Here is a 72,089-nt window from a genome sequence, read left to right as displayed (position 1 = left end):
TTCAATATAAAATGATAATCTCTAATGAGTTGTACAGAGCCCTAGTGAGACCACACCTGGAGTATTGTGTGCAGTTTTGGTCCCCTAATTTGAGGAAGGACATTCTTGCTATTGAGTGAGTGCAGCGTAGGTTTACAAGGTTAATTCCGGGGATGGCGGGACTGTCATATGCTGAGAGAATGGAGCAGCTGGGCTTGTACATTCTGGAGTTTAGAAGGATGAGAGGGAATCGCATTGAAACACATAAGATTGTTAAGGGCTTGGACACGCTAGAGGCAGGAAACATGTTCCCGATGTTGGGGGAGTCCAGTTTTAGAATAAGGAGTAAGCCATTTAGAACGGAGACGAGGAAACACTTTTTCTCACAGAGAGTGGTGAGTCTGTGGAATTCTCTGCCCAGAGGGTGGTGGAGGCAGGTTCTCTGGATGCTTTCAAGAGAGAGCTAGATAGGGCTCTTAAAGATAGCGGAGTCGGGATATGGGGAGAAGGCAGGAACGGGGTACTGATTGGGGATGATCAGCCATGATCACGTTGAATGGCGGTGCTGGCTACTCCTGCACCTATTGTCTATTGTCTATTGAAAGTATCTTGATGCAGGAATGAATAATAAAGGCAATAATGTTTTTTTTTATCCTTGAGGTTTTGTTTAGTTATATTTTTGGAACTGCTTTATTTTGCTTCTGAATCAAGTGCAGTTAAAGACGTAGAAAAATGATGTTATTTTTAATATGATAAAATACCAAAAGCATGAGCTATATGACTAAAAACCTGTTGGAAGTTAAAAGTTTTAAGTACACTTTTAAAAAGGAAGGAGAGGTGGAGGTGGAAAGGAAGGAATTGCAAAAGGTAAGGGTCTTTGAACACCAATGTAAAATTAGTTAGAATTGGGGAAGGTCAGGCCAAATTAAAAGGAACACCTGTACCTCAGAGGATTAGAAGAGATTGCAGAAATAGGAAGATGAGATGCCATGGAGTGGAATTAATAAAAAGTTGAACATTTGAAAATAGAAATATTGTTCAAACTGACCGAAGATTGAGACTTGAGCAATAATGTTTTAGACCTCATCTTTAATCAAAGTAGAAAAGAGAAGCCTGTAGAAGTGTGAAACATGGTCATGTCTAGAGGTATGAATGGATAGGGCTTTCAGTGGTGAGGAGAAAGTGGAAGCAGATTGCAAAAGTAGAAACAGCTCTTCTTTGAAGCTCACCTCAGGTTGAAATATGTGTCACCAATATTGCAGTTTGGATCAGACTCCAGTAAGGGCTGGGAAGATAAGTCAGTGGTGCAAGGGATACAGCTTGTTACCCTTGGTGCTCAGGAAATTCAGTCATGAACATTAGATAAACCATGGAACCCGTTGCAGCGATTTTCAGAAAATGTCTAGACTCAGTTTGTAGATGAACAGTAGGAGGGGGCCAAGAAGAGGTGCTTAAGTAACACCTGAGGGAATAGTAAAGGAGCAAGCCCACTGCAGGTAATTTTACATCCACAATTGAATAAATAGGCATGAAACTAAGTAAGATCCAATGCAGCTGACAGTAATTCTGTCTTCATGCACAGGCATCCATGACATTGGAGCAGAAATAGGCCATTCTGCACATCACGTCTACTCCGCCATTCGATCATGGCTTATCTATTTTTCCCTGTAAACCGCATTCTCCTGCCTTCTCCATGTAACCTACTAACACCCTTACTAATTAAGCATCTATCAATCTCAGCTTTAAGAATACCAGCCATCTGTGACAATGAATTCCACAGATTCACCACCCTCTAGCGAAAGAAATTCCAACTCAACTCCATTCTAAAGATATGTCCTTTTATCCTGAGGCTCTGACCTCTGTTTCTAGACTTGCCAATTACTGCAAGTATCCTTTCCACATCCCCTCATTATCTGGTAGACTTCAATGAGATCCCCCCTCATCTAAACTCCAGCAAGCATAGGCCCAGAGCCTTCAAATTTTCCTCATATGTCAACCCAACATCCCCGGGATCATTCTTGTAAACCTCCTCTGGATCCTCTCTGAAGCAAGCACATCCTTCCTCAGATATGGGGCCCAGAACTGCTCACAATATTCCAAAAGTGGCCTCACCAGCACCTGATACAACCTCAGCATTACATCCTTGCTTTTTTTTGCATTCTTCTCTTATTGCTTTTTTAGTTGCCTTCTGTTGATTTTTAAAAGCTTCTCTATCTTTCCACTAACCTTTGCCATGTTATATGCCTTCTCTTTTGCTTTTGTGCTGTCTTTGACTCCCTTTGTCAACCACAGTGGCCTCATTCTCCCCTTGGTATGTTTCTTCCACTTTGGGATAAAAAGATCCTGGTTCTTCCGTATCACCCAGTAATTTTTACCATTGCTGCTCCACCGTTATTCCTGCTGGAGTCTTCTTCCAATCAACTTCAGTCAGCTCCTCCCTCATGCCTCTGTAGTTACCTTTAATCAACAATAATACTGATACATCCGATTTCAGCTTCTCTCTCTTGAACTGCAGGTTAAATTTGCATATTATGATCACTGCCTTCACCCTCGGCTCCCTCTCAAGTCGGGTTCAATGCAATACACCAAATCCACATTAGCTTTTTCCCTCGTGGTCTCTACCTCAAGCTGCTCTAAGAAGCCGTCTTGTAGATATTCTCCAAACTCTTTCTCTTGAGATCGAGTACAACCTAATTTTGCCCATGACATTGTCTTTCTTACATGCTCTTTTCTATTTCCTGATGCAATTTGGAATTTTAGGTTGTAATTAGGTTGTACTCGATCTCAAGAGAAAGAGTTTGGAGAATATCTACAAGACGGCTTCTTAGAGCAGCTTGAGGTAGAGACCACGAGGGAAAAAGCTAATGTGGATTTGGTGTATTGCATTGAACCCGACTTGAGAGGGAGCCGAGGGTGAAGGCAGTGATCATAATATGCAAATATGCAAATTTAACCTGCAGTTCAAGAGAGAGAAGCTGAAATCGGATGTATCAGTATTATTGTTGATTAAAGGTAACTCCGGAAGTGGCGGCGCTGTGATACAGCTGCGGCTCGCCTGCAGTCTGTCTGTTTTTACTTTTTATGTTGTTTTTTTTTGTCTAGTTTAGTACATTTTTTGGTTATTAGGTAGTGTTATGTGTGTGGGGGGAGGGTGAAACAGAGCTTTCTGTCTCTCCCTTCGGGGGAATGCGACTTTTTGTCGTATTCCCCTTCTCTTCCCCCGTCTGCGCTGAGGCCTAATGGCGGAGCTGGCGGCCTCCAACCTGCGGCCGACCTCGAGGGTCCGGAGGTAGAGCCAGCCAGGACTCACCAACGCGAGGCTGGCCGTCTTCGAGCTGTGGCGACGTCCCGGTAGCGGCACGACTCGGCGCTCCGGTGAGGGCGGACGGTGCGGAGCTGAGACACTCCTGTGCGGCCGGCACGGCTACCGGCTGGAAGGTGCTCCCGTGTGAGCAGCCCGGTGCGGGGCTGAGTCGCTGCCGTGTGGGCGGACCGGCTCCCGGCTGGAAGGTGCTTCCGTGGGGGCAGCCCGGTGCGGAGCTGAGACACTCCTGTGCGGCCGGCACGGCTACCGGCTGGAAGGTGCTCCCGTGTGAGCAGCCCGGTGCGGGGCTGAGACGCTGCCTTGTGGGCGGCCCGGTGCGGGGCGGAGACGGTGCTACGGCGGCGTTCTGGCGGCGGCGACCTGGATCCGGGGCTCGGCCGCGGGCCAATGGAGGACAATGTCGGGAGCTCGCAGGTCACAGGCTGGTGCCTGTTTTCCGGAGCACCCGTTGCAACAGCTGCGGGCAGCTTTGACCACCCCCCGGGCCGCGGAGCTTGAACCGCGGACTGACTTACCATCGCCCGGTGGGGTATCGCCTCGGCGCAGAGGGAGAAGAGGAGGGAAGAGACAGTAACTCTAAGACTTTTGCCTCCATCACAGTGAGGAGGTGTTTGGTGAACTCACTGTGGTGGATGTTAATTTGTGTTTATTGTGTTTTGTTATTATTACATGTATGGCTGCAGGCAACAGCATTTCGTTCAGACCGAAAGGTCTGAATGACAAATAAAGGATTCAATTCAATTCAATTCAATTCAATTCAATTCAATTCAATTCAATTCAATTTGTGCACTACATCCTGACTATTATGTGGAGGCTCTCCATCATGGTCTTTTTACCCGTAAGGTTTCTTAACATTTCTGATCCTCTGGTATTTCTTACTAAGAAATCGATTTCATTCGTCACCAACAGAGCCACCTCTGCCCACCTGCCTGTCTTTTTGATAGGATGTGTATCCTTGGATATTCAGTTCCCAAACAAAGTCCAAAAACTGACCAAAACTATTTTAAAATTGTAAAAAAATAAATAAGGTTTTCGCCTCTTATTTTACAGGACTCTTTACCTAGAATTTTAATGAATGGAGTAATATTATTTTATTGAAGATTTTGCATTAGTTAATACATTTTCTCCATAGCCACCCTTACTTACACTGCACAATCTGTTTACAGGATTCAGAAGACAAAGGTCAAAGCAAAAGGGTAAGCAGCATTTCTTCCAATGCAAGAAAGACAATGATAATCTAAACAGAGGCTTAATTACTTGGCAAATGTTATAGTAAATTACTTCTCAATTTTTTGCACAGTTCTTATTTCATTATTCGAAGACCCATGACACTGGCAATTCTGATTTTATGGTAAGTGGTTTGAAGTTTATTCTAAAATTGTCTGGAAAGTTATCGATTGGCTCCACTCCAGACTTTAATTTTAAATTAGTAAACGTTGATTATAGTCCTGATGTTTAAAGTTTATTAGTTCCCTATTCATTGTTGAAACTGTACATCGTATATTTTTGCTCTGCTAAGTCACTAACAGAGTATCAGCGAAATAAAATACGAAATGCTAGAAATTCTCAGCAGGTGTGAAAAAAGTTTACCTTATTACAATGGGAAAAGTTAGACATCTAGCACATTTTAAAGAAGTACACATGCAAGGGAAAGGGATTTTGGAATGAGAGGAAATAATGAAAATTGGGTGGAAAATGGAGAAATTAAATGAAACAAAAAAGTGCAAAGTTAAAATGAAATGGTAACTGAACAAGTAAGAAATGAAAGATTGGTCCAAAGGGGATATCAATAGGAATGGCAGAAATATAACTTACAGCGGTGTAGTGCGAAAATGGGACAGCAGACATGAACAAATTGCTGTACTCAATGTAGAAGCCAGAAAATTATGTGTACCTATTCAGAAGCTGAGGTGTTGTTCAACAGTTCATCATAGGAGCAGAATTTAGCTATTCGGGCTATCGAGTCTCCTCCGTCATTCAATCATAGCTGATATATCTTTCACTCTCAACCCCAACCTCCTGCCTTGCCCCCATAACTTTTGCCACCCTTATTAATCAAAAATCTATCAATCTCCACTTTAAAAATACCAAATGACTTGGCCTCCACAGCCGTCCGTGGCAATGAATTCCACAGGCTCACCACCCCATGACTAAAGAAATTCCTCCTCATTTCCTTTCTAAAGAACAGTGTCTTATAAAGCCTCAGAATTATATCCCTGTTTTTACATTCTAGTCCTCTCGAACGAAATGCTAACATTGCATTTGCCTCCGTACTACTGATTCAACTTTCAAATTAACCTTTTGGAATCCTGTTCTGGACTCCCAAGTCCATTTGCGCCTCTGATTTCTGAATCCTCTCCCCATTTTGAAAATAATCTACACCTTTATTCCAACCATTTTTTCATCTAATGTGCATTCATGAACTTTGGGAGTAGGAATAATTGTTCCTTGAGATGTTCAGTTTCAGTGTAGAAAGCTGAGGGCAGTGATGCCAGAACGGAAATGCCAGTGGACCCATTACACAAATGTGGAATTGATCTAAACCCACTAGCCCCATAATTGGCAAGAGGGACAGACGTTGAAGCCAAAGGAAGAAAGATGGTAGATAGACACAAAATGCTGGAGTAACTCAACGGGTGAGGCAGCATCTCTGGAGAGAAGGAATGGGCAACGTTTCGGGTCGAGACCCTTCTTCAGACTGATGTTATGGGAGGGGGTGGGACAAAGATAGAATGTAGGCAGAGACAGTAAGACTAATGGGAGAACTGGGAAGGGGAAGGGGATGGAGAGAGAGAGAGAGATGGAAATGAAAGTTAGAAGCAAACCTGATTAAAGTTTTCATGTTGGGGAAAGAGCAAGATTCAAGTGTAGCTATTGAACAGGATTAAATCAAAAGTTCTCCACAATTCCTGTAAAGGCCCATTATTTTCAGAGAACCACAGCTTTTAATTACTTCATCAAATATTGAGTATATGAAGACACATAATTTAACAACAGAAGCTATTACATTATTATTAAGAAACGAGAACTCTGCTTAATTACAAAATATTAAAGCAGCTTTTATTAAAATGAAATGAATGGAGGTAAAGGAGGCACGTGCAATGTTGAAATGCATTTAATGAGGCAGAGAAGGAAGGTGGGAGATGAGGGACTGAATAATTTCTCCAGTGGGTCAAATTATTATATCGAAGAATGGCCAATTAATTTGTCATTGAGCAGTCGTAGAAATTCACAGCTTTTAATTACATCAACCCAGGTCTGAAAATTAAATGTGATAACACGTATCATACGTTGATATGATCCCTACAGTTTTTAAGTTATTACTTTTCTGAAGTTAATGGAATCCTGCCAGTTTTTAAAGCATTGGAAGTAAACAAAGGCTAATGATTTGATTTGATTACGTGATTTGATGTTTTTATTTCATGAGGCAGAGTAAATACAAATAACTTAAGCTCAACACAATTTTACCAATCTGTATGTTTTATATCTACTTCTATCTCTCTGTCTCTCTTCTGTACATACTTGTATGTGTGCTTGCATAAGATTTAAGTGTACTCCATTGCAAATATCAGAATGTTAAAGGAAGGGAAAATACAATACTGGTATTTGGCGGAAACAAGGAACCGCAGATGCTGGTTTAGAAAAAACGGTGGAAAGTGCTGGAGTAACTCAGTGGGTCAGGCAGCATTTCTGGAGAACATGGATAGGTGATGTTTCGGGTCGGGACCCTTCTTCAGACTGATTGTGGGAAGGGGGTGGGGAAAGAAACCAGAAAGAGAGGAGGAGCAGGACAAGGCTTAGCAGGTAATAGGTGGATACAGGTGAGGGGTTTTTTTGATCGGCAGATGGTTGGACAAAGGCTAGAGATGTAAAGACAGAAGGTGTGAGGCAGAATGATTGATGAGCTGCGAATTGTGAAGCTAGAAAAAGCTATATAGGTGGAGGGGGAGGCGAAAAGAGGTGTGTGTCCAGGTGATGCACAAGAGAGAGAGAGGGGGGAAGGGGGGTAGGGAAAGGGGATAGGGAAAGAAGGGAGAGGGGGATCATGTTTACCTACAATTGGAGAATTCAGACTATATTGAAGCGCAGAGACAAGGCGGGGAACACAGGATTAAGTGAGTGCACAATGTCATCTTAAAATCCTGGTGGAACAACAAAACTACTTTTAATCAATTAAAATAAGCTTTGCTTTTATCATTTAAATTTTTTAGAAAAGTATTTTGAACAAAGCATCAGATATAGAAGTATGACATTGTACATTATATTAACTTGTGGAGAAATCAATACTGTTTGTTGGTGATAGACCAAACTTATAGCCACAAACCTTTCATACAGGTTATGCAAGAATCATTTCACTGTTGCTGTTGTGCTCTGTTCCACATTATGTCTACTTAGTTTCCTTTGAGAATGTGTTGTTGTATGGCTTGGTGAGTTGATCATTGTTCCTCATGTGTTCCTGTTCATGTCCTCTCAGTCCCCTGTCCTGCACCCTCTGCTACAACTTGTGCCTGAGCTTCATGAGAGAAGAATGAAGAAGGGCAGAGGTGAAGTACGTAACTCTTTCATAATCCTGCCAGCATTGTCCTGTCACATTTAACTTTTCCTTGGATAGTCACAAAAAGCTGGATTAACTCAGTGGGTCAAGCAGGATCTCTGGAGAAAAGGAATAGGCGGCGTTTCGGGTTGAGATCCTTCTTCAGTGAGAGTCAGAGGAAGGGGAAGTGAGAGATATAGACTGCATATAGACAGGGTCGGCCTTAGGAGGTGCGGGTCCCAATTGGGAACACTTTTCATAGAAATATAAATAAATAATTATAAATGAGTCACGTGTTGTGAGTAATATGACAGTCAGTCGGCTTTAAAAAATCTTAAACCGTGCAAGCGCAGATTGTTCTCTCTGTAAAAATAAAAAATAAAAATAAATAAAGTAACAATTCAGTTTGCCCAAGGCTTCCAAATCTCCTTCGTTCTGAATTACTGAATGGGTGGGGGGTGGAGGGTGATGGCAGGCGGAAAGATGGTGGAAAAAACTGGAGCACACCGGGACAAATTGAATCAGTTGTCATCTTATTGAATGACTATACTAGTTCAAGGGAACAATTGGGGGGAGAGTTCCTTTCACAGCGTGTGAGGAGTGTGGCCAGGGGTAAAGTTGCGTGGAAGGCGGGAGCATTGAGAAGGAGGGGGTCGGGGTTCATGCCAGTAACCCACTCACCACTGCTGCGGCGCTCCAGGCACGGAGCCACCGCATTGTGGCCGGGGAGAGAAGCAGCTTGCGTGGCTAAGAGCGGCTGCCATCACCGGACAGCGGAACCGACTGCCATCTCAGCGCCTTCTGCCGGCCTGCTCACCTCTGGCAGTGCTCTCCATCTGAACAATGAGGGGACCAGCTCAAGAGCAAATATCATAGAATGGAGTGGGTCAGCGGGTGAGGGATAACATCACAGCGGGCAGTGGAGCTTACTCCTGTGTCAGCGCGAAAAAGGGATCAATTGAGGTTACTCACACTGACACGTGGAGTAAGCTCCACCGCCCGCTGTCCTGTTATCCATCGCCCGCTGACCCGCTCTTGAGCTGGATGCTGGCATGATCCCCGACCCCCTCCTTCTCAACGCTCCTGCCTTCCCCGCAACTTTACCGCTGGCCAGACTACGCACACGCTGCGAAAGGAACTCTCACCCCCCCCCCCCCCCCAGCAGGGCTGTCCTTTTACAGCCGCTTCCCACTTTACAGCTGCTTCCCATCAGCTGCCAGCAACGAGGGATAGTCTTGGCTATCCCTCAGTACAGCAACATCGTTCTTGATGTTGCTGTATTGAGGGATAACAAAGTCTATCTTTCTCGGCCTCCAAGATTTTCTAGCAATGTTACAAAATTTTGAGATTTAAAAAATCAAGTGCAATTTATCCCATCAGATAAAGCATAAAAATAAGTTTAATTTGACACCTAATTCACTTTCATATCTTCAGTATTAAAAAAGCTATGGCCATTTTCATACTCGGAAATTAGCATCTTGTTCCCTATTGCTTTTCCATTGACTTAACACAAAAGCTGTGATCGAGGACAGTCAAAAGCCCATTTTCAGTTATTATAGATTGAAGCATTCTGAAACAAATATAAAACATCTTACTTGGATGACCTGAAATTAAAGCATATCATTAGTTAATTACCTTTGTAGCTAATTACAAAATTGACCGTTGTGACGGAAATAGTAATAAACACCCAGACTGCCTTGAAAATTCAAAAATGTGATATTCTCAAGATCAGAACTTTAATATTATTGTATTATATGCTGTAATCCGTAACAGATAGGTAAATAAATTACAATTTCTAGCAATAGACCATGTCTTTATGGAGAAGATCAGTTGCTAGCTGGTACATTGGCATACCATAATCAGTAGCATCATCATACTCAGATTGTAACCAATAAACAACTCTGTACACCTTGTTTTTCATCAACTTTTCAATGTTGGCATTGTAAACTACAAGTTTTTGCTCTTCAAACCATGCATGACATGCCTTTCTGCCCACTACTTTCCCATTAACAATGTCCTGTAGATTCCATTTCTTAAGAAAATGATAATTTAAAAAAATAGCCTAAGTATCCAAATAACAAACTAATCACATTCACGCAAGAATATAACATGATTTTTAAATCTCACTGTCATGAATTTATATGCCAGATCAGTGATGGAAATGGGTTTTAGGAACTAGGGGTACGCTAAGGTCCGTGAGGCTGAGGTTGGGAAGGAAGGGGGTGGGGACCACGTGAATTGTATTCAAAGGAACGCATCGTCATTAATACTTGTTCAAAACACAATTACATTTGCTGAGGAATGTGGATCGATGCATTGATGACACATTGTATAACTACTTGTTAACTACTGGCTGTTAACAAATGCTACAGTAGTAGTTAACAAATCGTTTGTGTCTGATGGCTGTGCAGCAGTTGTTATCCATGTTCGTTTTGTAAAAAAATCCGTATGGCAAATGTTTTTTTAAAAATCTTTATTTAACAAAGCGAATTTGTATTTCCATACGAAATACTGAAAATTAACGCGGGGCCACCCTTAGGCGCGGGGCCCAATTGGGAGAAATCGGTCCAATCGGCTATAGGCCGGCCCTGCATATAGAACAAATGAATGAAAGATATGCAAAACGCAGCGATGATCAAAGGCTTTTTATGTCTATTTTTGGTTTAAACCTTCACCTGCAGTTCCTCCCTATACTAACTTTTCCTTGTTTTTCAGAAGATTAAATAGCTGTTTGATCCTTTATGCTGATTGAGATGACTGAAGATTGTTTGCAAAACTTAAGTCCATGTTTGGGTCATCCAAATTTGGCACTGCAGTATTCTTCTTAGGATTGCAAAGGAACTCATTAAAAATGTTTGAAATTTGCTGTTTACAAACTATAGAATTTAAAAATGCTCATGAACTTTGACCATGACCTTCTTCAATATTTTCTCTTTGTGTCCTGCTTAAATTGATTCCCAGGCTACAGCTAAACTCCAATTGTTAAATGCAGACCAACCCAATCCTCTTAACAATAAGGAAATGGCTAATGCTGAGCCTCTGACATGAAATACGGAGGCTGTCGGTGTGTTCTCCTATCAGGAAGTGTGTTCAAAGATTAGATTCCTGTTTTCCATTAGCTGCCTGAGCCCATTGCAGCTCCTCGAGATTACAGAATTGAGGGAGGCTAGTCCTTAACACTTAACAAAGATTAAAGTCTCAACAAAATACTTGATTAGGTATCTATATTCCTCTAGGTTAAGATATTACTGTGAGATCAAGGAATGTTAACATTAATATTGCTTCCACACTCAGAAGCATTTTGGATATTCCAAAGATGTGAAAAGTATCATGTAATACATTGACTTTTATTTTTTCTTTCTATTGCAAATAATTGTTGAGACTTTTAAACTTGAAAATATGTCAGATAAATGTTACTGCAGGGACAAATTAAGGATGGTCTGAACTATTAATCCCTTCAATTCACTTAAGCACCATATTCTTCTGGAGATTTTACACTCTGCAGAATAATGGATTAGCATTGGGCATGTTCAGGAAGGCAATTTTGAAGTGAATAATCCTTTCCTGCAAGGATCACAATTAATTTTTTCACAGTACAGGTGCACAACCTTTTATCCGAAAGCCTTGGGACCAGACACTTTTCATAATTCGGAATTTTTCGGCCTTCGGAATGGAAGATTTTTAGCATAGATTTTAACGGCTGGCTCAGTGGTAGAGTGCTCGGCTCATATCCGCAAGGTCGCAAGTTTGCGCCTCGATCCCGGCAGTTACTCGGTCGCGAGTTTGAGTCTTCAATGTAGTTTTTTCTTGCAGAATAAATGTTTGTATGAAATGCAGTGTAGGGGAGGTGTACTGACTGTGTGGGCAGAACTTTGGAAGTGATTGCCCACCAGTCTCAAAAGCCGCTGTGTCTCCCTGTCCCTGGGATAGCAGGGGGCGATCAAACAGCACAATACCCCCCTCCCCCTCCAACTCCAGAGGAATCCGCTCCCCGATGGGCCGCTACGGCGACAAGTGGCAGTTCGCCCACAGCCCGAGCTACGCCACCCCAAGAACAAGACGTACCTTGCACACCATCAGCTTCTGCCCCTACGTATTCCTCTGGAGTTGGAGCGGGGCTGGGCTGGAGTTGCTGATCTGGGATCTCCGTGCTTGCAGTGGGCCTGGGGGTCGGTGTCCCGATGAGGGGGCGCAGCTCGGGCTGTGGGCGAACTGCCACTTGTCGCCGTAGCGGCCCATCGGGGAGCGGCTTCTGGTGGTCGTGACGTCTCCGGCCAGTTTGCAGTTTTCCTCTGGAGTTGGAACGGGGCTGGGCTGCTGCTGGCTGTGGGTCTCTGGGATCTCCGTGCTTGCAGTGGGCCTGGGGGTCGGTGTCCCGTTGGTCCTGACGTCTCCAGTGACTGGCACTGACCTGCTGGCATCGCCGACGTGAAGACAGTGTAAAGCCCCCACGCCGGTGCAATGGGCGGGGAGCTGGAGTGGGGAGGGAAGGGGTCACACACATGGCCAGGAAGCAGAGGGGAGTAGGTGGGGTGAAACTGAAGGGAGCGACAATCTGCTGCTGCCTGCCTGCTGAGTTAAAAAGTTCCCACGCAAGACTCACGATACACTGTGTATCGTGAGTCTACCGTGGGAACTTTTTAACTCAGCGGGCAGGCAGCAGCAGATTGTCAATTATTAACCCTCCCGCGCAATATACCCTCACCTTCTCTTTTATGAATGGGGATTTAGTTCCCCTTTCTTCGAGGACCGACCGGAGGTTCCGCTGTCACCTCTGCGGGCCGACCTCAGTGAACGTCTTCAAGGACCTTTCTTCAAGGACCGAAAAAATGTCCGCTATTCGGAGATTTTCGTTATTTGGAACTTCGGATAAAAGGTTGTGCGCCTGTATGTTGAACTGTTGCCTCGCCTAACCAATTGATGGTTACAGTGCATTCAGAAAGTATTCAGATCTCTTCACTTTTTCCACATTTTGTTCCGTTACAGACTTATTCTAAAATGTATTAAATTCATTTTTTTAAATCATAAATCTACACACAATAACCCATAATAAAAAAGCAAATACAGGTGTTTAGAAATTATTGCAAAGTAATTAAAAAGAAATAACTGAAATATCACATTTACACAAGTATTCAGACCCGTTACTCGGTACTTTGTTGAGGCACCTTTGGCTTGGTACACCTGTATTTGGGTAATTTCTCCAATTCTTTTCTGCAGATCCTCTCAAGCTCTTTCAGGTTGGATGTGGAGCATCGATTCACAGCTATTTTCAGGTTCCTCCAGAGATGTTCGATCGGGTTCAAGTACGGGCTCTGGCTGGGCCACTCAAGGACATTCACAGACTTGTCTGTGTTGTCTTGGCTATGTGTTTAGGTTCGTTGTCGTGTTGGAAGGTGAACCTCCGCCCCAGTCTGAGGTCCAGAATGCTCTGGAGCAGGTTTTCTTCTGTACTTTGCTTCGTTCATCTTTCCCTCAATCCTGACTAGTCTCCCAGGTCTTGCCACTGAAAAACATCCCCACAGCATGATGTTGCCACCACCATGCTTCACTGTAGGTTTGGTATTGGCGAGGTGATGAGCGGTGCCTGGTTTCCTCCAGATGTAACGCTTGGCATTCAGGCCAAAGAGTTCAATCTTGGTTTCATCAGACCAGAGAATCTTGTTTCTCATGATCTAAGTGCCCTTTAGGTGTCTTTTGGCAAACTTCAAGTGGGCTTTCATGTGCCTTTTACTGAGGAATTGCTTCCGTCTGGCCACTCTACCATAAAGGCCTGATTGGTGGAGTGCTGCAGATATAGTTGTCCTTCTGGAAGTTTCTCCCATCTCCACAGAGAAACTCTGGATCTCTGTCAGAGTGACCATCGGGTTCTTGGTCACCTCCCTGACCAAGGCCCTTCTCCCCGATTGCTCAGTTTGGCCGGGCGGTCAGCTCTGTGAAGAGTCCTGGTGGTTCCAAAGTTCTTCGATTTTAGAATGACGGAGGCCAGTGTGCTCTTCGGGACCTGCAATGCTGCAGAAATTGTTTTATACCCTTCCCCAGATCTGTATCTCGACACAATCTAGTCTCAGAGGTCTATAGACATTTCCTTCATCTTCATGGCTTGGTTTTTGCTCTGACAAGCACTGTCAACTGTAGGACCTTATATAGACACATGTGTGTCTTTCCAAATCAAAGCTCAAGTTTGAGTGTCATAGCAAAGGATCTGAATACTTATGTAAATGTGACATTTCAGTTATTTATTTTTAATTACTTTGCAAAAATTTCCAAACACCTGTTTTTACTTCTTCATTCTGGGGTATTGTGTCTAGATTGATGATAAAAAAAAGAATTTAATTCATTTTAAAATAAGGCTGTAACGTAACACAATGTGGAGAAAGTGAAGGGGTCTGAATACTTTCTGAATACACTGTACATTAATATTACCTTAATATTTTCATATTGAGAGTTTTAAACAAAACGGTGAAATATACCTATGTTTGGAATAGATTGTGGTGAAACTGGAAAAGTAAGTATGGAAAGGAAGTATTTGCATAATTTTGTAGTAGTACATAAATATTTTGTAAGTGAATAATCAAGGTAAATTGACCACGGATGATATGGATTCCATTTGCCCTCTTATAAAGGCATTGGTGTCATTGAATTTAGGAGAATATCTAATTCAGCCCAAGATATATAATGATGATATTGCTACAACCATGTCCTCAGAAATCTTTTGTCATTCTCATTCACATTTAACTGAACTTTTTTTTCATTCATTATATTGTTTACAGTGTACTATGTTTACATATTCTGGTGTGCTGCTGCAAGTAAGAATGTCATAACTCTATCGGGGACATATGACAATAAAACTCTCTTGGCTCTTGACTATCAGATGAAATAAAACCAGCGAAGGCAGAAAATATTCAGCAGGGCAGTAGCATCTATGGAGAGAAAATAAATGACCTTTCAAGTCAATGAGTTTTCATCAGAACTGTGCAAGATTAGAAATTAAATGGGTTTTAAGTTACTGAATAAGCGGTAAAGAGTAGAGTGAACTAAAGGGGACGGATGAAGAGAGATAGAATACTGCAAGTGTTGTGGTGCCAAATTAAATGTATCTCTGGGAAAAGTGAAAAATAAGAGGAGACAAATGACCTGAAATATCAGAAGGGCAGAGAGGAACAAAGATAATGCCAGAATCAATATTGAGTCCTTAAGGTTGTAATATTCCATGTCAGAAGATGGGTGTGGCCACAGGGGGAGATGACAGCCCTGCCGACAGTCTGTTGTCTTTTCATTCTTTTTGCAATTTTTTTTTTTTTTTAGTTTGTTCTAAGTTTGTTTTATTGTTCTTTGGTGTGTTTTATGTGGGGGGAGGGGAGTGGGGGAAACTTTTTTCATGTTCTTACCTTCCCGGAGATGTGATCAATTTTCGGATCACATTCTCCGGGTGCTGCGGCCTACAATCGCTGGAGCTGGAAGCCTCCTCGGACTGTCGTGAGCCCCACCCCAGGGCGCGGATTTAACATCGGAGCGGGTCGCTTGCCTGGGATCGCAGACTTTAACATCAAGGGCTCGCAGTCTTGGGTGAGGCCGAGTCGGGTGCTCCAACGCCACGGAGGGCTCGACCAGCCCCGACGTGAGATACGATCGCCCGGCGCGGGGGAGCTGACATCCCCCCGATGCGGGAGTGGAGCGCCTCGACGCGGAGGGCCTGAACGCCGGCTACGGGAGTCAAGATCGTCCCGTCAACGGGGGCTCGAGGCCCACGACCGAGGAAGAGCTAGGGGAAGGACTTGAACTTTATTTTGCCTTCCACCACTGTGAGGAGTGTGTAGGAGTCACTATGGTGGATGTTCAATGTTAAAATGTGCCTTGATTGTTCCGTTTCCAAGATGGCTGCCGGAAGGGAGAGTGAACGCTGGCACGATTAGCTGCCGCTGCTCTCTCTCTGAATTGGGTATTGTTGATGTCCTTACTATTTTTTTATTTTTTTTAAATATTTTTTTTGTTTTGTTTCATTCCGCTTACATGTTTTGTAATCTGCTTACTAAATTTTGTAAGGTGTCTTTGAGAGTCCTTGAAAGGCGCCCATAAGTATAATGTATTATTATTATTATTAGAAGATGAGGTGCTCTTCCTTGGGCTTCTGTTGTGCTCCATTGGAAAAAGTGTTAGAAGCCAAAATGTAAAGGTCAGAATGGGAGGAGATAGAGAGTTGAAGTGACAGGTGACTGGAAGATCAGGGTCCGTCTTGTGAACTAAAACAAAGGGTTCTGCAAAGTGGTCGCCCAATATGCATTTAGTTTGGCCAGCATTAAAACCTTAGGAGCACAGTATACCATACACTAAACTGGAAGAAACATCTGTGAATTACAGCCTCATGTGGAGTAAATTATTGTGTCCCTGAACAACTGAAGGAGAAGAGGTAAACGGCAGCTCTTCCAGGCCCTACCATTAAATTCAACATTTCATTTCAACCTTTTTAATCTTGTCTCTCACTTTTCCAGTATTGTTTTATTTTCATCCCCTCCTAGTTATGACATAACGTACCCATCCTATTTCAGCCGGCATGACCACCACTTGTGTTATTCAATCTCTCCTGCTCTCCATCAGATTCCCTTTTGTGTAAGAATTAACTGCAGATGCTGGTTCACACCGAAGATAGACACAAAATGCTGGAGTAACTCAGCGGGACAGGCAGCATCTCTGGAGAGAAGGAATGGGTGACGTTTCGGGTTGAGACCCTTCTTCAGAGTATCTCTCCAGAGATGTTGACTGTCCCGCTGAGTTACCCCATCACTTCATGCCGACTTTCTGTTTTGTGCTCCCTATCCATCCTATACACCATAAAACCTGTGCCCTTTCTAGCTCTATTTCTGATGAGAGGTCCTCAACCCAAAATATTAATTCTCTCCGCAGATGCTACCCACCCGATTGCTGAATATTTCCAGCATTTCCTGTTTTTATTAGGGAAACACATCATGTGCAAATGTAATCTGTGTGTTGCAGGTGACAGTCTTCCATTCCATAAGAAGAGTTCTCATCATCAGCATTGTTACACGACTCAGTAAAATAAAGCAACGATAGCAATTAAGTTGTATTATTTTAATAATTGCAAAAATATAGGCATTTTTGTACATGATGTGGTTTAATAATACTTTTCCTTGTTTTTGCTTTAGGAAGAATATCGAGGACCAGGTTTAATACCGAGTAGAGGCTATTTTCTGTTTCGGGTATGTGTCAAAATTTGGAAACTTACACTCAAATAGCATTTCTGAACAACACTTAGATTTTGTTCCCGGATTTAGATAACTATTCTTTGGAATATCAGCGGGAGGTATTCAGTGTTCCCAGAGGAGACCTGCGCTGAGGGTGGCGAGAAGACAGGGCTGCAACAGAGCACTAGAAATTTATAATTTACTTGAGCTATCAATTAAAAAAATAACGGAATTATTGTATGGGCTGATATAAGCCAAGAGATCAAGTGATGTGTGATACATTTTTTGCTAATTCTAGTATAGTGGATCTTGTTGAAGGGAGACTATGAGCATTGATGTTAACTGGTTAGTAGATTATTTAATACAGTATATTTACAGAAGAAGATGAATCTTGTCATCAGCCAGCGCTTTGTTAAAAGACTTTGACGCACTGATATTGTTGAATAGTTACAATCAGAGTTCTCTTATTTTCTTTCCTCCAGCCACGAAATGGAAGGAGCTCATCTACTTTTCGCTAACAGGTATTTCAATATTTCAATTTCATGAACCAGTTAATCAGGTGACAGTTATCATGTTTCACTATCATAGACACAATCACCAAGTTATGATGAGCAATCACCAACAACAGACAGCCAACCATGTCATCTCTGGGTGCCCGCTCTACCACCCACCAAATGGAGCTCAGGGCCTGGCAGACATTGAAGCAGAGACAACAACCTGGCTGCTCAACACCCGGCTTAACTAACTATTCCTTTGGTTTATGTTTCATTCGCAAGAAGAAGAAGACCAAGTTATTTTGAATGTCATTCTGAAGTGCTAATTATTGACTAATTTTCCATTAATCGGTTATTCAGATACGTGTTGTGTTTTAATTACAAAATATTGCAAATTATAACTTAATTTTGGTCCATGACTAAGTGCATTTTAACTATTGTTTGACAATTTTATTTTGCAATTATAGCATTTAGGTGATGAGTCTTTTAACTATTTCATTTTGCAGGAGCGTGAATATCTATAGGAATGGTACACACTGATGCTGAAAATGATTTACGTTCTATAATCTATAATATGCATGATAACTTAAAATACATGACTATTGATTGCTGTTTTCGTAACACATTTACCACTGAAATCAAAAATAAACTTGTAAAATGTTTCATTAGTAAAAAAAATTTCATTTATGTCTGGTGTGTAAATATAATTGTCAGGCTAAACTGTGAACAGAATGCATGTTACTAAGTTCTCTTCTTGCATTCCTTGCTTATAATGGTGTTAGCAAATGCACAAATTAAAATAAAACTCTTTTTAAAGAATATCCGTTTGCTTTTGTTTAAGAACCTTTTCTCAAAAAAAACACAGACAGTTGCCGTAGGATTTTACTTCCATTTGCCTTTAACATATGCAGCAAAATAGTTCAGGCTACCAGTTTTCTTGCTCAGTGATCTATGGCTATCATTCTGCAGGGTCAATAGATGACAACACACCCTTAAGGTTTTGAGAGGAGTCATAGAAACATAGAAAAATAGGTGCAGGAGTAGGCCATTCGGCCCTTTGAGCCAGCATCACCATTCAATATGATCATGGCTGATCATCTAAGATCAGTATCTCGTTCCTGCTTTTTCCCCAATATCCCTAGCCCTAAGAGCTAAATGTGCTCATTGCCAACTCCCCAATTAACACTGTATCTGATGTGCTGTTTCGCAAACCATTGTAGGAGGGTTTTTTTCTACTATTCTATTAACTGCACCTCACAATCTGTGGACATTCATCTCATTTTGGATGATTAAATGATAATATTTTTGCAAGTCATGGATAGATTGGAAGTTAAGTATGTTGCAATGAAATGTTCCTGTTAAACTCCCCACTTTTCTTTCAAAATCCAGACAAGAATGGTCCGTACCAGCCAACATTGTTCAAAATGGTTGTATTGGTTTTACCTATGGAGATTAACCAGACAACAATCCTCACTGTACTTGTCTAGGAGTGAATCATTCAGTTCACCGGTGGCATTGTTCCAGGTCCCAAAACAAAATAAATTAAGCACACTGTATAATTTTACAGACAAATTCACAAAGATCCACCTCTATACTATAATTATCATGTCTTTAATATCATTACTAGGAATGGATCATCATCATTATAAATTACAGCACTCTAAATATTATTCAATGCAGAATACCTATTGGATGGTGGAGGAGGAGAAGGAGAATAATTGATAATCAAGATCAAAGCAGGATGCAAACAGTGGTTATGAATACATTGTTGTCGAATTTTGCAGCAATTATTCATATGATACGTATTTCTTTTAGGCTCTCAAAATATTTCTATGACATGACAGATTTCATATCTCCCAATATCATGAGCTTCAACAGCCTTTTATACCTCAATCCCTAAACATAGATAATTGCATTACCAGGAAATAGCAAATGTATTAAATGGAAAGTTAAGAGAGACAATTCAGGATGACTGTTAGAGCACCTTCATGAGAATATTGTATGGAAAAAATGTCAGTGTGCAATTTTAAGACTGAAGGAGCAGACATTGTTCACTATACTGTCCAGACATTGAGATGTGCCATTTGTGGTTTTTATTTCACATTTCTATAGGACACTCATTGCTGGTGGTAATAAGATGGTATGAACTATGTAGTGCAGACCAGATAGCTAAGTTGCCTTCCCTGAATGACTTTAAAATAATCTTCATAATTATGGCATCTTAAATGATCTCAAGTACCAATAAGGTACTTTTGAAATGTTATTCCCAGTTGAATGTGGAAAAGTTGTGAATTCATTTGCTTTTATTAATGGAAGTTGAAGAGAAATTCTGGTAATTATTTATTACCGTACTAGCCAATCTGCTGTTTTTTAAAACCATATTTACCAAATTCGGTTTCACAATGACGGCACAGTTGGCAGAGTAGCTGCCTCACAGTGCCAGAGACGCGGATTCAATCTGGACCTCGGATGCTGTCTGTGTGGAGTTTACACGTTCTCCCTATACTGTAACTGCATTGGTTTCTCCCAGGTGCTCTGGTTTCCGCTCACAGCCCAAAGACGTTCATTTTGTAGGTTAATTGGCCTCTGTAAATTGCCCTTAGTATGTAGATAGTGGAGAAAGTGGGATAACATAGATCTAGCGTGAACGGGTGATAGATTGTCAGTGTGGAGTCAATGGGACGAAGGGCCTGTTGCAACTCCCTGGTTAACTCATCCCTTCCCACCCAAACCTTTCCTGCAAATGCAGGAGATGCAACACCTGTCCCTATACCTCCTCCCTCGACTCTGTCCAGGGACCCTAACAGTCCTTTCAGGTTAGGCAGAGGTTCACTTGCACCTCTTCCAAACTCATCTACTGTATCTGTTGTTCCAGGTGTAGACACTTATATAGTGGCAAAAACTGTGTGAACACCTTCGCTCTGTCCGCCTTGGCCTACGTGATCACCCGGTTGCCAAACACTTTAACACCCCTTCCCATACTGACTTTTCTGTCCTGGGCCACCTCCATTGTCAGTGTGAGGCTAAATGCAAATTGGAGGAACAGCACCTCATATTTCGCTTGGGCAGCTGACACCCCAGCCTCTATTATGGCAAAAACGGTATACACCCCTCATAACTTTGTATAGCTCAACCAGATCCTACCTTAGCATCCTTCGCTCTAAAGAAACCAAATCCAGCTTATCCCATCTCTCCTTGTAAGTAAAAATCTCAGGGAACATCCTTGTGAACCTCCTCTGCATCTTATCCATTCAAATCACATCCTTCCTGTAAGATGGCGACCAGAATGGCATGTGGTACTCAAGCTGTGGCCTAATTAATGTTTTATAAAGTTGAACCACAGTGTCCTTGCCCATATATTCTAAGTCCAGGCTATTGAAACCAAGTATCCTGTACACTTTCTCCACCCACCTTATCGACCTACGCTACCACCCTTAAGAATCATTAGACTAAGACACTGATGTACCTACTTAGTAAATTTCTACCATTCATTATGCACGTCTCACCCTTGTTAGTCCCCCAAAGTGCATCTCCTTACTGTTTCAGTTTAGTTTAGTGTCATGTGTGCCAAGGTACAGTGAAAACCTTGCTGTTGTGTGCTAACCAGTAAGCAGAAACACAATACATGATTACAATCGATCCATTTACAGATAAGGGAATAATGTTTAGTGCAAGGTAAAGCCAGCAAAGTCCGATCAAGAATAGTCCGAGGGACATCAGATGTAGATAGTAATTCAGCATTGCTCTCTGGTTGTGGTAAGGATGATTCAGTTGCCTGATAACGGCTGGGAAGAACTATATACAAATCTGGTGGTCTGCGTTTTCACACTTCTATATCTTTTTCCTGATGGAAGAGGGGAGAAGAGGGAGTGGCCAGTGTGCGACGCATACTGGATTATGTTGCTGGCCTTGCCGAGGCAACGTGAGGTATAAATGGAATCAATAGAAGGGAGATTGGTTTGTGTGATGGTCAGGGCTGTGTCCATAATTTGCTATAATTTTTTGTGGTCATGGAGGAGCTGTCCCCAAACCAAGCTGTGAAGCATCCTGATAAAATGCTTTCTATGGTGCATCTGTAGTAGTTGGGAAGAGTTGTAGGGGACATGCCAAACTTCCTAAGCCCTCTAAGGAAGTAGAGGCATTTGTGTGCTATCAGTATCAGTATTAAATTACTTTTGCCATTATAATGCTCATTTTAACATCTGATTATTATCTTCCTGTAATCTCAAGACAACCCCCCTCACTATCAGCAACAACCTCAAGTGCCAGAGTTATGGGCAAGTAGGTAACACAATACCAACATTAAATACTATGGTTATAACATGCCCAGGCTAATCTGTTTAATGTTGGTGGGAAGAAAAATAATAATATCCCCATTAATCAGAATCAGAATCATACTTTATTCGCCAAGTATGTTCTGCAACAGACAAGGAATTTCATTGGACAGGTCAGTCATCCAATTAAAAGTAACAGAACACGCAAAAACATTTAACATGAATATCCACCACAGTAACTCCTACACATTCCTCACTAAACATAAAGTTCAAGTCCTTCCCTTAGTTCTTCCTCGGTCGTAGGCCTCGAGCCCCCGTTGACGGGATGATCTTGACTCCCGTAGCTGGCGGCGTTCGGGCCCGTCACGTCGAGGTGATCTGCTCCTGCATCGGGGGGATGTCAGCCCCCCCGCACCAGGCGATCGAACCTCGCGTCGGGGCTGGTCGAGCCTTCGGCGGCATTGGAGTTCCCGACTCGGCCTCTCCCGAGACTGCGAGCTCTTGATGTTAAAGTCCGTGGTGGGAGCGATCCCAGGCAAGGGATCAGCTCCGATGTTAAGTCCGCCTCCCGCGGTGGGGCTCAAGACAGTCCAAGGAGGCTTCCAGCTCCAGCGATGGTGGGCCGCAGAGCCCGGAGAATGTGATCTGAAAATTGATCACATCTCCCGGAAGGTAGGAACTTGACAAAAAGTTTCCCCCGATCCCCTCCCCCCTCCCCCCCACATAAAGCAAACCGAAGAACATTAAAACAAAAACTTTTAACAAATTAAAAAATAACAAAAAGAGTGAAAAGCCAAACAGACTGCCGGCAGGGCAGCCATCTCCCCGGCGCCCCTGGTGGTCTAAAGGAGAGAAAAGAAGAATATATAGAGACAAAATGTATACTGATGAACAATGTGACAATACGAAATCTAAACCTAATGTCCATTACATATAGCATTTACTACACACAGGAAACAATAAACAATGGGTATCCAGGGAGAAACATTTTTTTTCAAGAGAACATTCAAGGAATGTGGACTAAATGGACAGCTTTCCCAGAAAGGGCATAATTATGTGAGATTCAACTTCACAAATGCTCAGAGACAAAGTCAGAGAAACAAGTTTATCTCATTTATTACATTTCTACGCAGAAAAGGGTGTCTCTCCTCTATCGCCCTCTAGAGACACACCGAGGATGGAGATGCTTTCTATTTTTATACATTTCATTTTACTATTGTCACACCCTCATCCCTCCCCATTGAGCTTCTTCCAATCATAACATAAAGCCCAGATTCCCACGAGAACGTCCTGGAACGCCCACCCAACGTCAAAGACACCTCCCCTATCATGCATCGCATGTGCATTTAAATTAGGCATCTTGTCACAGTGGGCGTGAGTTCATATTCATGTAATCTCATTAGGCATGCGTAGTTGTTCTTAACCCCTTGCCCTTCTGAACTCTGCCCTACCTCTCTTAAAACTCCTACTGAAGTATTTCTATTTGCTACTTTTTTTATCTAGAATTTCTCTCTGTTCTGTATATTGTTACTTTATCTCCTACCAGCAGTCTGGCTTCTGCTGACATCTTATTTCTTTCTAAGTTATATTTCAGAGTTCTAGTATAAATCAACCATCTCTATTAACCCTTTTCTCACAATTATGACGGATGATGACTCCTTCTGCATTGTAAGATGTCATCTGTTGTTGTGGAGAGAGTGTCCAGCTTTAAGTTTCTGGGCACTCAAATTTCAGAGGACCTCACATCGTCCACCAACACCACTGCGCTGGTCAAGAAGGCACAGCAATGACTGTTCTTCCTGAGGACATTAAAAAAGACTGGTCTGCCCCAACAGCTGCAGACAACCTACCACTGCACCACAGAGAGCATATTAACGTATGGCATCTCTGTGTGGTATCTCAGCTGCACGGAGGCGGAGAGGAGAGCTCTTCAGCGCGTCGTCCACAGGGCGCAGAGGATTATTGGGACACAGCTTGGAGGGCATCTACCACACACGGTGCCTCAGGAAGGCCGTCAGCATCCATAAAGACTCCTCACACCCTTGCAATGGACTGTTCGAACTACTTCCCTCTGGCAGACGTAACAAGGCCTTCTACGCCCGAACCTCCAGACTCAGAAACAGCTTCATTCCCAGAGCTATAGCAGCTCTGAACCGGCCCTGCTGAGTGGCCCCCACCCCACCTGGACTGTCTCTCTCAGATGGTCACGTCGCACAGTTTATTTATTTATTTTTTTGACATCGGTTGGAAACTGCATACCAAATCTCGTTGCACTGATGTGCAATGACAATAAAATATATTATTATTATTATTATGAATGACCTGGTGAATTATTCATCAGAAGGTTTGTTTCATCATAACAATGGAAACAGGTAAAACATTGTGGCATCACTGTATGAATGTATACATTTAAACTTGGATTGCTGCGATCACAGAGTTCTATCATTGAACCATTGTGTAATTGTGATGCATCATATTTATTTACAATTATTGGGCAGTTACCTGATAACATTAGCTTTGGTAAAAAGGATTCAGTAGCTCTGCTGAAGTCTTAAATCATCTCAAGTATGATAGTTTTCCTGCTTTTGGATTTCTTTATATTTTGATGTGGGTTGTATTTTAGTTAAAAGAGCATTTCCAAATCTAGACTAAATAAATAAGCCTTAAACTTTCCCTTTCGCTCCGGAGTAATTTTCCACTGTGCATGAATCTTTCAGGAGGAAAATAAGAAAGGAAACATGCAGGTAACAAAGCATTTTTAGATTTTCTAAAATGTATTCAGAGGCGTTGGCATGATGCATTGGAACGCAAGACCTTTCTTTGACCTCTTCAACCTGGGTTTGGATGTCTCTTAGACCATCAGGATGAAAAGCATCCTCTTTCAGTATGTATTGTAAATTGAATGAATTTGGATCTACAGCCAGAGGGGAGGCTAAGTGTAAAATTGGATTGACAATTAATTGAGAAATGTCCGATGGATGCCATAGGAAATGCGAAGTCCACCCTCATGGAGAGGTTGAGAAGAAAAAAAGGCCAAACATTTCGTGGAAGCTGGCTTACTGGTAGCTTTAGCAGAAGGATATATTTTACTGGGTTCCAAAAAGATAATTGAGGTTGCTTGTTTTCCTCTCACCCTGACTGTGAGCTGTGAGGTTTTCCAAAATGTTCTCCAAACTAGTTTTGTGAATACTATTGCATTTTAGTGCTCCCAATGTGGCCTCCTCTACATTGGCAAGACGTTTCGGGTTGAGACCCTTCTTGATACTCGACTGAAGAAAGGCCTCGAGCCAAAAAGTCACCTATTCTTTTTCTCCAGAGATGCTGTCTGACGAGCTGAGTTACTCCAGCTTTTTGTGTCTATCATTTTAAACCAGTATCTGCAGTTCCTTCCTACCAACCATAGATGAGGTGACCAATTTGTTGAACACTTACTCCATCTATCTCCCCAACAAACCCATTCCTCCTTTCACCTGTATCTACCTATCACTTGCCAGGTTATGTCCAACTCCACCTCTCTTTTCCGGCTTTCCCCCCCTACTCCAATCAGCCTGAAAGATCCGTCCCAAAACATTGTCAGTCCATTCCCTCTGCAGATGCTGCCTGAGCTGCTGAGTTCCTTCAGCATTTTATCCATTACTTTTGTGTAACTTTCTGTGACCACTCCTGACCTCCCACTGCCAAACATGATGTTTGTCCCCATCAATAGGCTGCTGCTTCTCACAAGGAGGCTGATGAATCCTTTGCCCACCCCGGGTCACGACAGAAAGTCTTGCCACATGTTAAAATCTGAACTATAAGAACCTATTTAGGCAGTATTGAAATAGTTCATGTTATCATAGAAATATAGAAATATAGAAACATTGTTGCAGTAGTAGGCCATTCGTCCCTTCGAGCCTGCACCGCCATTCAATATGATCATGGCTGATCATCCAACTCAGTATCCTGTACCTGCCTTCTCTCCATACTTTAGCCCTTTAGCCACAAAGGCCACATCTAACTCCCTCTTAAATATAGCCAATGAACTGGCCTCAACTATCTTCTGTGGCAGTGAATTCCACAGATTCACCACTCTCTGAGTGAAAAATGTTTTTCTCATCTCGGTCCTAAAAGATTTCCCCCTTATCCTTAAACTGTGACCCCTTGTTCTGGACTTCCCCAACATCGGGAATAATCTTCCTGCATCTAGCCTGTCCAACCCCTTAAGAATTTTGAAAGTTTCTATAAGATCCCCCCTCAATCTTCTAAATTCTAGCGAGTACAAGCCGAGTCTATCCAGTCTTTCTTCATATGAAAGTCCTGACATCCCATTATCCTCAATGGTTTACAGAATTGGGCAGGTGACATTTGTTCTGCACCCGACTCATTGAGGTCATTTGAACCAACATTATTTGATGCTGAGAATAGCTGCTGTGAAAGGAATACATTGCTTTCATGAGCATCAACATTCCAAATACTGATCAAGTGTAAATAGAAATGGCAGATGGACAGCGAATGGCTTTCTGCTGCAGATAAAAATGGCTACTGCAGATAAAACTGCTAAAGCAGAATTACATCTCAACAAGCAAATGAATGAATATTCCGTTAAATGGGACTTGCTTAGATGGGGCATCTTGGTCAACATGGGCGAGTTGAGCCAAACAGCCTGTGTCCACGCTGTGTAACTCTATGTAACTTCTTGCAAGGAGAGTCTTTTCATTTCCATGTTTATCAACGTGTTTTTGACACTTGTGCATTTCTAGAGAAAACTGGAGTGGGACGTAGGGGATCCAGAGGGAGTGGGGGTAGATGATAAGCAGAAGGAGATGGTGTAATGAGGGGAAGTGTTGCCACTGGTAAATTGGAACATACAGCTGCGGTGACAATCAAATAAGCTGTGGTATTCATTAATGGCTGAATAGGATAGAGGGGTTGAGTGGCCTATCCTATGCTTAAAATTCATACGCATGATTGTTTATGAAATTTAGGAATGTTTTTTCTATATCTTCTTTGTACAACGATGTAACCTTATTGTCTAAGCAATGGTTGTTACTTTGAAACAGAAATCAGAACTTTTCTTTCCTATAGGATCCCAACGAAGACACTGAATGGAATGATGCCTTACGAAGTTTCGGCATTATCCCTCCAAAAGAACAACCGAGGGATGAAGTTGAAGAAATGGTTTTACGTTTACAAGAGGAAGCGAAAGGTGATAGCTTAATTTCACCTAACGGAGTGTATCAAGGCACAACGTTTTCAGAAACATGACGAGGGAGAAACCGTTACTTTAGTGAAGTCAAGAGTATTCAATTGCCATATGATCTGGGGAACAGTGAAACTCTTACTTTTGATGTAGCTTTTACAAGCACGTTAGTACAATTACACGACACATATACAATACACAATACTATAAATTATCAATTGTGCTAGCTAACCAGACCATAATAGTGCAAGCAAAGTATGTGGTACAATCCTTTTGCAAAGTCCAGAGTAGATCAGAGCTGAAGTAAGGTTATGGTTAGAGGTGGTAGGTTTGCGGTTAGGGGTTTTCTGCATGCAGTAAAACCACTGTTAAGATTTAACGTAATATATGTTCTTTAAACAAAATGCAACATTAGTTGCATCTCTAATGAATCTTGTAAAGAATATGCCTTTGTGAAAAGTACCCACAGATGGTACACTGAGTGAAAGTATGTATTCCCTAAAAATATGTAGATAAAATGCAAGCAATTTCATTGCAGCACTTAGAAATGCATTAAAGAAGAGAAAATTGCACTACTTTTAATTGTTATTGAAGAAGCAAATCTATCATGATTGTACAACCTTCTGTGGATCATTAGTTAGCATTGTACCTTTATGCATGCTAATTGAGATAGCCCTAAACCTACATGTGATGTAGCCCCTAGCCACACACTGATTCAAATAGTCCTAAATCTACATTGCTTAGCGTAATAATCTAATAATAAAACTTTTTGCAAGTTGACCTAGACCTTTTATGTAAATATGTTATGTGATTTAACTGTGAGGCATGGAGAGTCTTAGATATATGTTGATATTTTATTTGATAATATGAATATTCAAAGCAATTGCTATTATTAGAATTACATTCACATATAAGTGTTTTTTGCATACCATTGCAATAATCAGCACACCACGTTTCTCCACTTCCAAAGATGGTACAGTATCTTTCTTCTACATTTCATTCTTCAGACGGTTTATCTGAATCTGATTGTTGTATCAATCTTTGCATCTCATTTCCAATCTGTTCTAAAATGGAAAGGAAACAGATATTTCAAGACAATTATTATGATATTTTTCATTCAGTGAGACATCAGAATAATTTATTATTATTTATAATGTATGGGAATACATTATTAGAATTGCTTATTAGAATTCTACTAATGAAAGTTTCATAGCCTCTTTTTTTTTTTTAAGTGCACACATGAATATGGTATGCTTCAAATCATAGTATTAAGACAATTCTTATTTTGGTTATTTTGCAGAAAGTAGATCAAAATCAGGAAGTATGAGCCAATTTTGCCCCAATATCTGACTAATTCATGAACACTCTTTATCCGATAATCTACCAAATTGAAGCAGGAGGAAAGGAACAGCATTATTCAATATATCATATTACTGCAAAGACAAAAATTAACAACCTTACCACTTGATAATTTTTCTGATCAAATTGATAAATATTCCACTCATCAAACATAATTGATCCTACAGTGTTATTAACCAATGTTAAATTTACACTACAACTCTATTCAGCTAAAACAACTTTTTATATTAATTCTTTATTCCAAGCACTGAATTGTTTTGCATTGGCCCAGTGGTGCTGCAATAGCATTGGAACACACACAAAGTCACATTATAATATTTATTTGGAGCAATAAAAAAAAAAAAGAAATCCTAAGAAAGTACGCATTGTCAACAGATTTAGACTTTAGAGATTCAGTGCGGAAACAGGCCCCTCGGCCAACCGAGTCCACGCTGACCAGCGATCACACTGTACATTAGTATTATCCTACACACTAGGGACAATTTAAAATGTTATACCGAAGCCAAGAAATCTACAAACCTGTACATCTTTGGAGTGTGGGAGGAAACCGGAGCACCCGTAGAAAACCTACAAAGTCACAGGGAGAACGTACAAATGCCATACAGGCAGCATCCATAGTCAGGATCAAACCCAGGTCACTGGTACTGTAAGGCAACTCTACCATTGCGCCATTGTGCCATCCCAGATCTATTTCAGAAATTTAAACTAAAGGAGAAAATACTGGAAACAGTAGGCAGGCTACCTTTGTGGGAAAAGAAACAGAATTCATGTTTTGGGTCAGAGGCCCTTCGTCAGAACACTTTTCTGTTTTTATATTACATATCCAGCAACTGCAGTTTTTTTTATTTACATCAGAAATTTGTACGTCAGATGTTTTCCAAAATGATAGCTTTTTTAGTTACAGTAATGATAGTAAATAATTTTGGGTGTTTGTTTATTAACAACAGTTGAGGCTTCCTACTGGAAACATGGTTGGAACTATTTCTCTACTCTCTTACAATAAGTTTGTAACATGCAGTGGAACCATCACTCACACTACAAATGGCTTTCTATCTTATTTCTGGCAACATTTTTGTAACAGAACTGGAAGCACTCTGAACAATGCCCTGAACCCATATGTTGTAAAATACTGTTGACACCCAATGTCAAAACAAAATCATTCAGTCATTATGCACACTGATGTATTATTTCCCAACATCTGCTTCTCACAGTTAAGCCCTATGAACGGATGAATCTTGCAGAGCTAAAGGAAGCAGAGGATGAGTTTGATGAGGAGGATGAAAATGCTATTGAATTGTACAGGTCAGCATGATGAATTTTAAACAGCGGCCACACGGAAGAGATCTCTTTTGATCTAAACACTGTATATGCGGATAAAGTACTATTAATATATCTCACTTTCTTTTGCAATATATGCATACATTTGAAAGGATCAAAGAGAATGTTGAGGATTAGGAGTATGCCAGCCAATGTGAAATATGAAAACATATTTTGCATCAACTTTAAAAGTTTGGAAGGAACTTTACTTGTTGGAATGTAGACAAAAATGCTGGAGAAACTCAGCGGGTGAGGCAGCATCTCTGGAGCAAAGGAAATAGTCAACGTTTCGGCCCAAAACCCTTCTTCAGACGGGTGGGGGGGGGGGGGGGGGGGGGGGGAGAAGAAAGGAAGAGGACGAGCCAGTGGGCTGAGGGAGAGCTGAGAAGGGGAGGAGAAAGAAAGTACCTGAAATTAGAGAAGTCGATGTTCATACCACTGGGGTGCAAACTGCCCGAGCGAAATATGAGGTGCTGCTCCTCCAATTTACGGTGGTCCTCGTATCAATGCAGTGGGATCCATTTGTTCAGGTACATAAAATGAACGATTTGAAAGAATATGGGGAAAGAGAGGAAAATGGGAACTGCAATTATGATTTATTTTGCAATTCATAGATATGAGTTCCACACTGAAAATAGTTCACATTTATATTTTAGATGCCAGAGAGTGGCAGAATGGCACGCTGTACAGGAAAAAAGCAGATTTGGTGAGTTGGCTGAACTGCAAGGAGATGAGTACGTAAAACAAATTACTTATGCAGGAGAAGATGTATGGGTCATTCTTCATCTTTATAGACCTGGGTACGTAGTCAATCAGACCCCAGATGTTTCAGTCAGTTGTGCTAACAATTTATGAAGTTTCAACAGGCAACAACAGGATAACTAATTCTACAAACTGTAATGTCCCATTATCATATGTGTTATTATTAAATGAAATAGGAATATTTTTGTTCATTCAAGATAAAATCACCAATATTTTTTACAATGCTTCAAATTACAAAATATTAGTGCACAATCAAGAATAATGTTTAGATGGTAAATATTTACCTACGTGAAGGTCTATCACAAAGCTCTGTGATTTTACGCCGGTTACGAATCCAGGCGTCACACACTGAATGGATTGACCATGGATGCGTGTAATCATTAAAGCATTCAGACATTATGTAGTTAAGTAAAGACACTGATGCTTTAAATGAAAGAAAAGTTTAAAAAAAATAGTTACCCCTCCCAACCTTGGGGGGAAACTAAGGGACAGAACTTAAAATGGTACGTGCAAACACCCCCAGTCCGGTTATGGGTTTGTTATAAAACCGGTGGACTGTTATTTCATTCGTCCATCCTGCAGCCACTAGGATGTCGTCAAGGGGCACGTCCATAGCTCTTGCTGCCGACGTAGATGCAGCCCTGGTGGAGTGAGGTTTAACCATATAAATGTATAAATGTTTACTCCTGCTACCGCCATTACCTCTTTTGACCATCTGGAGATGGTTTGAGTTGACACCTTTTGGTGTGGTTTTTTATGGCTGATGAGGACCGATTGTTCTGAGCCTCTGAGGTTCTCCATAACTCTCAGATAGTGGTGTTAGTATGTTACCACACACACACAACCATTGGTCCTCTGGATATGCCAAGAACTGGATCTCCATCCCTGGCATTCCTGGCCTGCTCTGTTTTATCAGGTTCCTGATTACGAATGTTATGTTGTTCATATTGATGGTCATGTAGTCCAACCGTAGCTTTTGCAGTGTCTGGACTCTTTGTCAGCATATCACCTTCAGGGTTAGTTATAGGTGGTCCCCACTGTCAAAATAGGGTTAGTACCACGCTCACATCCCATGTGTCCGTGTACCTTGGCCTTGGAGGTCTTAAATTGTAAATTCCCTTCATGAATTTTGTTGTAAAGGGGTGCGTTCCTATCGAACCGTGCCCTGCTTCCGGCATCAGATAGGAGGAGAGTGCGCCTCTGGCACTATAGATTGCACTATAACTTTGTTTATAGTTATTGTACAGAGTTGATAGGAACTCCAAGACATCCATTATCCGAACTGTGTTGTATTTGTTTGGACAGTCCTATGCCTTGAAATGGCCTCCTCAGAATCTGCAGACCAACAAGTTAATACGTTCATGTAGTGGATGATTGCTCCCTGTAACTGGGTTCACTAGGAGGTCCCTGCTCTTGGGTACAGCCATAACTGGCTGGACTATAATTCCCAAAATTTTGCGGGACCAGGCTTGAATAGGCCAATCTGGCACTACCAATATGCCTGTGGCTTAGTCTTGCTTGATTTTTGTCAAGCATCGGTTTGTGAGACAAATTGGCGGAAAGCATACATAAACATTCCTCCCCAATTGAGGGAGAAAGAATCCACTGCCTTTGCTCCTGGATCCAGCTCGCAGGACATATATCTGGGTAACTGATGGTTTAGTCTAGATGCAAACGGATCAACATCTGGTATGCCAAATCGTGTAGTTATTTCCTTAAATACTGTCTGATTCAACATCCATTCTGTGTTGTTATTAAACATTCATGATCCAGCATCTGTCACCGTGTTATATCTACCTCGTAGATTACCCAAATATTCCTCTCGATACACCAGTGCCAAATGAGGTTCGACAATCTGTCGTAAGATACAGATTTTACACCAACCTTGTTAATGGATATATGCCACCGCAGTGGTGTTATCAATCTGAATTTGAACAAGCACCGGTTGCATATCGCTACAGAGAACCTTGAGTCCATATTGTGCCCCCAACAATTCTGGGTAATTCATTCCATGTGTTGGGGAATTACAGACTCCTGCTCATTCCATCTGCCCCCACAGCTCTAGACTGTGTTGGTGGCTGCCCATCCTTAGCCGCTTGCATAGGTCTGAAGAACCCCCGATGGCTTTCGAGCAAAATTTCCCTTGAGCTGTCTCCCATTCGTTATCCACCATAGTTATTCAACAATGGCCTCTGCTGGCAATCCATAGTTTTGCCAATTCGGCCTGCATGTAATCTGAGTGTTCGTTCCTTTGCTTGCTGTAAATTCTGGTAATGCAAAGGCCCGTGACGTACTGCTGGGAATGCAGCTACTATTTGCCAATTACACTCGCTGTTTGCCTGATAGATGGCTAGTATTTGACTATCAGGTCATAGCAGGCTTAATTAATATTGTCGTTTGCCCCTAGGCAAAGTCACCAACATATTTACTGTTTTTGATAGTAAATTCTAGGTAATCAATTACCCTTGTAGGTGTCAATTTTGATTTAACTGGATGGATGAGGTAACCAATTCTTTCAAACAGGGTTTTGGTTTGCTTTGACTGATGCTTCTGCCAATTCTTGGTGACTCCAAAAATGAAAATGTCCTCCAAATATGCCATTACTATGTGGTTTTGAGACCTTTGTAGACCCAGAATTGGTTTCCGTAGTTTAGTCAATAGTCTAGGGGCTGATGTCAACCCATTTAGCAGAGCCATGCCATCCAGTTAAACTTCAAATATCTCCTGTTCTTAGTGAATAGACACCGAATAGTATGCATCTTTGAGGTCGATGCATGCCATGTGACCATTTTATAGGATGCTCCTATAAAACAGTAGTTAGACCGTAACAAAAAATTGCTGTTTCTGAAAGTCTGTACTGCACAAATAAGTTAAACCTGGATGAAGTGACATCCTCCACCTGTCACCTGTCCTGGAAGGCAATCCTGCCCAAAATACTGGGCCTGCCTTGAAGACAACTCCGGTCCGAGTTCCAAGTCTGCTTGGAACCTATGTATGTTGTGCAGTAAAAAAATAATCACATGTTGTTATTTGTTTTTTTTAAACCAGATTTGAAATTCATGTTATTGTCATTTTGAACAAAAACACAAGAGTAAAATTACCAACATGTAACTGGTCCACAATCCCTTGTTTCAGTAAACCCAGACCCACCTACCTCCATGGCTACCAGTGGTCTTGTGTTAAGCCCAAAGGCCACTGATGCAGGTTCCTTTTCTTTCCTTGATTGGAAGTAGGACTGGTAGGGAGTGTGGATTCCATGTTTCTCCTGACCTCTGCTTGGGTCTTGGTCTGAAAACCTCATCATACGGAGCCTGCCTTGTAGGACAATTCTGGCTATAATCCTGAGTCTGCCTTGAAAGACGACACTGATCATATTTCCGTGCCCAGCTTTCAAGCTACCACCGGCTTCAGTGAACTGCTTACCCCCTATGGAGGTGTGGGGTGTGTTGTCGCCTACTGATGAAGTTTTGCTTGTCGTTGGTACCTTGATTGGTCCGACAGCTTTTGCTTCCTTCTTCTGGTCTTACCTGAAGAGAGGATTTGGCGGCTGGTTTCTCCAAAGTCATCCTGATAGCGCTGTTCCCTTGCCGGCATTTGTGCGGATATTCTGCCAACTGCTGGCTCTTGAGGCCATATACATGTTCACACTTTAATTCGAGATCAGTTACCTACTGATCACTCACACTCCCCTCCACTGAGAGTGAGATTTGTAGGCAGCCCTGAAAACAGGTGCTGCCGCAGGCCCCTGAGGATACCTGCGCTGACATGGCCCCTCCAGCGGGCCTAAGTGAGATTCTTGCTTTGGGTCAGACTGAAACTGGCCGTGAATGCTCCTCTCCTCAGAGCAGGAGACATTTGCTAGATCTCTATCCAGGGAAGCACCCAGTGGAACCTTGATGATTGCAGAAGTATTTCTTTTCTTTTGTGCTTATTATTTATTTTATGTAAAGCACTTTGGTGTCAATGCAAGTTAACTTAAACAGTGCTATATAAGTAAAAGTTACTTACTTACTTCCTTTCTTCTGCTGTTCAAGAAGGAACTGCAGATGCTGGAAGATCGAAGGTACACAAAAATGCTGGAGAAACTCAGCGGGTGCAGCAGCATCTATGGAGCGAAGGAAATGGGTGACGTTTTGGGCCGAAACCCTTCTTCAGACTGATGGGGGGTGAGGGGGAGAAGGAAGGAAAAAGGGAGGAGGAGCAGCCCGAGGGTGGGGGGATGGGAGGAGACAGCTCGAGGGTTAAGGAAGGGGAGGAGACAGCAAGGGCTAGCAAAATAGGGAGAATTCAATGTTCATGCCACCGGACGCAAGCAACCCAGGCGGAATATGAGGTGCTGTTCCTCCAATTTCCGGTGTTGCTCACTCTGGCAATGGAGGAGACATTGTCACGTTGGAGGTGGCGGAAATGGCGGAGGATTATTTGTTGTATTTGCCGGCTGGTGGGGTGAAAGGTGAGGACTAGGGGGACTCTGCCCTTGTTGCGAGTGCGGGGATGGGGAGAGAGAGCAATGTTGTGGGGTATGGAAGAGAACCTGGTGCGAGCCTCATCTATGGTGGAGGAGGGGAATCCCGGGGCATCGGAAATGTCCTCGCCCTTCAGGGAACGGGGATTCCCCTCCTCCACCATAGATGAGGCTCGCACCAGGGTCTCTTCCATACCCCGCAACACTGCTCTCTCTCCCCATCCCCGCACTTGCAACAAGGGCAGAGTCTCCCTGGTCCTCACCTTTCACCCCACCAGCCGGCAAATACAACAAATAATCCTCCGCCATTTCCGCCACCTCCAACGTGACCCCACCACTCGCCACATCTTCCCATCTCCCCCCATGTCTGCCTTCCGCAAAGACCGCTCCCTCCCCAACTCCCTTGTCAATTCTTCCCTTCCCTCCCGTACCACCCCCTCCCCGGGCACTTTCCGTTGCAACCGCAAGAAATGCAACACCTGTCCCTTCACCTCCCCCCTCGACTCCATTCAAGGACCCAAGCAGTCATTCCAGGTGCGACAAAGGTTCACCTGTATCTCCTCCAACCTCATCTACTGCATCCGCTGCTCTAGATGTCAGCTGATTTACATCGGTGAGACTAAGCGGAGGTTGGGCGATCGTTTCGCCGAACACCTCCGCTCAGTCCACAATAACCTACCTGAACTCCCGGTGGCTCAGCACTTCAACTCCCCCTCCCATTCCCAATCCGACCTCTCTGTCCTGGGTCTCCTCCATTGCCAGAGTGAGCAACACCGGAAATTGGAGGAACAGCACCTCATATTCCGCCTGGGTTGCTTGCGTCCGGCATGAACATTGAATTCTCCCAATTTTGCTAGCCCTTGCTGTCTCCTCCCCTTCCTTAACCCTCAAGCTGTCTCCTCCCATCCCCCCGCCCTTGGGCTCCTCCTCCTCCCTTTTTCCTTCCTTCTCCCCCCCACCCCCCATCAGTCTGAAGAAGGGTTTTGGCCCGAAACGTCACCCATTTCCTTCGCTCCATAGATGCTGCTGCACCCGCTGAGTTTCTCCAGCATTTTTGTGTACCTTCCTTTCTTCTGCTTATCCCTGGGAAGGTTTCCCCCCCCCCTGCTTTTGTACTCTGATTCAGAGTGGTTTCTTCCATATGTACTTCCCCCTCCAATGGGGAAGACATTGGGCTGCCCCATGTGCGAGGGTCCCGGTACTGCCTGCTGTAGGCCCCGGGCTGACACAGCTCCCTCCTTTAGAGCAGGTCATTGTTGGAGCAACTTCTCCAAAAAGTTGCTCCATGTGGGAGAGTCGTCCTCAGACGCTCTCCGTTGAGGGAGGGTATCCCTTTTCCCCCCGGACTCATCTGAGTCAACGGGTTTGTTTGACTTGCGGGTGGTTTTACGTACTGCAGGACCACCAACAGAGCTCCTCCTCCTGCAACAAGTCTCCTGCCGGTTCTGCTGCCGGCGCTATGTCGGGAAACAAGACCGTCGCCTGCTACTGGGAATGCTGCGGTCTTCGGCAGCCGACTTCCCCGCGGACCGTCTCCTCGACATCTGGGCCCTGAAACTACAAAAAGCTTCAAGCCCGAAAGAACGCAGGTAAGTAATTCAACTTCCCTTACCTGCCCATCCCGACGGACTGGGAGGACACGGTGCCTCTGCCAGTCCGTCGCGCGCATTGCGTTCAGACGTAATGACGCGCACGCAGACGGCCGGCCTTTCACGTAGTCACTCACGTGACTCCGAAGTAAAATTATACTTGGGGCTCACTTGCAGAAGATGTTCCACTAATCAGTTTTCAAATTTGTATTTGGTCTTCCCAATGAATAGCAGGTCACAATATGAGGAAGGGAGCAAGTTTTTATTATTATTTTTCATTTGTTTTTCAGAGTCTGGGCATTTATTGTCCATCCATAATTGGCTTTGGAAAAGTGATGGAGATCAGATTTCTTGAACTGCTCATCCTTCTAGTGAAGGCACTCCCACAGTGGTGTTTAGGAGGGGGGGGGGGGGGGTGGTTCCGTGAAAATGAAGGACCTGCAATATACTTTCAAGTCAGAATAGTGCATATTGGAGGCAAATTCCCATGCACCTGGCTACGTTGGTCCTTTTTGGTGTTAAAGGTTGCAAGTTTCGAAGTGTCCAAATGGTGGAGGGAAGGAACATCTAGAGTACCATTCAAACATGCTGCTTTACGCTGGATGGGTTTTAGCTGCTAGAGCAGGATTCACCCAGCCAAATGGAGAGCATTCCATCAGACTCCTGAACTGCCTTCCAGATGTAGGAAAGAAGATGGCATATCAGGAGATAATAACTCACTGCAGGATACCCAGTATTTGACCTGGTCTTGTAAGCATAGTATTTATGATGTTAGTCCAGCTTAGTTTCTGGTCAATGATGATCCTAATAATATTAATGGTGAGGGACTTGGCTATAGTAATGCTATTCTATGTCAAGGATATGTTAGATCCTCCCTTGTTGGCATGGTCATTGGTACTTTTATGGAATATCTGGTGAACTAACGATTAACTTGCTTGAATTAGATCCATTGGATGCCAAAACCCAATTATTGATTGGAACAGTGTGACCTGCAAAATAGAATAAATGTTGACATAGCACATTAGTATGATTAGCAAAGCTTAAGAGACTTCTATCTGCCAAAGCAGTAGCAAAAAGTTTAATCAGACCTTATTTTTTAAACATTTTAAAATACAATAAAACATATTGGTGACACAGAGGCACAATGGTAAACTTGCTGCCTCACACGCCAGAAACACGAGTTTGATCCTGATATGGGTACGGGTTGTATGGAGTTTGTACATGCTCTTTATGACCGTACAGGTTTTCTCCAATGTTCCGGTTTCCTCTCGCATTCCAAATTATTTTGCTTTGTAATTTTGTCCCTAGTGTGTAAGATAGAGGTAAATGGTCCCCAGTGCACCGGTGATCGCTGGTCGGCATGGACTTGGCCCAAAGCCCCCGTTTCTATACTGTATCGTTAAACTAAAATATTCATTGTCAATAATTATGTAAATACGTTTCAGTTACCACTTTTTCATGCAGATTTTTGTTTCAAGTATTTGAATAGCACATGCATTCAAATGTAACCCTTAATTTGGACATTTTTCCATTTTCCCTATTCCATTGCTGTTTGTTCCCACAAGTTTATTGTTATATATTGTCTCACATTAATAAAACAAACCAACACAGGAACTTCATTTTATCATGCTTTGGAGGAGATAATATTTTAACATTTTCTCTTCCTAATTTCAAGATAAAAACAAGGTTTCAAAGGCATCCTGCTATTACTATCTCACATTTCATTTTGAGAGTAAACTTATTTGAGCTAAAGATTGCAGGTATAAATAATGCTGCTCCAGCAGATGGCTATAAGTAAGGTACCTAATTCTTTAACTATTCACAGAACAAAAAATGTAGTTATGAATCTAATTTTCCAATCCCTGCAAAATCTTTCAAACCAGTATGTAAAAATGGAATTTACTTTAGGTGGTCACTCTAAACTTATAAATACAAATGCAAAAAGTGAATTCCAAAATACTGATAGGTTCTATGATTTTCTATAATATGATGATCTTTAAAATTTCAGAGAGTATTAATTTCTACTTCAATCAAACTCCATCATTAGATGCCTAAGTGGTAAAGGCTGTCACTTGAGAACACTAAGAAACTTGTATTAGAGCAAGTTTTTCCAATTCCCTTATGTTTAATAATAAAATCACCTACTTCAAAACTACTAAGGATAAATAAGAAGTGAAAGATGACAGGTATTTTTTAGACCAGAGATATTGCCTGCAACATAACAAATCTCTTAAAGCACACCACAAGAAACGCAGCAGAATAATTGGAGGAGTGACTGAATGCATGAAGAGATGTGTTTTGAAGAAAGATCTGAAAATAGGGAGATAGATATAAAGGCTGGGAGGTTTCAGTTTTTTGTAGCTACAAAAGAAAGGAGCTACCAAAGAAACAAGATAACATGATGCTCTGGCACTTGGGAAGAGTGAGTAAAAGTTGGCATTAAGAATTAGAAAATAAAAAGAGGATTCTTGTTTGAAGTGTAATGCAACAAAGTATTTATGGAATATCCACAGATAGAAAGCAAGCACGAAGGTATCAAATGTAAAAGTGGAGCTAGCATTATTCCTTTCTTTGCTAAAATCTATTTATTTATGACACATCTGCAATATGTTAATGAAGATATTAATTGGATATTTTTTTAAACCAGAAACCATTTATGGTAAGCATATAGTGAAGTGGGTGATTTCTATTAATTGAATTTCCATGGGGGTTCTTTTGATTATATAACTTCAGGGGGAAAAAAACAAACTAGAAACAACATAAAAACAATTTACATCACTTTCCTGGAGTTTTTGCAACTTTCCCTCTTAAGTTAAGATGGATAAGCCAAAAATTCTCTTTTAGCAGTTTATTCTCATTGTTTATATATCTTTGCAAATAGAGATTCAAATATTAAGGCAAACAAAACTGTATAATCTTTTGTTGTTACTATTGTTACTGCAGCATACCAATGTGCATTTACCTCAATCATCACTTGGGTAATCTAGCTAAGAAATATCCCGAAACAAAATGCATGAAGGCTATTGCAAACATTTGTATTCCTAACTATCCAGACAAATATTTGCCAACAATATTTGTGTATTTTGAGGGTCAAATGAAGGCAAGGCTCATTGGATTGGAATGTGGAGTACCAGATATGAAGTTAGAAGGTAATGTGTTTTAATTTTTGGCAATAGTTGAAATGTTTCTGTCCTAAATGATGTAAGAACATTGCTCTCAATTGTCTTCTACCTTTCTCTACTTCTCCTGAAACAGTGACAACTTGTTGGAATATGATTTTACTGATGGTGATAAATTTCTAATTTTTCATTCTGAAGCCTCCATGTTAAAGATTGTAAAGGTGCATCATCAACCCGAGGTCTTCATCACAAGCTATTTCTTTACCAAATATAATATAATCCACAAAGTTTATGGTGCTATTTCCTTTGCAAGGTTCTTTATAAACACTGGAAAGAGTGATGATGTTACAATTGACCCTTGGGAAACACCAGTCAGCAGTTTGTTTTTCAAAGCACCAAAATGCCCATGTTCAGAAATGTGTTGCTTTGTGGACATGCCATTACTAACAGCAGAAGCAGATACGCTAAAAGTCTAAATTTGAAATGTTAGAAGAAATATTGCAGTGAATTGTTGACTTCTTAATCAGTAATGCATAGTTCTGTTTTTTAAATAAAGGACACTAAGTTCAAATAATCATTTTTCCTGAAGATAATGCTGGAGTAACTCAGCGGGACAGGCAACATCTCTGGATAGAAGGATTGGGTGACGTATTAGGTCAAGACCATTCTTCATTCTTCCTGATGCAGGGTTTCAACATGAAATGCCAACAATTCCTTTCCCCCAACAGATTCCAGAGTTCCTCTGCAGATTTCATGTTTCCCTATAGATGCTCCACTGGTCATATCAAACCAAATTGGTGGTAGGGTCCTGCTTCTAATGTGTGAATATTTACATTGAACATAGAACAGTACAGCTCAGGAACAGGCCCTTCGGCCCACAATGACTATGCTGCACATGATGACAATTTAAACTAGTTTCCTTTGCCTGCACATGATCCATAAACCAATTCACTGCATATCCATGTGCCTATCTAAAAGCCTCTTAAATGCCACTATCGTATCTGCCTCGACCGTCACCCCTGGCAGCACGTTCCAGACATCCAGCATGCTCTATGTGAAAATCTTGTCCTGCGCATCACTTAAAAACTTTCGCCCACCTCATCTTAAAGCCATGCCCATATGCTGCTTCTGGCCAGAGACCTAAAGGGAGTCAATCCCACGATAGAAGGATTGGGAGTCAATCCCACGAGGACTCAGCACTTGCCACAGCAATTTAACTACTGCTGTTGCCAGCTGACCAGAAGGAACTTTGAGAGGTCTCAAAAAAGCAAAAGAGCCTACATCCTGAAAGAGGACTGCTTGTGCCATTCCTTCTGCAGGTCGCGACCCGAAACTTCACCCGTTCCTTTTCTCCAGAGATGTTGCCTGACCCACTGCATTTTATGTCTATCTTCGGTGTAAACCAGCATCTGCAGTTCCCTCCTGCACATGTAAACATAGTACTCTGTAAACAATATAATATATAATAAATATATTTATCTTCTTATATTTTATTATTTATTTTATATCTATATCTATATCTATATCTATACACACACATATATCTATATCTATACACACACATATATCTATATCTATACACACACATATATCTATATCTATACACACACATATATCTATATCTATACACACACATATATCTATATCTATGCACACACATATATCTATATCTATGCACACACATATATCTATATCTATGCACACACATATATCTATATCTATGCACACACATATATCTATATCTATGCACACACATATATCTATATCTATGCACACACATATATCTATATCTATGCACACACATATATCTATATCTATGCACACACATATATCTATATCTATACACACACATATATCTATATCTATACACACACATATATCTATATCTATACACACACATATATCTATATCTATACACACACATATATCTATATCTATACACACACATATATCTATATCTACACACACATATATCTATATCTATACACACACATATATCTATATCTATACACACACATATATCTATATCTATACACACACATATATCTATATCTATACACACACATATATCTATATCTATACACACACATATATCTATATCTATACACACACACACATATATCTATATCTATACACACACATATATCTATATCTATACACACACATATATCTATATCTATACACACACATATATCTACATCTATACACACACATATATCTACATCTATCCACACACATATATCTACATCTATCCACACACATATATCTACATCTATCCACACACATATATCTACATCTATCCACACACATATATCTACATCTATACACACACACATATACACACACACATATACACACACACATATACACACACACATACACACACACACATACACACACACATATACACACACACACATATACACACACACATATACACACACATATACACACACATATATACACAAACATATCATAAATATATAACAATATAATAAACAAATAAACAAACAATAATAGAGCAAAAAGACAAAACCTATGCCCCCACTTCTATGTAGTTTGGAGCTTATTTGGCAGTTGTAGTGTTTAATAGTAAGATTAAACGAGAACTTACCAGTTTGAAGTTTGATCTTTATTTTATGAGGAGTTACGATGAGGGGCTACGTGAAGAACCCCGTCCAGCCGCACGTACGTCAATCTTCAAAGCAGCAGTGTGAGATCACTGGTAACAACAGTCGAAGTAACATAGTAAGACTCAAAAGATTAGAACTACCAGATGACCTTTGTGATATGAGGGCCGGGAGCGGTCGGCACGTAATCGCTCACCGTAACTCCTCATAAAATAAAGATCAAACTACAAACTGGTAAGTTCTCGTTTAATCTTACTATTTTACTTCGGAGTCACGTGAGTGATTCCGTGAAGATTTCAAAGCTCTGTGATTTCATGCCGTAGATGCAAGTCCATACGACCCACTGCCTCAGTTGACACAGGATGAATAAATAATGTATTCAACATAATTCAAATCATACAGGTTAATGTTTTAATAAACAAAAGAAACAATAACGACCCCTCTCTCCCAGGGGGAAGTTATAAAACAGAACTCAAAATAGAATGCCCAAATACTTCCGGCGTGAGGACAGGTTTATTATAAAACCGTTGAAATGTCCCTTCATTGGACCATCCTGCGGCCCCGAGGATTTGGTCTAAAGGGACGTCCAGTGCCCTCGCTGCCGATGTTGATGCCGCCCTGGTGGAGTGAGATTTAAAAACATCAGTGTCCACTCCGGCACAATCCAACACTTGTTTCAGCCACCTAGAAATGGTCTGTACCGACACCTTCTTATGAGTTTTTTTGTGACTGATGAGCATCGTAATTTCGGAGCCTCTAAGGCTCTTAGTGACCTCGATATACTGTCCTAGATGTGTAACTACACATAGCCGTAGATCAATGGGATATGCCATAAAGCTCAGTTTAATCCCAGATGTCCCTGGCCTGCTCTGCTTGATTAAATCATAAACATAAAATGTAATGTTATTTACAGAAGAAACCATGCTGTCCAGTCGTAGTTTTTGCAATGTCTGGACACGTTGCGCTGAAACGAGCGCCATGAGCATGACTACTTTAAGAGTGAGTCTTTGCAAAGACAGAGATGTAATTGAAGCCCATTGATGAAGTAGTGTGAGAACTACGCTTACATCCCAGATTTCCTTATACCTAGGCTTAGGAGGATTACAGTTAAAAATACCCTTCATGAACCGGGATACTAATGGATGAGACCCAACAGAATGTTGTTCCGATCCCTGCCATAAATAGGACGATAAGGCACTCCTGGCACTATTGATGGAACTATAACTCAGTTGCTCATCAAAATAACGTGGCAAGGAACTCCAATACATCAGGTATGCTTGCAGTGTGATAAGATATATTTGACTGCAAGCAGAACATCTCCCATTTCTTGATATGAGATACGTATTGTTTCTTAGTACTATCCCTCCAGGCCGCAGTAATCACATCCACCGTAAATAGTTTAGGAGCTGAGGTTAAACCATTAGGCAATGCTTTAAACTGCCACAGTTGTCTCATCCAGCTAAATTTCAAATATCTCTGGTGATCGTAATGAATTGGTACTGAATAATACGCATCTTTCAGATCTATACATGCCATATAATATACTTTGGAAACCAATTGTTTAGCAGTAACAAAAGTTTCCATTTTGAAATGTTTATACTAGACATAGGAATTAAGTCGAGTTAAATCAAGAATGATCCGACACCCACCATCCTTCTTTTGTCTAGGAAATATATTAGACACAAATTGATGAGATTGATGAACCGACTTCTCAATTACCCCTTTTTTAAGTAACGTTTCAATTTCAGCGTTTAGCTGTAAAGATTCTGATTGTGAAAACACCAATGTCCGACTCGGTGTATGTTGTGTGGGTGGTCGCAATTTTAAAATGAACTCAATTCGGAACCCCTGAATACTCTCCAGTATAAACAAATCTGATGTTATGCAGCACCATTCATTGAAGAACAATTGCAATCTACCCCCAACTTGTGACTGATCCGTATATGACATGTCCTGAACAGAACCAGATCCACCTACCTCCATAATCGCTGGTGGATACCTTTGCCTCCGAGCTCTGGAGGGAAAAAGTGTTGGGATACGCCAATTGCGCACAGATGGCAGAGCCCGGCTTGGCCCTTGACCGAACCAGCCTCAGTGAACCGTCTATAGGGGTGCAATCGGCAAAACTGAATTTTACCGGTCGGTTGTGCTTTAATGAGACCAACCGTCTTCGCCTCGTCATCCAGTTCTCTGACCTGTTTCGACAGATCCTCACCGAACAGCAGGTTCGGCGGCTGCACATTGGTTGTTTTGCACAAAGCTGCAAACTTTGGGTTGAGAGTTGGTCTTATTGCACTCTTCCGCAGACAGTTTATTTTGAAATGTGCATTGCACATAAGGGCCAAAGCATCCTGCTGTACATCAGACAGGGGCGCCCCATCGACTGATCTTGCAAAGGCAGTAATGCTTGACCCAAGCAGCTTTAAGATCTTTTGGAGCCTTAACTCCTGGGCTCTGATGCTTGCACCCATGTGCCCCCAGATGGCACGGTTAACAGTAGGCACTTTGATTGAGGCACAGTTGGCAGGTGTCTCATATTTTTTTGCCGTTTCTTCCATCGTTAAATTAGTTCTGTCTATAGTTCCTCCTGGATGACGGGGGTTACTATTGTGATTATTGGTTCATAGAAGAGCATCAGCATGTCTACATCTATGACATGTCTGAAAGCATGATTATGTTTACTCATCCTTGGTCAATTGATGTAGTGTGTGACGCATGGACTCGTTCCACGGCATGAAGTCACAGAGCTTTAAAATCTTCACGTAGTCACTCACGTGACTCCAAAGTAAAATAGTAAGATTAAACGAGAACTTACCAGTTTGAAGTTTGATCTTTATTTTATGAGGAGTTACGATGAGGGATTACGTGAAGAAGCCCCGCCAGTTCGCATGCGCGTCAATCTTCAAAGCAGCGGTGTGAAATCACAGATAACAATAATTGAAGTGACATAGTAAGATTAGAGAAGACTAGAACTACCAGATGACCTGTATGAGGGTTGGGAGCGGAGGGCACGTAATCCCTCATCGTAACTCGTCATAATATAAAGATCAAACTTCAAACTGGTAAGTTCTTGTTTAATCTTACTATTTTACTTCGGAGTCACGTGAGTGACTACGTGAAGATTTCAAAGCTCTGTGCTTTCATGCCGTGAGAAACGAGTCTACACAACCACAACTGCTTCATTGACAAAAGAGGAAAACATTCATAATGCATACAGTCATGACAGATTTAATCCATGCTGATGCTGTTCAATGAAGTAATAATAATAGTAACGCCTCTCATCCGGGTGGAAACTATAAATAAAAAGTAAAATAGAGTTGACAAATACCCCTGGTCTGGCAATGGGTTATTATAAAACGTTTGGAAAATAGTTCGTTTGACCATGCTGCAGCCGTTAGGATGTGGTCCAGCGGAACATAAATAACCCTTGTAGCAGCCCTGGTGCAGTGAGATCTGGAATCAGTATCTACTCCTGCATAAATCAACCCCGTTTTATCACCTAGAAATGGTCTGACCGGATACGTTTTATAAAGTTTTGTACTAACAAGCATTGCAAGTTCAGAGCCTTGAAGGCTCTTGGTGACCTTGACGTATTGTTGTATATGTGTGCCCTCACATAGCCAAAGGTCCCTGGGTATGCCTTGAACTAATTTGAGACCTGACACCCCTTCTGCTGTGCTTAAGTAATTATAAACATAAAATATTATATATATTATTACAGATGTAATCATCCTGTTACTTCGCAATATGTAGCGACTGAACCTGTTGCGCTAAACCAGCGCCAGTAGGATGACTACCTTATGAGAGCCGGCCAAAACTAAGGATGTAACTGGAGCCCCCTTGTGAAATAGTGTTAACACAATGTCAATATCCCATACTGCATTGTACTTGTCCTGGGAGAACTTATGTTAAATATATCTTTTACAACTCGATATCTGGGGTGAACCCGACAGAGTGGGTCCCGTTTGCTGCAGCAAATATGATGGGAAAGCACGTTGGCACAGTTAATGGCCCTATAACTCAATTATTTTCAAGAGACCATTTAAAATGAACTCCAAGGTGTCAGTAATCTGTACCGTTTTAAATGTAACATTAGCATTAACCAACACTTCCCATCTCCTGAAAAAGAAATGTACTGCTTTTTCCTTTTTTGGTGCTATCTCAGCAATCTGGGGTGAACACATACCAGGATAAGTGTGACAACCCAAGCCGTAGGGCATTCTATTCAGAATCTGCAGAGCATAAATTGATTTTATCATGCAACGGCTGATTTTCCCCGAGTCACAGCCTGAACCAGCAAAAAAATTTACATTTAGAATAACCATATAAGGTTGTATTATTATTCCCGACAAATCGGGAATCTAAGCTGCATAGGCCAATCAGACAGTAGGAAAAACCCAAAGCGGGATCTTGATGACTTTATTTGTAGACCCGACTGATGAAGCAAAATGGAGGAAGACATAAAAGACCATTCCTCCTCCTTGTAGCGAGAATGTATCTTTCGCCACTGTTATGCCACATATTTTTGCAACCTGTGAATAAGCATGAAAGCAACATATCGATATTCGGTGTTCCATTGAACCAGAAATTCATAAATACTGTGTGATCCAACACCCATTCTGTTTTGGCATTGATCTGTATTTGATGATACACCAGTGGCAAATGAGATTAGGTAAACTATTACCGGATACTTTTACTTGATTGCACCCATGTGACTAACATATGCCACCATCATAGAAACATAGAAAATAGGTGCAGGAGTAGGCCATTCGGCCCTTCGAGCCTGCACCGCCATTTAATATGATCATGGCTGATCATCCAACTCAGTATCCTGTACCTGCCCTCTCTCCATACCCCCTGATCACTTTAGCCACAAGGGCCACATCTAACTCCCTCTTAAATATAGCCAATGAACTGGCCTCAACTACCTTCTGTGGCAGGGAGTTCCAGAGATTCACCACTCTCTGTGTGAAAAATGTTTTTCTCATAGTGTTTTCATCATAGTGTATCCACCTGAAGTTGAGCATGCAGATTACGCATATTCGCTCAATCACTCTTTAACCCATAGAATGCACGTAGGGTCTATAGATAGTTGATACCAATAACTGAAGAATTGGTAATTCATGCAAATCTCCTCCACCTCCAAACTGGAGATGACCTTCGCAATTTCCCACGTTAGGGCCATTAGCATTATTTCGCAATATAACTGCAATATTTACTGACCAACTGCTGGAACAATGCTGAATACTGTTTGTCCATCATAGTGACTTTAGTAGCTTCAGCTAGTAACAGGAAGATTAAACGAGAACTTACCAGTTTGAAGTTTGATCTTTATTTTATGAGGAGTTACGATGAGTGATTACGTGAAGAGCCCGCCAGCACGCATGCGCGTCATTCTTCAAAGCAGCGGTTTGCAGTCACAGACAGGAAACATTGACCTAAGAATAGTAAGATTCGAGAAGCTAGAACTACCAGCTGAGTTTTATGAGGAGGGGTTGGGAGCGGAGGGCACGTAATCCCTCATCGTAACTCCTCATAAAATAAAGATCAAACTTCAAACTGGTAAGCTCGTTTAATCTTACTATTTTACTTTGGAGTCACGTGAGTGACTACGTGAAGATTTTAAAGCTCTGTGACTTCATGCCGTGGAACGAGTCCATGCGTCACACACTACATCAATTGACCAAGGATGAGTAAACATAATCATGCATTCAGACATGTCATAGATGTAGACATGCTGATGCTCTTCTATGAACCAATAATCACAATAGTAACCCCAGTCATTCAGGAGGAACTATAGACAGAACTAATTGAGTTGGCAAATACCCCCAGTCTGGCAATGGGTTTGTACAATGTATTGAAAGATCGTTCATTTGGCCACCCTGGAGACACTAGGATGTGGTACCGTAGAACGTCCATACCCCTACCGCTGAACTGTTACAGCCGTGGTGGACTGAGATTCAAAAGTCAGTCACTCCTGCATAAGCCAGAACCCGTTAACCTGGAGATGGTCTATACTGATACCTTCTACGAGGTTCATGTAACTGACAAACATTGCTAGATCCGTGCCCCTAAGGCTCTAAGTGACCTAACGTATAGTAGTAGATGACCACACATAACCGAAGGTCCATAGGGTATGCCCAAACTGTAGTTAGACCTGATGCCCCTGGTCTACTCTGTTTGACTAAGCCATAAACATAAATAGTTATTTGCCTGCAGCTGTAACCATGCTGACCAGTCACGCTATGCAATGACTGGACCCATTGCGCTGAACCAGTGCCATGAGCATAACCACTTGTAAGTGAGTTTGACCAAGGACAGGGATGTAGCTGGAGCCCACCGGCGAAGCGGCGTCAGCACAATGTTAACATCCCATATCTCTGCGTGTCTAGCCTGTGAGGTTAGAGTGAAGATACCTTTCATGAATCTGGATATCAGAGGGTGAAAACCAACAGAGTGGGTCCCGCTTCTAGCAGAAATATGATGAGAAGGCACATTTGGCACAGATAATAGTACTATAACTAATTATGTCAAAGACCCATTCGAAAATGAACTCCCAGTCGTCAGTTATCCGTGCCGTATATATGTCAACTAATTGATTATCATGCATAGGATGGTTTCCCGAGTCACGGCTGAACCAGCAATACTATGTTAGAATTAATCATATAAGGTTCTTATATGATTCCCAACATCAGCGGGAACCATGACTGCACAGGACCGTCACTACAAAATGCCTGAAGTGGATTCACGGAATATTTGCAAGACCCAACCAACAAGGCAAAATGGAGGAAGACAAACCCCCCCAGAGTAGCGAGAGTGCATCTATCGCCACTGCCATGCCACATATATATATATATTTTGATGACTTATGGAACACTAAGATCGAGATGTTCCATCCAGGCTCAATCACCAGTAGATAGATAGATATATAGATATCTATATTACTAAAACTCTGTTCTTGACCGGTTTTGGCTTTCTGTGCTGCGGTTTCCGAGAGTACGCCGCCACCTACGGCCGTCATTTTTGGCCACCTCGCTCAGAGCCCCCCTCCGCCGCGTGTGTGCCGAGGATTTTTCCCGTCGATGAAAATTGACAGAGATATTAATGTTTTTACAACATTCCCCATTCTCTCTGCTGCCCCTGCTAGAGGGAGGGGGAGCGACTATAAAACCAGAAAGTGGTGTGCCTCAATCAGTCTCTGCAAGTGGTGTGCCTCAATCAGTCTCTGCAAGTGGTGTGCCTCAATCAGAGCTTTGAATGACACTGACAAATGTCTACAGCACTGTGAGTACCCTTAATTTGGTTTGAAAATGAAAATATGGTTAGAGGTAAAAAACACTGCCTGCAAATAGTTGTTTGGGTTGAAGTAAAAAGGCACTCTCTCTCCCTCCCCCCCCCCCCCCCCCTCTCTCTCCCCCCCTCTCTCTCTCCCCCCCCCTCTCTCTCCCCCCCTCTCTCTCTCTCCCCCCCTCTCTCTCTCTCCCCCCCTCTCTCTCTCTCTCCCCCCCCCCCTCTCTCTCCTCCCCCCCCCCCCTCTCTCTCCCCCCCCCCCTCTCTCTCCCCCCCCCCCCTCTCTCTCTCCCCCCCCCCCTCTCTCTCTCCCCCCCCCCCTCTCTCTCCCCCCCCCCCTCTCTCTCCCCCCCCCCCCCTCTCTGCTCCCCCCCCCCTCTCTCTCTCTCCCCCCCCCTCTCTCTCTTCCCCCCCTCTCTCTCTCTCCCCCCCCCTCTCTCTCTCCCCCCCCTCTCTCTCTCCCCCCCCTCTCTCTCTCCCCCCCCCTCTCTCTCTCCCCCCCTCTCTCTCCCTCTCTCTCCCCCCCATCTCTCTCTCTCTCTCTCTCTCCCCCCTCTCTCTCTCTCTCCCCCATCTCTCTCTCTCTCCCCCATCTCCATTAGCGTGAGTGCGGGCGGGGGGGGGGGGGGTGTAGTTAGTGTGTGACGCTGCATGCCGCCTCCCCCCCCACAACCACACGTTGGGGGACCAGACCCAACGGGTCTGCACTTGGTCTAGTATATATATATATATATATATATATATACTATATGGAGGAGAGGGGGGTTATATATATATATAACTAAGTCTGTTCTTGACCGGTTTTGGCCATCTGTGCTGCGATTTCCGAGAGAACGCCGCCACCTACGGCCGTCATTTTTGGCCACCTTGCTCAGAGCCCCCCTCCGCCGTATGTGTGCCGAGGATTTTTCCCGTCGATGAAAAATGACAGAGATATTAATGTTTTTACAAAATTCCCCATTCTCTCTGCTGCCCCTGCTGGCGGCAGGGGGAGGGATTATAAAACAAGGAAGTGGTGTGCCTCACAGTCTCTTCAAGATGGAGGAAGGCAGAGGGTCACGTTTCTCTGAGCTGTGAATAACACTGAACACATGTCTACTCAAATGTAAGTGTCCTTAGTGGTTCTAAAACACTTGCAGAATGTGTCTATTGGTTCTAAAATGTTTGCAAAAAGTGTCTATTGGTTCTAAAATGTTTGCAAAAAGTGTCTCTTTTGGTTCTACAATGCTTACAGAATGTATTTTTTGGTTCTAAAATGTTTTTTTAGGTTCTTCCCCCCTCTCCTCTTCTCCCCTCCCCCCCCCCTTCCCCCCTCTTCGCTCCCCCCCCTCTCCGCTCCCCCCCCCCTCTCCGCTCCCCCCCTCTCCTCTCCCCTCCCACTCCTCTCCCCCTTCCCTCCTCCCTCCCTGCTCCCCACCTCTCCCCCTCCCAGCACACCCTCTCTCTCTCTCCCCCCCTTCTCTCCCCCCCTCTCTTCCCCCCCCTCTCCCCCCTCCCCCCCTCTCTCCTCTCCCCCCCTCTCTCCTCTCCCCTCTCCCCTTCCTCTCCCTCTCTCCTCTTCCCCCCCTCTCCTCTCCCTCCCCCTCTCCTCTCCCTCCCCCTCTCCCCCCCCCCCCTCCCTCCCTTCTCCCCCCCCTCTCCTCTCCCCCCTCTCCTCTTCCCTCCCCTCTCCCCCCTCTTTTTCTCCCCTCCATCCCCTCCCCCACCATTCCTACCCTAAACCAGCCTCCCCTCCACACACCCCTACCCCCTTCCCTCCTCCCCCTCCCCCTTCCCCCCTCCCTCTCCACTCCTCCCCTCTCCATCCCCTCCCTCCACTGAACCCCCTCCCCTCCACACCCCCTACCCTCTTCCCTCCACCCCACCTCCCCCTCCCTGCTCCCCACCTCTCTCCCTCACCCCCTCCTCTCTCTCCCCCTCACTCTCACCCCCCCTCCTCCCCCACCTTTCCCCCCTCACCCACTCTCTTCTCCTCCTCTCCACCCCCCTCTCCCTCTTGCCCCTCTCTCTGTCTCTGTCTCTCTCTCTGTCTCTGCCCCTTCTCTCTCTGCCCTCACTATCTACCCCCACCTCTCTAGATGTGACTGCAAGTTGGGGGCTGTGCGTCAGTAGACAGGGTGTTTATGGGGTAAAAGGAGCAAATTAATAATATTAATATAATATCAAGGGGGGTAATTAGCGTGAGTGCGGGGGGGGGGGGGGGGTTAGTTAGTGTGTGTGACGCTGCATGCCGCCTCCCCCCCCCACAACCACACGTTGGGGGAACAGACCCAATGGGTCTGCACTTGGTCTAGTATATAATATATTTCTACTGGTGATTGAGCCTGGATGGAACATCTCGATCTTAGTGTTCCATAAGTCATCAAAATACTAGTGATCCATCATCCATTCTGTTTTGACATAGATTTAACATGATGCCAAAAGAGGTTAGGTAAGCCATCCCTGGCTACTTAGACTTGATTCCACCCAAGTGATTAACCTATGACACCACCAAAGCGTACGAACTTGGACTTGAACATGCTGATTATGCATATTCGCAGAACCCTTAACCCATAGCATGCACCTAGTGTTTAAAGGTAGCCGGTGCCATAGAACTGAAGAACAGATCATTCATGCAAATCCCATCACCTCTGTGAGTAGAGATGGTATTAGTAATTTCTCATCTTAAGGCCTCGCATCTGTTTGTAATATAACTGAAGATTTGCTGACAAAATTATGTGGAGCAATGCTGAATACTTTTCGTCCACCATAGTGACTTTCATGGAGGTAAATAACTTACCAGCGTCTCTAACCAGGTCCCTTACCTTACTGGAGTTCTAGCGAAATTTCATTCGCAGGCTCTGTCCATGTTGTCATTCTCATTAGATCGCTGATGCTGCTGGCCAACTTCTCTTCTAGTGGCTAGTCCGTCACCGACAGGAGCAGCAATTGTAGAGGCAAAGCACCATTTTCTCTCATGCTACCATCGTGCATTATGCATTAAGCATGGGATCCCGGCAAAGTCATATTCCGTTCCTGTTTGGAGTCAATCCATACTCACCTTAGGCACCCTTATAGAGTGGAAGTAATTTCACCTGAATCCGTTGTCACCATCCGCCTCCTCAACTTGTCTGTGCATGCCTCCGTACGCACCATGTTTTGCGACTCCATCTCCCATGGTCTTATAATATATATGGCTCCATCTTCACCCTTTATACATCCGATTAGGAGGACTTATGCGGTGAACCAGGTGTGCCTCAGGCATGTGTGCATATATTTTAGCACCATCTCCATCACTGCGCTCAACCCAGTGGGAGGAATGGCAACCCTGAACCAGGCGTTGCTTCAGGCACATGTGCATAGTCCTGTAGCACTCTCTCTACCACTCCGTCCTTTGAGTGGGAGGAACTTGCAACCCTGAACCAGTAGCTGCTGCCTGATATGCCTTTAGATGGAGCGTTGGCGAATCCCAATCTCGCCTGACATAGATGCCCAAGCCTTGGCACTCACTCTGAGTTGGGTTTGTCTGGTTGCTTCCTTCAGCAGCCGCCAGGACTAGCTGTGCAAATCGATGCTCTGTTGGTAACCTCATTCCCCAAACAGGCTGCACGTGCTAGTGACTCCGAATCCTGCTCCTTTCCGATGCTAACGCAGTTTACAGAGAAGGACTGGAGCGCCTTTGGTCCCCGTACGTCAGACATAGTGGGAGAAATGCTGGACACAAACCTGCCAGTTATTTGTCATGGGCGAAGACGTTTACCTGAATGAAGACGCCCCTCCCAGTTAACAAGGGATTTGATTACTTAATTGATATTGGCAATTTGGGGAAGAATCTTCCACAGTCCCTTAATGAGCTTAATTACCATAATGCCACCATGTATAGCTCACACAGGTGACTGATAATTAAAGCTCAACAAGGCTTTCCAACCAGTGATTAAGACCGCCATGGCAGGTCCGATTCTACTACACAATTAGTTGGTGTAAGCCGTGAAAATAATTCTCTCTTGGTATGATAGTCACGACGTGACCTAGTGGCAACTAAATAAATGCCCACTCTGATAGCCATACTTAAGAATACACTATAACTAGACCACACAACCCATGTTACGGAACCCAGACTCGCGTACCTGCGTAGATACCGGTGGTCTTGAGGTAACCCCAAAGGCCCCTGATGGAGGTCTCATTCCCGTCCTTGATTTGGAGGGTAGAACCGCCGAGGTGCGTGGATAGTATATTTCCCCTGAAGGCCAGCTTGGGCCTAAGCCTGAAACCTCTGCCCACAGAATCAGTTCCCTGGCTGCTACCAGCTTTAGAAAACTACCGCCATAGGAGACTTAAGGGTGATGTAGTCGTTAGTAACGTGAGGGGATCTCTGGTCTGGTCTGGTCTGGTCTGGTCTCCCCCCCCCCCCCCCTAATTACATACCTCGGGAGTCGCTCCCGCGGCCCGAAATTAAATACCTCGGGAGTCGCTGTCAGCGACTCGAGCAGCAAACCCGACGGCCACCCGCATCCCCGCGGTGCAATTGGTTACCCCGCGGTCCGACCGGGTTACCGTTGTAATATCCCACATGAAACTCTGCGAGAAGAGTTTCCTGGAACAAAGGACAACCTAAGAAGTAAGTTTAAAACTTACCTGTAGGCTTTTAAACTTACCGGTGCAGGAGCCGCGCGCCTGTCCAACCGGTCGCTGCGCCATGCGTTAGACGTAATGATGCGCATGCGTGCTGGCGGGCACTTCACGTAGTCACTCACGTGACTCTGAAGTAAAATAGCATCGGTGTATTAACAATGACCTACATGGCACTTTAGAGTTTGCCATTTAGCATGATGTCAATTCTCCCACTTGCACAACTGAATCACAGCTATTATATTGCCAATTAGCCTTAATGAATAGAGGCTGATTATAACCACAAGGCTGTTACAGGTTTCTATTAACTGCAATCTGTGGCCCAGGGCGGCATCATAGGCCAATTAATAGTTAAAGGTAAATCCCAATGACCAACAAGTCTATTTGGTAACAACTTAGTTTAACTGTATAGAGGAGCCCAAATTCTTAAATATAGTTTGAGACTGACACTGTGGATTTTAGCAAAATTACAGCATTAAAATATCATCCAGACAAGGCATAACAATGTTTTTGAACTCTAAGTAGTCCGCTTTGAATGCTTATTGTCATCATACTGTTATTATTGCCTCATCATAGCAATTGCCTCCTTCAAATATCTCAGATGATCCCTGTAAATGGGAACACCCTATGAAAATCGGTTGTTAATCAGCCATCTTTCATAATGAACAGGCCACGCCTGCCATCATTTTGTGCCTGCCTTAAACGACAACTCTGGCCTGATCTCCGAGCCTGTCTTGCAAGCCAATCCTGGCCATAATACAATTCTGGCCCCAATTCTGGACCTGCCTTGAAAAAACAACTGCCCAATTTCCCGAGCCTGTTTCAAAGGCAATCCTGACCAAAAATAATGAGCCTGCCTCAAAACACAATTCTGGCCCAATTCCAACCTATTTGGAATGCTATTATTGTCCAGTTTTTACATGATTAGATGCCTCTAAGGAGATGATAATGTCTTAATCATTTGTGTATTATGCAACCAAGTGTAAATCTTACCAACTTGTAAGTGGTCCTTAGTTATAGAGTAGAACTGGCAGAGTGTGTGGAGCCTCTGGCCCGCTTTCATGCTGCCACCAGATTCAGTGAACCGCTTACCGCCGATGAAGACGTGGGGTGCGTTGTCGCCGAAACGATGAAGCTTTGCTCGTTGTTGGCCTTGATCGGCCTTGTTGGCTTGTGCTGCGTCCTCCTGGTTTTCCCTGTTGAATAGGTCTTACCTGAATAGAAGATTCGGCGGCTGTCTCTAATGTCCCCCTAAGCGGTGTTCACTGCATTGTGTTGGGATGGCAAACCTTGCTGCCAGGAATGGTACTTCTGACTCGTGCCCTTCATCTCTTGGGGTATGCTCCACAACTCTACCCTCAGACTCGGCGCCAGATTTATACTGACCCGGCATGCTCCCTCCTCCAAAAAAGGAAGGCATTAAGCAGCCCTGTTACAAGGCGCTGCTGGCGCAGGCTCTCCCATAGACCCGGCACTGCCACAGACTTGGCATAAACATGAAGCAGCCCTGTCCAAGGCGCTGCTGGCGCGGGCTCTCCCATAAGCCCGCGTTGACACAAGTCCTGCTAGTGTATCTAGATGGAGCATCCTCTCCATAAGGAGCTCCATCCTGGCCAACCTCCAAATTTCCTACATTATCAGAGGGGAACCCTCCCAGCACTAGGGTTGACCATTTTGGTCGGTTTTACCCCATACCCTGGGGACCACTGCGGTTTGAGCGCCCCATTACTGCTGGATTTCCCCTTCCCGGGAACCCCAGCGTTAGTATACTTTACCAGAGTGGAAACCTCCTGGCACTAGGGTTGACCGTTCTGGTCCGTTTTTTACCCCATATCCTGGGGACCACTGTGGTCTGGGTACCGCATTGCCACTGGATTTCCCCTCTCAGGGAACCCCAGCGTCTGTATACCATACTAGAGGGGAACCCTACCGGCACTAGGGTTGACCTCTCTGGTCCGTTTTTTACCACATATCCTGGGGACCACTGCGGTCTGGGCGCCACTTTGCTGCAGGATTTCCCCAGCGTTTGGAAGTCACTGACCGTGTTGTCAGTGACTAAAAATCACGAACCCGGCTCCAGCTGCCCTCTTGCGCGGTCGGAACCGGGTTCTCCCCACAGCCCGTAGCTGGTTCCCTCGTCGGCTTCGCGAACTACCGACAGGAAAGCTCTGTAAAAAGAGGTTCCTGCACGGAATCAAACACAGCTAAGAAATAGAAACCTTACCTTTTTAGTTTAAACTTACCGCTGGCAGGCAGCGACGTGCCTGCCAGTCCGGTGCTTTCGCCATGCGAGTGACGATAATGACGTGCATGCAAACTGGCGGGGCTTCTTCACGTAGTCACTCACGTGACTCCGAAGTAAAATCAATGGTCTGGCCAGGTCATCGTCTAACGGCTCACCCGTTCCCGTTGGTATGGCAAATTTGGATGCCATGTCTGGCACCCCTGGTTCTTGGCTCTCATGCCTTGGGGTATGCTGCTCCGCAATACCTCCAACCTCAGGGTCAGAACAAAACTGCCCTGGTAAGCTCACCTCCTCCATGAGGGAGACATTATGCAGCCCTTCTAAAGGTACTGCTCCCATGGGCCCCCAAGAAGACCCGCGGATATAAGGCTCCTCTTCACGGAGCAGGTCTTCCCTATATAGCCCTCTAGTAGAGGCTGCTGCCACGGGCCCATGGGGTGACCCACAGATATAAAGTTCCTCCTGGAACATATCGTGTTGGAGCATCCTCTCCATCAGGTGCTCCATCTTTGCTAGACGTCCACAGACGTCGCTCATAGTGGGAGGAGAATCCTCCTGGCCCGACTCATCAGAGTCCACGGGCCTTACTGATTTTTTGGTGCCTTTTCTCCCCACAGGAGTAGCCATGGTGCTCTCAAACGGCACCAGAATAGCTGCCACTGGCCGCGCTACCGGCGGCTCAGAAGGCGAAATGGGCGCCCGCCCGCTGCCCGCACTCCAGTCTTCTCCAGCTGTTTTCCCGGCGGCGCGCCTCGGCCTTCCTTTCAACGTCTTCTCCATAGTCCTGCTAGCTCCTGTAAACCAGTCCGCAAAAGACGACCACAGTGAGTTCTAAAAAACCTACCTGCGGGTTTTAACTTACCGCTGGTGGAGCTGCGCCCTGCCAGCCCGTCGTTGCACCATGCGTCAGACGTAATGACGCGCATGCGGACGGGCGGGGCTTCTTCACGGAATCACTCACGTGACTCCGAAGTAAAATAGCCTGATGACTGTTGGGAAGTAACTATTCCTGAACCTGGATATTACAGTTTCCAGGCTCCTAGAACTTCTTCCCAATGGCAGGTGTGAAATGAGTATGTGGCCAGTATGGCGTGAGTGTCTGATGCTGTCAGCTCACCTTTTGAGGCAGCGACTCCTGCAAATCCTTTCAATGGTGGGGAGGTCAGTACCGGGGACTGGGCAGTGTTCACCACTTTTTGCAGTCTTCTTCGCTCCGAGGCATCCAAGTTGCCGAACCAGGCGTGATGCAACCAGTCAATATGCTCTCTACTGTACACCTTGAATATTTTTGCTACTTTCCTGAGACAGTGTAAAGTATACATGGCTGTTATTGTTCAGAGTTTGTTTGATGGCGAGTTTAATAGCCTGATGGCTGTGGGGAATAAGCTGGTCCTGAACCTGGATGTTCCGGATTTCAAGCTCCTGTACCTTACCTTCTTCCCGATGGCAACGGAGAGATGAGTGTGTGGCCAGGATAGTGTGGGTCTTCGATGATGTTGGCAGACTTGTTGGCAGACTTTCTGAGGCAGTGACTGCGATAGATCCCTTTGATGGTGGGGAGGTCAGAGCCAATGATGGACTGGGTAGTGGTCACAACTTTTAGCAATCTTTTCGCCACCTGGACATTCAAGTTACCATATCAAGCCACGATGCAACCGGTCAGCATGCTCTCTACTGTGCACCTGTAGAAGTTCGTGAGAGTCCTCCTTGACATACCGACTCTCCGTAATCTTCTCAGGAAGTAGAGGCACGATGTGCCTTCTTTATGATTGCGTCAGTGTGCTGGGACCAGGAAAGATCTTTGGAAGTATGCACGCCCAGGAATTTGAGGTTCTTGACCCTTTCCACCATCGTCCTGTAGATATAAACAGGATTGTGGGTCCCTATCCTACCCCTTCCAAAGTCCACAATCAGTTCCTTGGTTTTGCTGGTGTTGAGAGCCAGGTTGTTGTGCTGGCACCATTTGGTCAATCGGTCGATCTCACTTCTATACTCTGACTCATCACCATCAGAACTTGATGATGGAGTTCAAACTATGTCCAGCTACGCAGTCATGAGTATAGAGTGAGTACAGCAGGGGGCTGAGCTTTGAGGTGCTCCCATGCTGATTGGTAACGAGGATGACACATTTCAACCAATACGGACAGACTGTGGTCTGTGGTTGAGGAAGTCGAGGATCCAATTGCAGAGGGATGCGCAGAGACCCACATCTGAGAGCTTGGTAACCAGCTTGGAGGGGATGATGGTATTAAACGCCAAGCTGTAGTCTATGAACAACAGCCCGAGCAGAGTGGAGAGCCAGTGTAAGCGAACAGCAGTTGGTCGAGGTTCTTGTTGAGGTAGGAGTTGATATGTGCCATAATCAACCCCGCAAAGCACTTCATCACCACAGACGTTAGTGCCACTGGTCGATAGTCATTGAGGCACGTCACCTTGCTCTTCTTGAGCACCGGTATTATTGATGCCCTTTTAAAGCAGGTGGGAACCTCAGACCTCAGAAGTGAGAGGTTGAAAATTTCCGTAAAAACTCCAGCCGGTTGGGCCGCGCAGGTTTTTAAAACACGTATACCATCAGGTCCAGGCGCGATGGTATACGCAAAATAGGTTGACGCCTCATTACGCGCGATGTCGCGCGCAAATCACACGTCATCATGCCGTCCGGTGTGCGTGATGTAATTAGAATATCCTGCGCCGCGCGGTGATGCACGGTTACGCACGGTGACGTAACCATGCGTCACCACGCGATACACGTGAGGCGTCGGGACGCAGCGTGCGACGCCAATGCATCAGCGTGCTTACCCAATGGTACCCAATTGGGTACGCACGCTGACGCAGCACGAAATCCTGTGAGCGCCGCGCGATACACGCGCAACTCCACACTCCTCCACGCCTCTCCATGGGCCCGTCCCGCGCTACCCACACGCTACCAATGTGCCACAAAGAGTCGACCTATTTTACATATGACGCGTAAATGAGGCGCAAATGACGGCCAAGTGGGACAAGCCCTTAAGTAGAACGCATTGAGCTTGTCAGGGAGTGATGCTTCGCTGACATTTAAGCTTCCCCTTGATTTCGCCTTATAGGAGGTGATGGCATTCAAGCCCGCCACAGGTGCCGAACATCTGTCGCATCCTCCAGCTTGGAGCAGAAGTCCCTTTTGGCCTTTTTGATGGCCTTACCAAGGTCGTATCTGGACTGCTTGTAGACCTCTATCTCCAGACCTGAATGCCCAGGATCTGGTCTTCAGAAGAATGCGGATCTGGGATGCAGTCCTCCACACATTTCTTTCATGGCGGCGCGACCGACGTCGCAGCGGCCTCTGCAGTCTGTCTGTGTTTTTTTTTGTTTTTTTTGTCCTGTTGAGGGTTTAGTTTGTAGCGGGTTTTTTTTTAAATGTGTATGTGTGGGGGGTGGTGGGTGGGTGGGGGAAACTTTCAATCTGTTCCCTGCATGGAGACCCGACCTTTTCCCTGTCGGGTCTCCGATGCCGTTGGGGCCTAGCGCCGTGGAGCGGCCTCCACCGGAACGACCCGGAGGCTCAAGTCACGGAGCCTGTGGAGCTGGGGAGCTTCGTACCTACCTCTGTGGAGCTGTGGAGCCGTGGAGCCGTGGAGCCTGTGGAGCCGTGGAGCCTGTGGAGCTGCTGCAGAGCTGTGGAGCCTGTGGAGCTGTGGAGCTGCTGCAGGGCTGTGGAGCTGCTGTGGAGCTGCTGTGGAGCTGTGGACCTACCTCCGTGGAGCTGGCCGGCTTCGGGGCGTGGAGAGCTGTGGTGGCGCGTTGCTGCGGCCCGGCTCCGGTGGATGGTGACACCGGGAGCTCGCGGGTCCCCGGTGGGAGACTGCTTTGCCTGGCACCGGCAGCGGCGACTTCACCCGCCCGAATTGCGGGGTTGAGAGTGACCTGGAGGGAGGCCCTACAATGCCCGGCGCGGCTTTAATTTGCCGCGGACTAGCGCCCGCCGGGGGCTTTGACCTCGACTTCGGGAGGGGAATGGAGTGCAGGGGAGAGACAAGACTTTGCCTTCCATCACAGTGAGGAAGAACTCACTGTGATGGATGTTTATGTGAATAGTGTTGGTGTGTGTCTTGGTTCTTTTATTGTATGGCTGCAGAAACTAAATTTCGTTTGAACCTCATGCGAGGTTCAAATGACAAATAAAGATATTGTACTTATGAAGTCTGTAACGACTGTGGCATATTCATTCAGGTCTGTTGCCGAGTCCCTGAACATTGACCAGTCTACAGACTCAAACAGTCCTGGAGTTGTTACTCCGCCACCCCCCCCCCCCCCCACCCCCCCCCCCCCCGCCCCCGACCAGCTCTGTGCTGCAGTCCTCACCTCTGGAGGTGCTTTCTTCAGTTGCTGCCTGTAGGCAGGAAGAAGCAGCACCACAGTATGGTCTGATTTACCGAAGTGAGGGCGAGGGGTAGAATGATAGGCATCCTTGATGGTTGTGTAGCAGTGGTCAAGGGTGTTTGGTCCTCTGGTGCAGCAGGAGACATGTTGGTGGAAGTTAAGGAGCGATTTCTTAATGTTGGCTTTGTTGAAGTTCCCGGCTATGGTGGTAAATGCCTCGGGGTAAGACATCTGGTGTTTGTTGACCATGGCGTGCAGCTCCTCCAGTGCGAGACGGACGTCCGCCTGGGTTGTGAAGTAGACCGCAGTCAGGAGAATTCCCTCGGTAGGTAGAAGGGGCGGCACTTCACCACCAGTTCCAGGTGCGGAGAGCAAGAGTTGGACAGGACTGCCGCGTCTGAGCACCACAAAGAGTTGACCATGAGGCAGACGCCCCATCCTCTCCCTTTCCTTGATGCCTGCGTACGGTCCATATGGTGGATGGAGAACCCTTCAGGCTGGACCGCTGAGTCTGGGGTGCTGGGGGTGAACCATGTCTCTGTGAAACAGAACACAGAGCATTCCCTCAGCTCCCTTTGGTAAAGCAGCCTTGACCTTAAGTCCTCCACATTGTTTTCTAGTGACTGTACGTTAGGTAGCAGGATGGTAGGTAGAGGGAGCCAAAGTCCCCTGTGCTTCAGATTTACTTGTTGTCCTGCCCGACTGCCACGTTTCCGTACTCCAAGGAGCCCTCCTCTGTGTTTACAGGTACAGTACTTACGAGTCTCCGCGAGGTCGGGGATTCCCCTGAGATCGGGGTTTCCCTTACAGTCGGCACCTTCAGCTCCGTAGCATCAGCACATAACTTTTTAACTAAGACTAGCCAGTATTTTTCACTGTAGTACCTTGCCTGACAAAAACAATTGCATACTAGGGCGAGAAAATGTGACTTGTCTTTAATTAGCAGTAGACCCACAATAGTTTCTGTGCCTCGGTGAGAAGGTTAAATTAAAAGGTGACCTGATCAACAAAATACACCTCCAGCCATAGAAAATACAAGCCATACAAAAGCCATACAAAATACACCTCCATCCGGGAGACACTGCCTGATAAATATGTCTGACATGATCGGCTCCTCATAAAATGAAGGGTCAGGATTTTTGATGATAGTGATGGAAACATCAACAATTATAGACTGTAGGCAATAGACAATATGTGCAGGAGTAGGCCATTTGGCCCTTCAACCCAGCACCGACATTCAACATGATCATGGCTGATCATCCCCAATCAGTACCCCGTTCCTGCCTTCTCACCATATCCCCTGACTCCGCTATCTTTAAGAGCCCTATCTAGCGCTCTCTTGAAAGTATCCAGAGAACCAGCCTCCACCGCCCTCTGAGGCAGACAATTCCACACTCACAACTCTCTGTGTGAAAAAAAGTGTTTCCTCATCTCCGTTCTAAATGGCTTACCCCTTATTCTTAAACTGTGGCCCCTGGTTCTGGACTCCCCCAACATCGGGAACATGTTTCCTGCATCTAGCGTGTCCAATTCCTGAATAATTTTATATGTTTCTATAAGATACCCTCTCATCCATCTAAATTCTAGTGAATACAAGCCCAGTCAACCCATTCTTTCATCGTATGTCAGTCCCACCATCCCGGGAATTAACCTTGTAAACCTACTCCCCCAATAGCAATAATGTCCTTCCTCAAATTAGGGGACCAAAACTGCACACAATACTCCATGTGTGGTCTCACTAGGGCCCTATACAACTGCAGAAGGACCTCTTTGCTCCTATTTTATGCTCAAATGCTATAAAATTTGAGCATATTACACCAATTCTTAAATCCTTACATTGGCTCCCTGTATGTCTGAGAATTGATTTTAAAATCCTGCTGCTCACCTATAAATCACTACATGGTTTAGGGCCAAAGTATATCACTGACATGCTTCCACTATATAAGCCTTCTAGACCGCTAAGATCTTCTGAAACCAATCTGTTAGTGATTCCCAGAGTAAATACAAAACATGGGAAAGCAGGATTTAGTTACTATGCAACAAATAGCTGGAATAAACTTCCTGAAGATTTAAGACTTGCCTCAACTTTGACCACTTTTAAAACAAAACTGAAAACTTTTATGTTTACTTTAGCTTTCAGCTAAATCTTAACTACATTGCACTTTTAACTTTTGCACTTTTTATAATGCATTTTTAATTTTGCTTTTCTTTTCTTTTAGTTCTTCCATTTTATTTCATTTTATTATTTCATTTATTGTATGACATGTTTTTATGTGAAGCACTTTGAGTCTGCCTCGTGTATGAAATGTGCTATATAAATAAAGTTGCCTTGCCTTGCCTATACTCAACTCTTGTTATGAAGGCCAACTTTCTTCACTTTCTTCATTCCCTGCTGTACCTGCATGGTTACTTTCATTGACTGATGAACAAGGACCCCCCAGATCCCGTTGTACTGCCCCTTTTCCAAACTTGACACCATTTAGATAATAATCTGCCTTCCTGTTTTTGCTACCAAAGTGGATAACCTCATATGTATCCACACTAAACTGCATTTGCCATGCATCTGCCCACTCACCCAACCTGTCCAAGTCACCCTGTATTCTTTACAATTACCAGACTAAAGTATTAAATATGGATACTGAATTCAGAGCCAGAGATCTGGTCTTCACTCATAGAATTCTTTGGAAGTCTTCCATTTACCTTCTGAATTTGGAAGAAATGCTCCCTGTAAAACAAAACTCCAAAGCAAAGAATATAGAGATATACATTTCTTCACGCTAGCAATTCAAGTAACTTGTCATGAAACCATTAAACAAGGCGGAAAGGAGAACAGGTAAAAGTGATGATTTGAATTACTTTGATGAGAAACTCAACGTTTGCTTCCAAATTTACAATGAGAAGCTAGGGGATTTGACCCCAGTGATAAAGCAGGTGGCGGAAGAGGAGGAAGAATTGATCAAAATTGATGAGATCTGGGATGCTCTGACTGACCACTACATAACACTTTCACTCACCGACATTCTGTAAGAATTACTGTCTTCTTCTTGTTTCTTGGCAAGTGTTTTGACACTGCTAACTTCCACACCAGTGCTTCCAATACATCGTCCTTATTGCTCAACCTAGGATTAACATTCACCATAAATGACAGACCTTAATAGTATCACTTCCTGTATTTTTGTCCTCACTCCATTAATTTTCTCCCAGAGCAACAAGATTACTGTTGCCTCACCTTTCACCTTACCAACCTCCACTTTCAACAGATCATTAGGTGGAGACTAGGTGGACCTTTCTTTCCATCAAGGTTCCTCTCAGAATCCCATTGGGACTATTCCAGTCTGCTATATTCGGGTCCAATCTCCAATCACCCTCAATGATTGCTTTCTTTATCATTTCATTTTCCCATGTAAATCTTTGCAATACTTTCCGAGTGTCCACCTTTCAGGATGCGAAGACAGTGCTTCTTTCATTTGAATGCACCAATTTCAGCGCCGACAATGAGATCTATTTTCTATTGTCTGCACTACAGTAGTCTAAACAATAATGTGCTGTGCATTATTAGATGTTTTGATTTACAATCTCAAGTGAAATGGCATTAATCGTGACTAATTAATGTACACTACTGTCATTTTCTTTTTTTTTCAGAGCTGGAACGGAAACTAGCAAAGACAGGTGCAATAAAGGCAGATTTAGAAGAGAAACACAAAAAAAAGACTGTGGACATGAAGGTATCAACAAAAAAAGAATGCTCTATTCGACATTCTAATGAAAGTGACCACGAAGATGATGCGTGATACTGACAGCAAATATTACCAGATCATTAGTATTGATTAAATAATATGTTACATCAACGAATTCTGATCCATTTTTATTTTGTAATAAATCCGCATGCTTGTTAGTTTTGCGAGCTGACTTTGCTATGTCTGAGTACCAGATGAATTAAATAAATCTCCAAACTTCTGAACTCAGCAGAATTGACTAATTTTAATCATAGGTGGGCAGTATTCGTGAACCAGTTTTCCATTTGAGAAGCCTTTGAGAAGATGAGTTGAACAGGTATTTTGGATAAGTCTTCACTAAGGAGGACACAAACAAACTTCCTGATATACTAGTAGCCAGAGGATCTGGGGTGATGGAGGAACTGAAGGAAATCCACATTAGGCAGGAAATGGTGTTGGGTAGACTGATGGGACTGAAGGTTGTTAAATTCCCAGGGCCTGATGGTCTGCATCCATGGTACTTAAGGAAGTGGCTCTAGAAATTGTGGATGCATTGGTGATCATTTTCCAATCCAGGATCAGATCCTGTGGATTGGAGGGTAGCTAATGTTATCCCACTTTTTAAGAAAGGCGGGAGAGAGAAAACAAAGAATTATAGACCAGTTAGCCTGGCATCGATGGTGGAGAAAATGCTGGTCAATCATAAAAGATGAAATAGCGGCACATTTGGATAGCAGTAACGGGATCGGTCCGAGTCAGCATGGATTTACGAAGTGGAAATCATGCTTGACTAATCTGGAATTTTTTGAGGATGTAACTAAGAAAATGGACAAGGGAGTCAGTGGATGTAGTGTACCTGGACTTACAGAAAGCATTTGATAAGGTCCCACATAGGAGATTAGTGTACATAATTAGGGTACATGGTATTGGGGGAGAGTGCTGACATGGATAGAAAATTGGTTGGCAGACAGGAAACAGAGTAGGGACTAACGTGTCCCTTTCAGAATGGCAGGCAGTGACTAGTGGGGTACCGCAAGGCTCGGTGCTGGGACCACAGCCATTTACAATGTACATCAATGATGAAGGGATTCAAAGTAACATTAGCAAATTTCCAGATGACACAAAGCTGGGTGGCAGTGTGAACTGTGAGGGCGATGCTATGAGAATGCAGGGTGAATTGGACAGGTTGGGGGAGTGGGAAAATTAGAAACAAAATTGGATTGCACCTCATCTTGCTGCCACCTTCAGCTAAGCCTCCTTGCTGAAACTTCATGAGCCAATGAAGCTTCGTGAGCCAAAGCCTTAACACTTACCCATAAACAAAGCACTTTGCACCTCAATGCACAGCATCTCCCAACACATCCATTCCCAATCAGCCGTTTTGCTAGTGCCTGCCTTTATTTGATGCACCACTATGAGTACTCACCTGGACTCCTGTTTGAATTTCCCATGAATTTCCTCCTTTAAGTTGCTCATTCGCAAGTGAAACTTTTATTTTAAAAGACATAAAGTGTTGGAGTAACTCAACGGGTCAGGCATCACCTCTGGAGGACATGGACAGGCAACGTTTTGGGTCCGGACCCTGCTTCCCAACCTGAAATGTTGTCTGTCCATATTCTTTAGAGATGCTGCCTGACCCGCTGAGCTACTACAGCACTTTTGTGGCTTTTCTTATAAACCAGCATCTGCAGTGCCTTGTGCATAAACTTTAATTTTAATTTGTTTGTAGAAGGCATCCAAATGAAAATGCTAGATGCGCAGTATTTATTAGTCATCTCTGGCTGTTTGGTGAGAACATTTAAAATCAAACACACCCTGTGGGAAAGGAATTAGAAGTAGGCCAGAAAACTGGGTGTGAGCAGATTAATTTCTCCGAGCAACATGAGTCAACCAATTGACATTTCACACTGGTGTTTTCATTTCATTTCTTTTGTCGCCTACAAAAATGGCAGATTGCGTTTTTTTCAAACCCCACCCAAATCCTTGAAGTCTACCACCTAGAACAAATGCTGTTGTCAATCTGCAAGGATGCATCCAAATCACACGTGCCCCCAATTTGTAAACTAGAATGCTATTCCTTTGTAGAATTGCAGATGATAGTTTGCACAAAAGGACTTTGAGTGTAGGAGTAACTCAGCAGCTCAGGCAGCATCTCTGGAAAACATGGATAGGTGACATTTTAGGTCGGGACCCTTCTGCAGACTGGAATAGTCCCGACCCCAAAACGTCATTGATCCATGTACTCCAGAGATGTGGCCTGACCCGCTGAGTTATGGGCCTGTCCCACCAGCATGCGATTCCATGTGGCAAGCACGACCTAAAGGGCCGGTCCCACCAGCATGTGCCTGCATGCGGCAAGCGCGACCTAAAGGGCCGGTCCCACGAGCATGCGACTGCATGCAGCAAGCGCGACCTAACGTGGTCGCTTGAGCCGTATGGCCTCGCGGGGCCGGTCCCACATCGATCGCCGGAGCCGTATAGAGTTGAGCGGAGCAGGTCCCGACATCACGCGGGGCTCCGAAAAATTGACTGTGTTTAAAAATTCCGCGCGGCAACGGCCTGCCGGCCCGCAGCCGCCTCGACGCCGTGTAACTCACTCGATTCCGCGCTGCTCCAGCTTCTGGTTTGGTCGCGCATGCCGCATGCAGGCGCATGCTGGTGGGACCGGCCCTTTAGGTCGCACTTGCCGCATGCAGGTCGCATGCTCGTGGGACAGGCCCTTTAGGTCGCGCATGCCGCATGCAGGCGCATGCTGGTGGGACAGGCCCTTTAGGTCGCGCTTGCCGCATGCAGGTCGCATGCTCGTGGGACAGGCCCTTTAGGTCGCGCATGCCGCATGCAGGCGCATGCTGGTGGGACCGGCCCTTTAGGTCGCACTTGCCGCATGCAGGTCGCATGCTCGTGGGACAGGCCCTTTATTCCAGCACTTTACGTCCTTTAATTCTATTCCTTTATTGTAGTGAGTGGACGTTTGGTAACTTCCTATCTAGTGACACTGTGGAAGTTTCTGATTGGACCAGTGGCAATTTACCATCAGCTTCTCAAGGACAATTATGGATGAGCAAACTATGTAATTAAAAGCCTCGCCCTTTGCATTCTCACCTCCTCCTACCACCCCTACCTGTCCTAAGAAACCACAACAATTTATTGGCCTTTGTACCGCTTAGTTGCTGTTCAGGTTTGAATATTTATGCGCAATTCATATGAAAGTCTTCAATGAGCTTGCTGTCATTACTTCTTGCTGAACCATAAACTTAGCAATTACATTGGCCCAACAGATGGCCGTATTATCTTTCCATTGACTCAACGCTCCCTCTAGTGGAGATAGACACAAAGTGCTGGAGTAACTCAGTGGTTTCTTTATTGGTTTCTCCTTATAAACTCAAAGCAACGTAGCTACTTCGACCTGTTACTTCTAACACCTTGGTTACATTCTGAACCTTTATGGGTTTTCTCATAAACTGGTTTAAACTTCACTGTGGTAATTCTGAGATCAGTCAAAACCCCCAAAAGACTTTAACACAAAATAATCCCAGAAAACATTTTAATAGTGCCAGACAGTATTGAAATTGGCTCACTGAGACAACACCAAAAATCAAATACACATCCCACAATACTACACTAGTCCCACTTAATTCTCCGCAGGGTCCCATCAACTACCCCCATGGCTCACCCACACTGGGGGCAATTTGGAGGCCAATCAACCTACCAAGCAGCACATTTGTTTGTGACATAGGAGGAAATTAGACCACCTGATACAAGCTTAAGATAGACACAAACATGCTGGAGTAATTCAGCGGGACAGGAAGCATCTCTGGAGAGAAGGAATGGGAAACGTATTCCGAAATGTCACCTATTCTTCCCTCCAGGGATGCTACCTGTCCCGATGAGTTACTCCAGCATTTTGTGTCTCTCTTCGGTGTAAACCAGCATCTGCAGTCTGAAGAAGAGTCTCGACCCGAAACGTCGCCTATTTCCTTCGCTCCATAGATGCTGCCTCACCCGCTGAGTGTCTCCAGCATTTTTGTCTACCTTCGATTTTCCCGCATCTGCAGTTCCTTCTTAAACAAAATAACTAGGTCAGTCCTCACAATGCTGCGCGATTTGCAGCAATGGGGTTTTAAGAAACATTGGCTCTTCACGGGTGAATGAGCTCTCAACCACACTTAATACAATAAATACTGCCTCCGCAAAGAGGGGAAAAAATAGTCCATGCAACTTCAACTCCCACTTCAACTCGTTTGTTTGATTGCTGACCCTCTGCTGTACAGCTAACAATGGCCTGTTAATTGTTCTATATCTCTACATCATTGTCTTTCAGTCTGAAGAAGGGTCTCGACCCGAAACTTCACCCATTCCTTATCTCCAGAGATAGACACAAAACACTGGAGTAATGCTTGAGTAACTCAGCGGGACAGACAGCATCTCTGGAGTGAAGGAATGGATGACGATTCGGGTCGAGACCCTTTTTCAGACACACCCTTCACATTTTGTCAGTACCCATTCCTTCTCTTCATATAGGTATGTTACAAAACTTACCTTCAGCGGCGCTGCAGTTCTGCCACTGCCCGGGGGCGGGTTTAAAATGCAATTTTTCTGCAGCCTATTCAAATCGATCTCTGTCAGGCTGTTTAGTTGCTAAAGAAAAATCGTTTTGACTGCCGTTTTATTAAGTTTATTAAAATTAGCGCGGGATAATTTAATTGGAGTAAAATTAAAATCATCTTCAAATGCAGTCAACGCCGACAATGGGACGGATCTCACGTAGGGGACAAGGCAAGGTATGCCATTTATTTTTTCATCTAAACTTGCTTCTTAGGCTGCCTTTAATCAAAATTTCACATTGCGAAAATGTCATTATGTAAATATACGAACTGGCAGATTCAAACAAGGGGACATGACTCGAGAATTAAGGGACAGAAGTGTAGGGGTAACATGAGGGGGAACTTCTTTACTCAGAGAGTGGTGGCTGTGTGGAATGAGCTTCCAGTGAAGGTGGTGGAGGCAGGTTCGTTTTTATCATTTAAAAATAAATTGGATAGTTATATGGACGGGAAAGGAATGGAGGGGTATGGTCTGAGCGCAGGTATATGGGACTAGGGGAGAATACGTGTTCGGCACGGACTAGAAGGGTCGAGATGGCCTGTTTCCGTGATGTAATTGTTATATGGTTATATGGTTATATGATATGGGGTTTAAATTCACTGCAACCTCAACGTTCCAAACCAGCGCGTTCCACAAAATCCCACTCGCAAGATGATTTAAATGCCCATTAATTTACAGGAATTAAACACTAAATTCCGTCCATTTGGCCTATAAATTCATGACAATGAGATTGAAAAATCATGTTATATTGTGAATTCTTGTGTGAATGTTATTTGGACACTTAGGCTATTTAAAAATGTTAACCTTTTCTTAAGAAATGGATAGATGTTTAGATCTAGTAATTGAATTTTGTAATTAACTACAATTGGGTAACTAACTAATTATATGCTTTAATTTCAGGTCATCCAAGTAAGATTGTTTCATATTTGTTTCAGAATGGTTCAATCTATAATAACTGACATTTTCATTCAGTTCTCTTAATTTTTAAGAACGTTATGGGCTTTTGACTATCCTTGATAACAGCTTTTGTGTTAAGTCAATGGAAAAGCAATAGGGAACAAGATGCTAATTTCCGAGTATGAAAATGGCCATAACTTTTTTAATACTGAAGATATGAAAGTGAATTAGGTGTCAAATTAAACTTCTTTTTATGCTTTATCTGATGGGATAAATTTCAGACATGATTTTTAAAATCTCAAAATTTTGTAACATTGCTACTACAAGTTGGGAGAAATTTACAGAGGCCCATTAATTTACAAACCCACACATCTTTAGGATGTGGGAGGAAACTGGAGCACCCATTGGAAACCTACACGATCACAGGGAGAACATGCAAACTCCACACAGACAGCACCAAGGTCAGGATCAAATCAAGCAAGGCAGCAGCTTTATCAGTTGCATCACTGTGCAGCCCTATATGCTGTACAGTATTTTTCTGTCACTAATTTATTTTTGGTAGTGAGTGGAAGGACTATATGTTAGAAAATATAAATTTTTGAATACCATTCTATCTCTATATGTATCTGCAGCTCTTAATGGAATAATAATTATATTGGCAGATTATTACATTCTTTTCTCCTGTTAAAAAAAATCTGACAAATTAAATCTGGTCATTTTTAAAATTACATGTTATTACACTGATGGAAAGTGTGTACAAAATTATGCAATAAAATTTTAAATATTTGCTAAGGAATGGGATAGTTTGAAGTCATAGAACCTGTTGATAGAATATTGGTACATAATTTAGGGAGAAAGATGTGGTAAAGAAGAGAAATGATCAGGGCAGAGATGTGAGAAAGGGGCGGCTGAGGAATATAGTGTGGACAAGTTGATGAATGTGACCAAAGAGTATATACGTAATATGTGTGTGTCTGACTCCATGTAACTATTGTAGCAGAGCCTGGTTTCCAATCAGCTAGGGCCTCTCTACCATTAGATAAAGACTTTGCCTTGTCAGGTTAACGTGATAGCTGATATTCAGTGGGCACAAACATTAAAATAATTCATGCACAGCTTCTTAGAAACATAGAAAATAGGTGCAGGAGAAGGCCATTTGGCCCTTCGAGCCTGCACCGCCATTCAATGGGATCATGCTCCTCAGAACAGTATTAGCAAGTTTTCCTCGGCATATTTTGCTGGGTATGAAATTAATTAAAGGATATGAAAATACAACATAGGATATAGAGAATTTATTTGCACATTACCAAGAATAGTGAGTTTTTAGTTTTTTAATAAAGATTCGCTTGAATATAACTGAGGCAGCTGAAGGAAGATGTAATCAAGATGCACCAAATTACTGTTAGGTCAGACAGTGTAAATAGACAGGATTACTCGGCTTAGGAAAATAGGTCACTAATTTTAGGGATGTGGATTTGTGTCAATGAGCAGAACAGTTATAGCCCTGTCCCACTGTACGAGTTCATTCAAGAGCTCTCCCGAGTTTTAAAAAAATCGAACTCGTGGAAGCACCTAGAATGTATGGAGCAGGTACGTCGGAGCTCGGGGATTTCTCTTAGCGGCTCGTAACGCTAACGGCAGGTACTCGGGAAATGCGGTAAGCTCGGGAAGACTCGTGAAGATTTTACAACATGTTGAAAAATGTCCACGAGAGCCCAGAGTACCTACGAGCGGCTATTACCGTAAATCTCCGAGTTCGAATCAGGCAAACTCGGGAGAACTCTTGAATGAACTCGTACAGTGGGACAGGGCTTTTAGGGACTGAAGTATTTTCCTGAAGAGTGATGGCGGTGGTCTGGATCTAAAGGTTGACGATTTCTGCCTCATCTATTGCATAAATAAGGGACTTGGATAAAAACCCGTAGTGAGTGCAGGGAATTGCCAGTAGTTCCAAATTGTTCTCTTTCACCCAGAATAGTCTACGTGGACAGAGTGGCCTCCTTTTGTGCTGTAAATGTCTGTGAAAATGTACCTCCATGTGAAGAGGGGGAAAATGATTTCTCCAAAAGACGTCCATTTAAGTTTTAAGAAAATAGTAATTATTTAATGCATTTTTTCTATCTTACTAGATTCGCTCAAGGCCAAC

General features: G+C 43.7%; 1 protein-coding gene and 1 long non-coding RNA gene across 2 annotated transcripts in view; both read left to right on the top strand.

The window, feature by feature from the left end:
- The window catches only part of LOC116974557, a 10,577-nt gene extending 5,921 nt beyond the window's left edge, over positions 1 to 4,656 (top strand). Inside the window, exons 3-4 of the long non-coding RNA XR_004412392.1 lie at positions 4,471 to 4,500; positions 4,605 to 4,656. This is a non-coding gene — a long non-coding RNA (uncharacterized LOC116974557). The remainder of the gene's footprint in view (positions 1 to 4,470; positions 4,501 to 4,604) is intronic.
- Positions 4,657 to 23,447: 18,791 nt separating this feature from the next.
- Positions 23,448 to 64,516, top strand: pdcl2 (phosducin like 2). Its single transcript, XM_033034394.1, has 6 exons — positions 23,448 to 23,474; positions 26,871 to 26,991; positions 29,556 to 29,646; positions 30,318 to 30,461; positions 39,421 to 39,626; positions 64,368 to 64,516. Exons 1-6 carry the CDS (start codon positions 23,448 to 23,450, stop codon positions 64,514 to 64,516), a joined length of 738 nt encoding a protein of 245 aa, XP_032890285.1.
- The last annotated feature ends 7,573 nt before the right edge of the window (positions 64,517 to 72,089 follow it).

Source organism: Amblyraja radiata, chromosome 1 (genome assembly GCF_010909765.2).
Source record: "Amblyraja radiata isolate CabotCenter1 chromosome 1, sAmbRad1.1.pri, whole genome shotgun sequence".
In the NCBI taxonomy this organism is placed as follows: Eukaryota; Metazoa; Chordata; class Chondrichthyes; order Rajiformes; family Rajidae; genus Amblyraja; species Amblyraja radiata.
Note: the sequence above shows the minus strand (reverse complement) of the source record. Positions and strands in the feature narration are given on the sequence as shown.

Bases quoted from the DNA above. Each gene is read 5' to 3' on its own strand.
- pdcl2 (XM_033034394.1), top strand. From the start codon at position 23,448: ATGACGGATGATGACTCCTTCTGCATT. The intron at 23,475-26,870 runs GTAAGATGTCAT...TCTTTCCTATAG, and splicing joins ATGATGACTCCTTCTGCATT to GATCCCAACGAAGACACTGA. The intron at 39,627-64,367 runs GTAATGTGTTTT...TTTTTTTTTCAG, and splicing joins ACCAGATATGAAGTTAGAAG to AGCTGGAACGGAAACTAGCA.